The sequence below is a fragment of the Protopterus annectens genome, chromosome 2.part2 (genome assembly GCF_019279795.1).
Source record: "Protopterus annectens isolate FY-2018-M chromosome 2.part2, PAN1.0, whole genome shotgun sequence".
Taxonomy (NCBI): Eukaryota; Metazoa; Chordata; order Ceratodontiformes; family Protopteridae; genus Protopterus; species Protopterus annectens.
In genome coordinates this window covers 816,936,934-817,009,022 of record NC_056730.1, presented here as the reverse complement: position 1 = coordinate 817,009,022, position 72,089 = coordinate 816,936,934, and positions in this window count along the sequence as shown.

Sequence of the window (72,089 nt, the reverse complement as noted above, 5' to 3'; positions counted from 1 at the left end):
TCATAATTCTCAACAAGGACATCCAGTGAATCTTTGTATCGCTCCAGGGAGAACTGAAGGAGTGCACTTAAACAATCACCAGTAACCTAATTGATACTATAGGAGCTACTCTCTGTTAAAGATCAGGGGATTACAGGTTAATACATTAGTACTAGGCTAACTGCCCTTGTGGACTATTTTAAGCCTAGTCAATTACTCCATGTGCAAATCAAAGTTTGCATGTTGTGTCTGGAAGGTAAACACCTTAACCATTATGCCAGCATCCCACCTATGACTAAGTAACTGTAAACCAAAGTAGACCAAGAAATGATCAATCCAGGAAACCAGTTCTACCACCAGATTTTTGGCTGTAATATCCAACAGAAAGACCAAATCCAATGTATGCCCATGCTCATGTGTTGCAAAAGTAATTACCTGAGCAAACCCATAACCTTTCATTATACCCTCTGTTTTTAAGTTTTATTCTGTTACATGTTTTGCATCCTAATACCTTTCAATATTTTGTTTAGAAAGCACGTTAACAAATGAAACAAAATACAACTGAAACATAACACTATTGTAGTTCAGTTTCATGCGTGTTGTGAGCTATACGCCATAGTGTTTTTGTTGCACGTTATGATAATTGAAGTGGTAAAGGAGTTATTGCTTTGTCAAGAGTAAATTGAAACAGTTTGATTGGTAAACGTTCTGCTTAATGTAACAAGTTTCTTCTTTACAGATGGACATTCTGCTTAATGTAATAAGTTTCTTCTTTACAGAAGGAGAAAAATGTTGCTATTGAAGATGCATGTTGAAGACATAGTATAGAAGAATAACCTGCATAAAAATGCAACCAGACTGGAAGTACAGCTGCTCACTGCAACAATTTTAATATAAGAATGGGGATTAGGGTTGGATTCTATATAATCAGGCCAGGAACATGAGAACTGGTGATCAAGACACAGCTAATGCACCATGTCTGTTGTTTCTGATTGCTTTGCTGTCTGTTGGAGCGATGTTTGAGGATCGGTGATTTAGTGCAGGCTATGCAGCAGTTATGCAGCACTGCATACATTCCTGCAAAGTGTTGATTACATCCAGATTTAGTTTAATTGCAGCAAGCTGATAAAGCTCTTCCTGGAATAGTCAAATGTTCACTCATTTGCAGCTGGGGTTTAACACAAAGAGGTGCAGTTAAATGCCAGTAAATGTAATGCTTTGTCATTTTCCTCCAAGAGTTTCTATAGTTTTGTCACCGACTCTTCTACTGTCATTAATATGCATGAACCCTTGTGCTAGTCAGCCTTGCATCTTCTTATAACCTCCCTTGACCTCTTGGATACAGAGGAAGTAGGTTTTAAGCTCCTTGGCTGTATCAACGGTAATCAGCTAAGGTTTGATAAGGTTTAATTTTCTGACTGTTCATCTGACTCCCTGAGGTTGCTGTTTGAGGATGATCCTCATACTGCATATGGGGCAATGACTAATAGGATGGTTAGCATTTTACAAAAATAACACTTGCTTCTGACTGATACCATTGTTTCCATGTTGCTTATACTAAGCTTTGAAATCATCTCCTTTAAATATCTCTGTTCATTTTCAGATATGATTGGCAGCCCATAAACAGGGGGAAAAAACAGAGGAGCCATCAGTAAATGACAAGCACCATTTGTTTTGTTACCAGAATCTAAACATTTTAGCTGACTTCCTCATTCTTTGTACACTTAATTTTCTTCACAACCTTAAATGATTTGTGTATTTTAGTGGTAATAACTGATGTTTTCATAATCAGCAGTGTTTGTTGGTTCCTAGGCGAAACACAAAGGACAACTACAGCTCCATAACAATTTTTGCTTTTCGACCTGTTAGCTATGTATGTTGCTGAACAAGTCCTAGTTTAAGACAACAGAAAAACAGGATGTGACACAAAATATACATTCTGCAAATTCTAAAAAGAAAAAGCAAAATAACCATCCAGTTTTACTTCCATCTATTTTCATCTGCTACTTTAGAGTCAGATTTTTTCAAACATTAAGATTATTATGCAGCAGGGTAGCTGTGTATCTAAAGTCAATTAACTACATGATACAGCAATTACCATTTGGGAACAATTTCACAGTCCTTGATGAGGAAGCTTCAGGAGTCAGCCTGCATAGTTCCTTTGATTCTGTCGCAGTGAAAGTTACTCTTCATAACATGCTTAATACTGTCTTAAGGGGAAACAGAAACACAGACTGTCAAGCTGGTCCGTTACACAAGAGGTGACTTTTGTAATGGAGTTCATTTTGTGGAAGGGTGTATTTATGGCATTTCTGCATGCCAAGCAGGTTAAACATGTAACTCTTAATACATGTACTTGCATTAATAATACATCGATGAGAAGATTTGTACAAATTTAAACACCTCTGATGCTCAATGAGGTGAAAATATTGGCCCACTGCAAGACCGCAGTGCATCATACAGAGAATCTCTGTCTGCAGATGAGGCTCCCTTCTCATTAATATAATCATATTGCATGTCAGCAGCCATTTTACTGAAGTGTAAAGAGGGAAATTTCCATTGGGAGAGGCTGCTTTTGGCATTTTAATGTAATCAAATTGCATTTACTTTAATTATATAAATGCAGCTTCAGCATTCATTCGGGCTGAGGCTTTTCCTTTAAAGGGACATGGACTCTAAATGAAAAAAATTGAAGTTATGCTTGGGTCCCTTAAGCAAAATATTCCATGGAATCTCAGTTTGCAGGGATTCTATTGCATGACAAACTTGTATCAAAGATCATTTTCAGAAGTTACTGGGACTTTTCTTTATATTCATAGCTACATCTTATTTATTAAGAAACATTAGTTACATATGCCATTTAGACCAGGCACATGTTACATTCACACATATTTGGTTTACAAATACTGCTTGTGAAAAAAATCATTAGGGGCCTTTATTTTCCTCTCTCTAGCATAACCATCTGATCTTTGCCTTTTTCTCTTTGGCTGTTAGCTGTCGTACGTTGGCACAACAGCCAAGGGACTAAAAGAGTGACCATTATGAATGGACTGCTAGGATATGCATTTTGTAATTCCTGTTTCATCCTGATGTTGCAGTATTTAACATTTATAAGAGACAGGCATTCTGTTTTATCATTAGTTTTTTTAAACAAACAGAACAATGTGTGCATTTCAATGAAGAATCAGGCTGTTGTTTCTAATGAAGTCAGCAAATGATGACCAAAATTCAGTATGCAGTACAGCTCATTTAATGTCATTATTGTGTGGACTGCCTTAACTGTTTTGTTGCATAGGTGTGATAAGGTAGTCTACTAACAGACTGTTATTGTCCAGTCTACTGACACTGTTATTGTCCAGTCTACTGACAGACTGTTATTGTCCAGTCTGCTGACAGACTGTTATTGTCCAGTCTGCTGACAGACTGTTATTGTCCAGTCTACTGACACTGTTATTGTCCAGTCTACTGACAGACTGTTATTGTCCAGTCTACTGACACTGTTATTGTCCAGTCTACTGACAGACTGTTATTGTCCAGTCTACTAACAGACTGTTATTGTCCTGGTCTTTTTTCCTCCTCAGGTAACTGACTGACAGACAGATGCCTTGAGGTAAACTTTGGCATAGCTCTCAACTTTTCACCTTCCATAGGGGCAGAGTTGGTATAAAGATAAAGGGGTTTACATCACAGGCACAAGGCACAGGATTTCAGACTCACCTTTGAGAAATTGACTAAGCTTAAAATGACCCAGAAGAGCAGCTAACCTAATACTTACCTATGCACAAATCTCAAAAATGGGAAACACTACCTCTCATAATGTGGAGCAAATGGGCAAAATGTGCAACACTTACTAACAACTTGAAATAGAACGCTCAGAGAATGATTGAAATGTGTTACTATTTACTTGTAAATCAGTTCTTTTGATGAATTAATATGATTCAGTTCTGTTTACCAAGGATATCAGTTAAAAATATCCCTAACACTGAAAGTATAACAGCCCCTTTCAGTATGGAACTTCTAGGAAAATGAACTTTATAAGACCCAAAATGAAGAGCATTCCTTGTAATGTGGTGCACTTTTAAAAGGTATGGTGGTTGGGCTAGCAGGTAAAGGAGGGGCAAGTGTCTGTCAGGCTCATGAGACAGCAGAACTGAGACAGGTAGTTGGTCTGAGTCCTGACAGAATAGGCCCAAGAGCATAAGGAAGACAAGCCTCTTTTTCACAGGACCTAATGCAGTCAGCAGACCTCAAGTAGTGCTACTTAATTTGCACTTGACCTGAGAAAAGTGTTTTCTGTGGTAGATTACAATCAATGCCTAGTTGGCAGAGGTGTAAAGTTAGGTCAGAAAAATAACAGGAAGTGGTTGCAATTATAAAAGGGTAATTATATATTCAGACTGAACGGATATGTAAGTATGGATTGCTTAAGTAGATATGCAAAAGTTCTGGTGCATGGGTAGTTCTGATGAATGCAGCTGTGAGCTTTATACAAAGGTAGTGCCTTTTCCAATCTGAAACCTCAAGTTCGTGCAATTAATTCACTTTACATAATGCTTAACACTTGCCTATAACATAGTTTAACTGTGCAGACCACAGATAACTGAATGAGTGAAGTAACTAGTTTTCAGAAGAAATGTTAATGCAGCATTTAAGTGCACCTTAGTGACTGGATTCATTTTTAAAGTTGCCACTGCAGTGGAGCTGCATTAGGAGGTGCTGGACTCCAAAGTGTGCCATCTTTCAGATGAGTTGTTAAATCAAGTTCCTGTTTGCTTGAGTTGGTGATAGCTCCAGTGGATGTAAAAGATCCCATGACATGTATCAAAAAGAGTAGGGGAAGTTCCTCCATCCCCTGGCCAAATTTCCCCTAGTAGTACAAAATACCACCTTGGTTCTCCTTTGAAAGAAAGCCACTAGCCTAATGTGACTAACCCAGTTAATAAAAGACACACAATAAATTAATAAATACATAAGCGCTCATATCAATAAAATGTTCTAAATGACAGCATTAAAAAGTAACATTTCCTTAAACTGTAATTGCAATCAACCTTTATTTAAATCAGTTGACAAGATTCCATCTAGTGCTTTTGGGCTTAATTTAGTTAAGTAAATGTAATTTTAAGAAATTCTGTTTTAACAACTATGTCATCTCCATGGTTTGATAACATGTGGTAGGCATTTCTTTAGTTACTGCAATTCAACTTGCATGTCTTAGTATGTAGGAGAACAGTGTCTACACACTGAATGCATATGCAAGGAAAGGAATCATTGTACAGTGACTCTTTGATACTGTTTTGTTTCAAAGCTTCCTTTATCTCCTTTTAGCTGTGTCTCACTCAGACAACACTGGTATCACTTTCACTTGTTGCATCATTTCCACTCTCCCTTCCCCCTGGGGTTTTGATAGCAACTTAATTTGGGTAGTCCAAGCTTTTAAAGAAATTAAAACAAGAAACTCACAATCAATGGTGATAGTGGTATCAAGGTTGTTGGCTAAGTAAGGCAGGCTGTTAAATTTTCCAATAAAACAATCCTGTGGCAGGTTTGGCATGGCATACATGCCAGCCTAGCTATATTACTGATGGTGATGCAAATACATCAACAGGGTCTAAAGGTGATTGCCATATTAAGTGGGGATGGTGTTTTATTAAGACATATAGCCTTATTGCCATCCAAAAGACATTAAAGTTGAGTCAGAATTGCCATCATTACATATCAGTGCTCTGGTAGGGACAGACAGGAAGCATTATGTTTCAAAAGGTGATAGAAGGACCATGACAGTGCACACTTCATTAGAATAACTGAAAATTTAAAGCCCTTCATTTAGTTGTTATAAATGGAGATGGCTGTTAAGGGGCTGAGGCACTGCACAAACCAGTTTAATCAGTTAAATTTTTGCTAGCTGGGATACTGAGATGGGTTTATTAAGAGGTCCTGCAGTTTATGCTTCATAAAAGTCAAATCAAAAATGAAGCACACACACACACACACACACACACACACACACACACACACACACACACACACATATATATATATATATATATATATATATATATATATATATATATCAAATTATGTTTTCTTTTGTCAAATCTCCATAAAATTGATATAGCTATAATAGCTATAACTATCTCTCTCAATATATATATATATATATATATATATATATATATATATATATATATGTGTGTGTGTGTGTGTGTGTGTGTGTGTGTGTACGTACATATCTATATATGTATGTATATAAAGTCTCAACAGCAAAAGGTGCACAGACCGAAACAATGGTGCACGGTCTATGTACAAAATTAAACATCACCTCTAAAAAAAAAAATCAGCATCCATGTAAAGTTATAAATACAAAGTGTAGGTTTATTAACCTTCCATGCAGGAACTGTATGGTAGATCTAGATGTGCAAACAAAGCAACCTAAAGCAGACTGGTTTCACCCACTGACATCATTAGTGCTGTCAGTACCACTGGCATCATCAGTGCTCTCAGTACCAATGGGCAGGTTCAGCCCATGAGACTAAATACTAGTGCATTTAAAGTGACAGCAACACATTTACCATAATATCATTCAATAATGAGCTTTACATTTAACACATAAAACCACTTTTAGCACATTAAATACTAAATTTATATTCTCCCCAAAATGTTATAGATATATTTAGTACAATACCTAACTTAAATTAACATTAAAAATATTCATTGAGCCCTGGTCTATACATGGCTCCCAACTTAACTATTCATAACTTTTCTTTTTTATCTAAAAGAGTATGCTTAGACTGAATAACCTCCCCCACAACAGCATCAAAACCCACAAATACAAAATGTGCAAAGTTATGTTTAAGTTGATGTTTAAACAAGCCACTCCTTTCTCTCTTACATTTTAAATCACTAGGATGAAAAGCAAGTCTTTGTTTCCATGGTCTAGAAGTTTATCCATTGTAGAAAGCCCCAGGTTGGCAAATGGCCATGTAAATCACCCACTCCAAACTACTTGTAATTAAATGCCTTATCGAAAAAAACTTCTGATGTATTAGCTGATGTAAATGATTGGTTCTAGAAATAACTTTGAATAACTTTACAATAAACGCAGTTGCCACAGTGTGTACTACCATAGGCAACATTCCTAGTGTCATTGTGCTTAGCCATTTTAACTTTTTTATACCAGGATAAATGTTCACCTATATTTTTTTCCTCATCTGAAACCAAAATGACACACATCGTCCAAGTACTGATCTTAAATACATCAGTTTTTAAAATATACCAGTACTTATTTAAAACATCACAAATCTTAAAGGTGTTCATGCCATGGGTAGTTATGAATCTTATTTTAGACTGGGTTTCCACATTTTTTTCATATCTTCTTGACTGTAAACCATCTTCCCTGGAAACATTTGAAGACCATAAATGTGCCCATCTAACATCATTCATACAATATTGTCTATTTATGAAAGTATCTTCCATATTTAAAGCTTCTGACTCAGAAATATTTGTGGACCTATAGATACAGTGTAATCTCATAAATTGTGCCTCGGGAATATTTTTAACTATATGACGTGGCTGACAATTTGTTGCCTCTATAACGATGAATTCTTAGTAAATGGTTTTCTATATAAACTAGTAGACAGAGTACCATCTAACAATTTTGTGACATTTGCATCCAAAAAATATCTACATTAAATAGATCTGATTTTGCTGTAAACACTAAGCCAAGGGGATTAAAGTTCAAATAATTAATACATTCCTTCAACTGTTCTAAAGACCCTCTCCAAATATACCAGCAATCAGTATTGCCACCACATTTCCAAGTATAACTTATATGGATTTTCATCATTATAAATCAAACTCTCTTCTAAAAAAACCATAGATGGGTGCAAAGGTAGTCCTCATCACTGTACTTTTGATTTGCAGGTAATACTCATTTTTATACCTGAAAACATTATGTTCCAAAATTAAGCCCAATAGTTTTAACAAAAAATGTTATGTTGGTCTGGATATAAATTTGAATGGGTCAACCAATATTTAACTGGTTTGACTCTACCTATATGTAGAATACTTGTACAGAGATTGTATATCCAATGTACATTTATAAAAACTATTAGCAACCTATACATTATAAGTTTCAAACATTTCTGTTGTATCCTTATCTGTGCTCTAACATATTGTAACAAAGGCTTCGGTTGTCCCTCCATATAAACAGATAAAGGCTAAGTAAGGGTAGGCTGCCCTAGTGGATTTTCAATGCATTTATGTATTTTTGGCAATATGTTAAAAACTCTATGATTTTGGATCATCCACCACTAGTTGTTGAACTAAATGATCAGAAAAATCCCTTTTCTTTTGGCCTCAAACAGAAAACCATCATTAAACAATTTAAAATCAATCACAGAATCAAAAAGCAACCTACAGTAAGTTGTCATTCAATTGTCTCATTACTTCATTCTTATATTCAATTGAATCCCAAACAAGTACTTGCCCCTCCTTCAACAGCTTTAACTACCACTGTATGTTTATTTTAGTTAAGCTATCAAATGCCATTTTATATTGTTTATTCAAATTATGATCAACATTTTTAAAAATGATACCTTCATTTTTATGAACTTCCCAACATACACTTTGTTCAAACATTTTTACAGCTGGATGGTATGAGGTTGAAAGCTAGCTCTTTTAAACTTAAAACTAGACTCGAATACATGCTTTTTATTCTGCTTTTGGCTATAGTAATATTTCAAATTCAGCTTTCAACACAAACGTTTGATATCAACTACAGTAGAATATTATGAGACAAAAAAGGAAGGGGCATATCCCAAACCTTTATTCAAAAGTCCAGCTTCATTACTAGATAAGCCCTGTGAAGAAAGATTAACAATTAAGTCCTCATCAGTTCAAGTTATATCATTGTCCTGAAAATGTCTGATTTATTCCCCTGGGCTTTTTTCCTGCTCTTCTAAAGGGTTTGGTCTTTTATTCATAGGTGAATTCAAATCAATTCCTTCACTAATATCAGTTCCCGTATCTGTATTTGAAGCATTTAAAGAAAAGTCAGAAACACTAGATTCTGTTGTACTAAAATTCAAAGAAAGCTTCAATATTGAATGGCCCCTTTTGCATTTTGGCTAAGTATTCCTTATTTCCCCCTCAGCAAATCCTACTGCTCTTCTAACAGACTTCCATGTATACACCATATTATTCTGAAAGTCTCTCAGATCTCGATTATACTTTTTCAGTTTACGATTAAGTTCACTCTCATGCACTTTAACTTCTTTTAAAAACTTAGTATAATATCCTCATAACCATTTTCTTCCTTTATAATTGCAAAGTCTCAAAATTACCATCAAGCACCCTATTTACGGATATGAACTGTTGTTCATAATAACCAATTAAAAGTTACGAAAACATATGGAAAGCAGTCAGTTGTACTGTATGGCACTTTTGTAGAAAAATGTTATCATCAGTCCCTACTCTGGGTTCCACATAAACCTGAAGGCCATGTGGTGCTATTTTGGCATTAACATATGCTTTAAGAAGTTTAACGTGCCAGATAGTCACCCAAGTTTCTTTGTGTTGTTGGTCAACTCCTTAAATGCTCTCTCCATATCTGTAAATAAATTCATAGCCATACCACCCACAGCTGAAGAAAATCACTGCCTGCAAAACATGTAACATCATTACTATCTCCTGATAAGCCCTTTAGAAAGGAACTCAGGTCACATCTTTCCTCCATGATGCTGGTCAATATACCACCACAGCAAGCACTCAATCTACATACAAACTTCTAACAGCAAAAGGTGCACAGACCGAACCAATGGTGCACAGTGAATGTACAAAATTAATCATCACCTCCAAAAAAGACTAAAGACTAACATCCAAGAAAAATTATAAATGCAAAGTGTAGGTTTATTAACCTTCCATGGAGGAACAGTATGGCAGATGAAGATGTGTAAACAAAGCAACCTAAAGCAGACTGGTTTCACCCATTTGCATCATTAGTGCTGTCAGTACCACTGGCATCATCAGTGTTGTCAGTACTAAAGGGCAAGTTCAGCCCATCAAACTAAATACTGGAACTGACCCCTCCACACAAAAACACACACATCCACACAAATTCCACAGCACATGCACCAACAAACTCACAAACACCACAGACATCTTTTTTATGTGAGGGGAGTTATTCTCCCCCTGCACACTCCCACCCTGTAATTTTATATATATATCAAATAAGAAACCAACAGCAGACAAAGAACATATTCTCAATCCCTGCTATACCATGATATTGCACAACAGAGAAACAGTACCTTTTGATGGGCTTTCCATGGATTATATACAGTAACTTGTGCATGGATTTCCACTACTGAATGGCAGCCAGAAAGAGATCTATATACATACATACATATATATATATATATATATATATATATATATATATACATGGTTCCACTTCATATCATCGAATTATCATTTCATCGAATTTCAAATCGACATCAAATCGTCGAAAACTCATATCATCGAATCTCAAATCATTGAAAAATATAAAGCAGCGAGAAATAACATCCCAGACACTGTTTACTATGTTTATGCAGGGGGGGCAAGACCCCTTGCACCCCCCACACCCCCCGTAAATTAAATATACCAACTCCAAGGTCGCACTACAGTGGGGTAGGAAATTACCTTTTTCCCCCACTGTAGTGCAACCTTGGAGTTGGTATATTTAAGTTACGGGGGGTATGGGGCAGAGCCTCCCATAGGGGGGCTGCAGGGGGGCTTGCTCCTCTGCATAAACGTAGTAAAAACTCTGTGGGGTGTTATTTCTAGCTGCTTTATGGTTTTCAATGATTTGTGATTCGATGATATGAGTTTTCGACGAAATGAGTTTTTGACGATTTGGTCTCGATGATTTGAAATTCAATGAAATGATAATTCGATGATATAAAGTGGAACCATATATATATATATATATATATATATATATATATATATATATATATATATATATATATATATATATAGTGAGAGAGAGAGAGACAGATAAAGGACAGAGCAAAGAGCAAAAAAAAGTAATAATGATATTCCATTTACTTGCATGGCTCACCCCATTTGCATTGATGATAGCTCAGTATGCTGCATAATTTCCTTTCAGTCTTAGAAGATCATAAGGCATTGGGTTTTATTTTTACACTTGGTGCTCAGTCAAATTTTAAACCAATTTGGATGTGCATGTTATTTGAATGGCACAGTGAGATAAACTACTTAGCATATATTAGCAGTGTCAGAGGTGCAAGAGGTAGCACACTTGTCTTTGATGCATAAAGCTGTGGGTTCTATTCCCACATGAGGTAGATCAATTGCTGGCAATGCAGTGCAGTATAAGGGGGGAGGGGTGCTGCACTCCTGAGTGCGGTGCCCTTCATATGAGATGTTAAACCAAGGCCCCATCTGCTTGAGTTGGTGGTAGCTCATGTGGATGTAAACGATCGCATGTCACCTATTGAAAAGAGTAGGTGACCTTTACTTATATACAAAAAAGCCTTATTTACAACTCATTTACATACTTGCAAATATTTACAAAAGTACAAACATATAGCTATACAAATATATTTACAAATTCATAATTTTCTTTACACTCATATTAAATTTTCATCCCTATTAGACCCCCACTCCATCTTTCATCACCATTATCTGATTTTACTTAATATTGTTGCTAATTCCACCTACCATTAAACATAATTTCATTTATTCTTTCATTCCATATAACCCATATTGTATAAAATAACTTTTTATATAATATTTTAACATATTTTTACTTCTGTTCTTATAATATCTGTATTTAATCATATCCATGTTAATTTTGTCTACCTTTTTATATCTTTCAAGAAATCATCTTTACATAGTTTTCCCCAATATCTATTTTTTACTCTTTTACATTTCAAAAACACATGTTTAGTAGTTTCTTTTTCTTGACAATGTAAACATATTCCATTACTTTTCTTTTTATATCGCATATTTAATTTTACTGGCAATTTATTAATTTCCAGTCTCCACAAAAATATTGCCATTCTACTTTCTGATTGTACCATTTGCTTCATAGTTTATAGATTTCATTTTTTTTATCTGTTAGATTTTCCCATAGTTTTACATAGCAATGTTTTATCATTACATTTCTATACCATACATTTCTCTCTTTTTCTATATCATCATTTTTTATTTTCCACTAAATATTTTTTTCGTGGTAACATTTTATTTCTTAATTTATACACTTTTCACTTTTACTGTCTATACCATAAATTTAGCATAGTTATATTTATACAGTTTTACTACTAATTTCTCGTCTTTAAAATTTATCCACTTTAACATTTTGTACAAATTTAATGAAGCATATGTGATGCCCGTGCCCTGGCCCAGCAATCAAGGAGCCTCAATCCTCACCACTAACACCAGTGAGTGGTGTCTCATATAGGATAAAAGGATAACAAATACACACAGTAACGTGCAATTTCCCTTAAGAGCACACAGAGATCACAGTCAATCTGGGGCTGGTTGCTCCTTTGCTCTCCAGGTCCCCAATAAGACTCCCCAATGCCACAGCTATAGGGTCCAGATCTCAGCCTAGTGGGAAAGCTAAAACCTCCAGCACCCTCTCTGTCCAGCCAGTGCTTCGTGTCCCTGCCCTAGTATATGACACACACACACACACACACACACACACACACACACACACACACACACACTTTGAGAAGAGTTTATACAACCACACAGAGACACTCCTGGGGAAAGCTGGCACAGGTTCTCCAGCTGTGCCCCTTTTTCCCAGACTATACAGTAGTACCAGCTGCCACCACCCACTAATATTTATCAGCTACTCAAAGGTCCTTAAAAGGGTATCCAATTATTACTGTGCAATATTATTATCCAATTGGTAGTATAGCCCAGGGCTAAATCTATTAGAGTGGCTTTGTACAATTTTACCAAAGGCATACAAATACTCTAAAGAGCTCAAATTATTTCTATAAAAACAGCCAGAGTTGAAAGGGTTTAAAATATTTAATAACAGTCAAAGCACAAGACAATACTTTTTACTACACAGTGCTAGTCAAGAGTTCAGAGATCACAGAGAAATACTTAAAATAATTCAGTAGTACAGTTCTGACATCACAGAAAAACACTTAGTCTAATCTTTCTAGCTTCTAGCTATTCCTAAGAGAAAAACACAAGTCTAAGATAAACTTACATATAGAGCAAGACAGTACTGGTGAGTTAGATTGTTAAGACAAAAATGCTTAATGCTCTCTGATTCTTTCTGTTTTTAAAATCACATTCCTGGTTCACATTACATCATTCTCGACACTTCCCTGGGTTCCCAGGCTAACAGAAACTACATTTACATTCTTCACCTCTGGGCAGAAACCAGAGCAATAAAGGACATTTATGCATGCAAATTCTGGCCATTAACTTCGGCCTTAAAAACAATAGGCAGGATGTCTCACTCTAGACTGACTGACTCCGAGTTTTAACATCAAAGGGTCACACCATGCTTTACTTGGTCAGTAGAGTGCATTTATTTCCAGTTCCACATGTAACACTATTTTTACCATTTAAGACAACAAGCCTGTGGTTTACATTAATATTTACAGATGACAGAATTATCTCCAAAATTCTATCTAGCTAGGCTGGCAGTCTTCACCTGTCTTCACCCAGTCTTCACATATCTCCCCCCCTGGAGAACTCAAGCTAGTTTTTCAAATGACCCTTGAGAAATGCTGCTTGAGGGAGTTAGGTCTGTCTGAGTATACCTTACCCCATTCCCTGTCTTGAGAGCCCATCTGCAGTGGCATTGCTAATCCCACTGTGGTGATGCATGGACATCTCATATGCTTGCAACCCCAGGCTCCATCTTAGCAACTTGGCATTTTGCTTGCTGGCTCTGTTTTACCATGTTAGGGAGTTGTGATTTGTCATAACAGTGAATTTCCTTCCATACAGATAAGGCTAAAGTTTTTGCAGTGCCCACACTATGGCTAGACATTCCTTTTTTACAGCTGCATAGCATTTCTCCCTGGGTTGGAACCTATGACTTAGATAAACCACTGGGTGCTCTTCCCCCTCTAAAGAAATCTGGCTAAGTAAAGCCCCCACTCCATGGTTCGAAACATCCACCTGCACAACAAATTATTTGCTGTAATCTGGACTGGCTAACACATGGGGTCCTCCCAAAGTTCCTTTCTGGAATGCCTGCTCATATGCTGGGGTCCACACTACCTTATCTGAACTGTTCTTTCTAGTCCGGTCTGTGAGGGGAGCAGCTATGGCACTATAACTGTGGACTAACTTTCTGTAGTACCCTGCTGTCCCTAAAAATGCCCTCACCTGCTTTTTGGTAACAGGTGCAGGCCATGCATGAATGGCTTCCACTTTGGGAGGTTCTGGCCTGATCTTACCACTCCCCATTCTATGTCCTAGGTAGGAGACCTCTGCCATACCCACCTGACATTTGCTTGGCTTAATGGTCAACCCTGCCCTCAGTAGTCTGCCCAGCACCTCCCTGACATGTTGAAGGTGCTCTTGCCAGGAATGGCTGGAGACGGCAATACCATCTTAGGTAAGCAAGGGCAAACCCTCCTGCTCCTGCTAGGATATAATCTACCAGCCTCTGGAAAGTTGCTGGAGCATTCTTCATCCCAAAGGGCATCTTTGTGAACTCATACAAGCCAAAAAGAGTCACAAAGGCTGTCTTCTCTCTAGCACTGGGAATCAAGGGCTCCTACCAGTAACCCTTGGTAAGATCAATGGTTGTAAGATACTTAGCCCCACCCAGCTGCTCTAGGGCCTCATCTGTCCTAGGCATGGGGAAAGTATCTGAGTCTGTGTGACTATTTAATTTCCTGTAGTCCACAAAGAACCTAGTGCTGCCATCCTTCTTTGGCACAAGCACCACTGGGAGGCCCAGGGACTGTTGGACTCTTGAATCACCCCAAGTTCCAACATCTCCTGTACCCACTCCCTCAGAGTCTGTTTGACTCTTTCAGGCACCCTATAAAGGGCCTGCCTAATAGGCCTTCGGGGTCCTGTATCCACCTTGGACTGCCTCAGGTGGGTGCACCCTGGTTTTTCAGTGAACATGTCCCCAAATTCCTGCAACACTGGCCGGATTTCTCGAACCTGGGTAGGAGATAGCTGCTGGGACATTGCTACCCCTTCCATGGAGATGTCAGCCCAAGCCTCACTGAGGAGATCAGTCACCAGATCTCCCTCAGACTCCTCCTGCAATCCACTACAAATGCTCAGCACAAGGGCCTCCCCATCATGGTAAGATTAACATTGTACAATTTGTGCCCCTGCTTTCTGCCTAGCAGTTCCACCAAGTAGTTAACATCACTTACCTTTCTTATCACCTTGTAGGGTCCCTCCCAAGCTGCTTGCAGCTTGTTGTGTCTGACAGGAATGAGCATCATTACCTGCAGCCCCACAGCATACTGTCTAGCTCGAGCATTCCTGTCATACCACACCTTTTTCTGTTGTTGGACATCTGCCAGGTTCTCCTGGGCCAAGCCTATGAGTTCCCTGAGCTTTGTCCTGAGGTTTAGGACATATGCCACAAGAGACTCCTTGTGAGATTCGCACTCACCTTCCCACTCATCTTGAATTAAATCTAGAGGTCCCCTCACCCTATGCCCATACAGCAACTCAAAGGGTGAAACACCTGTGGATTCCTGGGGAACCTCTCTGTAAGCAAACAATGGATGGGGCAAATAATTGTCCCACTCTCTCTTAAACTGATCTGAAAATGCCCATAGCATGCACTTGATTGTAGAGTTTGATCTCTCAACAAGATCATTAGTCTGGGGGTGGTAAGGGGTGGTCTTCATGTGCTTCACCCCACAGGACTTCCACAGACAAGCCAACAGGTCTGACATGAAATTGGCACCTCTGCCAGTCAGTATTTCTTTTGGGAAACCTACCCTGCTGAAAATCTCTAACAAAGCATTTTCCACCTTCTCTGCCTCAGTGGAGGACAAAGCCTCTGCCTCAGGGTTTCGCGTAGAAAAATCCACTACCACTAGGATATACTTTTTCCCTGGGGAACTTGGGGTACTTAGATGACCCACAATATCCATAGCTACCCTCTGAAATGGCTCCTTAATCACAGCCAAAGGCATCAAAGGTGCTCTCACCTTGTCTCATGCCTTTCTTACCTTTTGGCACTGCTCACAGGTCCTGCAGTACCCTGTTATATCTCAGGAAATTCCAGGCCAATAGAAGTTCTGCATAATATGCCTCTTTGTACATTTTATGCCCATATGACCTGCAAAGGGAATATCATGGGCTATGGCTAGAAGCGCCAGATGGTAGGCTCTAGGCACTACCAACTGCTGTACTCTCTCATCGTTTAGCCCTCCCACAAGGGTCTACTCTCTGTACAGTAACCCCTTGTCCCAGTATACAGATTCCCCCTTTCCTTGAGAATCAGGTGCCTCCCTAGCTACCTGCTTCAGGCCTTGCAATGTAGGGTCTGAGAGCTGAGCCTGGCTCAACTCTCTCCATGTAACCCTTCCCAGCTCCCCTTCCACAGGAAGTCTGGCATCCTCTGACAGTGGTGCCTCACTGTCAGCCTGGGTACTACTACTCACCTCTACCTTTGCAGTCACTCTGTCCAAGCGACCATCAGTACCCCCAAGCAGCTGTGGCTCACCTTCAGTCTCACTGCTACAGGGTAGCTCCCTCCCTGAAGTAACCACCTCACCAGTCCTGGCTGCAAGTATGCAGTCTGTCTGGGTCTCCCCCAGGCTACCAGACCCACATGCTTGTCTCCTAGCCTGACTGCGTGTAACTTCACAAACACATGATACTGCCTCATCCAAATCCTTCCCTATCAGGACATCTGCAGGATGGTAGTTTGGTACTCTTGTTGTCTCAAGACAACCTACTATTGGCATTTTGTCTTTCCCACTTACTGGCTCCCTCACCTTTTGTTCACCACCTTGCCTCCATGGACACATGTATGCCACATGGCCCCACTGGTTGCATTCAAAACATTTAACCCTAGCTCCCGGACATGTACCTGGACTTGTGGCTTCCCTTGCTACTGGTGGATTCTGTTGGGGCAGTCTGTACATGAGCAGTACTGGGGGTCAATTTCCTGTGCAGGGCTGCCCTGCTTGCCAGGTATAGGTCTCCCTTCTTCTCCAACTCATCTGAAGTGGCACATTATCTAACAGCTAAGCAGATCATCATGTCCTCAGGCAAAGTGCTAAGGGCTTGTTCCCTCACCAAAAGTCTGCCAGCCCTTCAAAAGTGGTGACCTGACATCCACTCACCCAACTATGGAAATAAGTGCTCAGTTCAGCAACATATTCACACACACTTTCATCTGCCTTGCGTCTATGCTCACAAAACTTGTTCCTATACATTTCAGGTGTTAGCTTAAACAATTCTAACAAGCAATTTTTAACAGCAGTATAATCAAAACATGCAATGTCAGACATTTTTGAAAAAAACAGTTACAGTTTTACCATGGAGTAAGGAGGTCAGGAACTGTACCAAGAGCCTTTGGTCAACACCATACAGTTTGCATACCCTCTCAAACATATGAATGAAACTATCAAAATAATCCTCATTTTTAAACTGTGGAAGAAATTTACTAACCTTTTGTGCTTCTGGGGTCCAGTTACTCCCTTCCCCATTACCTCCATGACTCTGGTGAAGAGTCAGCATTTCCCTCTCATGCTTCCTCTGCTGCTCCTTTTCCTCGGCTTCCAGGCATAGCAGTTTCTCATTCTCCTCAGCCTGTAGACTCCTCAGTCTCTCAGCTGCTTCCATTTCCAAACGCCTGGCCTCCAACTCAAGTCTCTTTAGCTCCAGAAGGATTTTTAAGTCCTCTGCAGAAAGGTTGAGCTGTCCATACTCCGAGGGTATTATATCTCCACTACCAGTCTGATTGTCCTCCTGGTTGCTGTTTTCTGATGCAGCTGTAACCAAGGCTGGAATCAGGTTTGCCTTAGTCAGGTTTCCATGCACCAGTCCCCTAGCCTGGCACATCTCAGCCAGCTGACTCCTTGTCAGCTTTCCATACTCCTCTGCTGACATGCTGCCTGCTCACCCTGGCTAACTAAACTAACAAAAGAAATAAAACAATTGTGATCTGAACTCTAAGTATTCACTGCATGACTGATTTAGAGTACAAAACACCTTCAAAGCTCACTGTACACCAGCTACAGGAATTCACTCTACCCACACCACTACAAGCCAATTAGTATTTGCCAAACAATTAATATGTGGTGTGGATATCCCACCACTGCCATACAATTAATAAGTAACACCCGCATCCTGGCCCAGCAATCAAGGAGCTTCAATCCTCACCACTAACAGCAGTAAGGGATGTCTCATATAGGAGAAAAGGATAACAAATACACACAATAAAGTGCAATTTCCCTTAAGAGCACACAGAGATCACAGTCAATCCGGGGCTGGTCACTCCCTTGCTCTCCAGATCCCCAATAAGACTCCCAACTGGCACAGCTATAGGGTCCAGATCTTAGCCTAGTGGTCAAGCTAAAACCTCCAGCACCCTCTCTGTCCAACCAGTGCTTTGTGTCCCTGCCCAAGTAGCTGACACACACACACACACACACACACACACACACACACACACACACACACACACACACACACACACACACTTTAAGAAGAGTTTATACAACCACACACACACTCCTGGGGAAGGCTGGCACAGGATCTCCAGATGTGCCCCTTTTTCCCAGACTATACAGTAGTACCAGCTGCCACCACCCACTAATATTTATCAGCTACTCAAAAGCCCTTAAAAGGGTGTCCAATTATTACTGTGCAATATTATTATCCAATTGGTAGTATAGCCCAGGGCTAAAGCTATTAGAGTGGTTTTGTACAATTTTATCAAAGGCATGCAAGTACTCTAAAGAGCTTAAATTATTTCTACAAAAACAGCCACAGTTGAAAGGATTTAAAAATATTTAATAACAAATAGCCAAACACACAAGACAATACGTTTTACTACACAGTGCTAGTTAAGAGTTCAGAGATCACAGAGAAATATTTAAAATAATTCAGTAGTACAGTTCTGACATCACAGAAAAACACATAGTCTAATCTTTCTAGTTTCTAGCTATTCCTAAGAGAAAAACACAAGTCTAAGATAAACTTACATGTAGAGCAAGACAGTGCTGGTGAGTTAGATTGTCAAGACAAAAATGCTTAATGCTCTCTGATTCTCTCTGTTTTTAAAATTACATTCCTGGTTCACATTACATTATTCTTCACACTTCCCTGGGTTACATTACATCATTCTTCACACTTCCCTGGGTTCCCAGGCTAACAGAAACTACATTTACATTCTTCACCTCTGGGCAGAAACCAGAGCAATAAAGGACATTTATGCATGCAAATTCTGGCCATTAACTCTGGCCTTAAAACAATAGGCAGGATGCCTCACTCTAGACTGACTGACTCCGAGTTTTAACATCAAAGGGTCACAACATGCTTAACTTGGTCAGTAGAGTGCACTGTTGATATATTTTTTTCCAGTTCCACATGTAACACTATTTTTAGCATTTAAGACCACAAGCCTGTGGTTTACGTTAATATTTACAGATGACAGAATTATCTCCAAAATGCTATCTGGCTAGGCTGGCAGCCTTCACCTATCTTTACCCAATCTTCACAGCATCATATACTAGTGGGTTAATTAACCCTATACCGCCTTCCTCTTTATTTACATACAAAACTCCTCTTTTTATTGGGTTTAATCCAGAACCCCATATAAATGAAAAACATATCTGTAATAATTCCTTTTCAACTACTATTGGCAATAATAATTTATGTTCTACAGAAAAACGGGCTTGTTTTATTTCTTCTGTTTTTTTTTTCATTGAATTCTATTTACATCTTTATTACCAAATTGTATACCTAATAAAGAAATTTAATTCATTGTAAAATATATACCCCCTATCTTTACTACATCACCTAAACCTTTACTTTTCTCTTTACTGTCATCTCTAAACACTCATTTCTGCAAATTATTAATTCTTTTATCCAATTTTTGCTTTTTGCAATTATTGTAATTTCATCTGCATATAACAGAAGTGGAATTCATAACCCTTCAGGTATCATATGCCTTGCCTCCTTTATTTTGTAATTTATTTCACATACTATCTCATTCATACCTAATGCGATCTGTATACAACTCATTGGGCATCCCTGTGTTATGTCACTCTTCATAGGTACCTCTTGTCTTAACTAGCCATTTGCAAATATTTTTACTTAATTATTATTATATATTGACATGCATAATTTCCTAACTTCCTCACTTATATTCTTTCATTATTTTCTAAAAGATTTCATGTCCTATTGTATGAAATGCCTTATTGATATCTCCTGTCATGATTTTTGCTTCTTGTCTGTTCATAATATCATCCACAATTTCTCTATCATTAATAATTCTTGACAACCCTTCCCCATTATACTATATATACTATCTTCCATAATATTTTCCATTTTAGTTTCAAATCTCTTTTGTATTATTTTTAAGATCTTATAATCATTATTATTCAATCTCCAGTTTTTTTTTAATTTTCTATCTTACTTCTTCCATATGAATTTAAGTATTCCACTTCATAATTCTTTATACATAAAACTTCCATTTAACAATCCATTCAAAATCTTAATATATATATATATATATATATATATATATATGGGTCTATATTATAAAATCGAATAGGAAACATTTTGAACGCTCTAATGAGCGAAAATGCCAAAACTCGAAGTCCTTATTGTGGGGGGGTTGTGCCCCCCACACCCCCCGCTAAATATATATTACAACTCTGAGATTGCACTACGGTGAAGAAAGGGCAAATATTTCACTCTTTACTTTACTAAAACCTCAATAACGGACCCTCGAATTTCAGCAGTTTCGCTCATTAGAGCGTTTGACATTCTCCCTATTCGATTTCATGATATAGACCCTGTATATATATGATGTTTGCAGATGACATTGTGATCTGTAGTGAGAGTAGGGAACAGGTGGAGGAGACCCTAGAGAGATGGAGATATGCTCTAGAGAGAAGAGGCATGAAGGTCAGCAGGACTAAGACAGAATATATGTGTGGAAATGAGTGGAAGGATAGAAAAATGGTGAGGATGCAAGGAGTAGAGATGGTGAAGGTGGATGAGTTTAAATACTTGGGGCCAATAGTTCAGAGTAACGGTGAGTGTGGAAGAGAGGTGAAGAAGAGAGTACAAGCAGGATGGAGTGGATGGAGAAGAGAGTCAGGAGTGATTTGTGACAGATGAGTACCTGTAAGAGTGAAAGGAAAGGTCTACAAGAGTGTAGTGAGACCAGCTATGTTATATGGGTTGGAGACAGTGGCACTGACAAAAAGGCAGGAGTTTGAGATGGATGTGGCAGAGTTAAAGATGTTAAGATTTGCACTGGGTGTGACAAGGCTGGACAGGATTAGGAATAAGTATATTAGAGGGTCAGCCCAGGTTGGAAGGTTTGGAGACAAAGCCAGAGAGGCAAGATTATATTGGTTTGGACATGTGCTGAGGAGGGATGCTGAGTATATTGGGAAAAGATGCTAAGGATGAAGCTACCAGGTAACAGGAAAAGAGGAAGGCCTAAGATAAGGTTTATGGATGTGGTGAGAGAGGACATGCAGGTGGTTGGTGTGACAGAGCAAGATGCAGAGGACAGGAAGAAATGGAAACAGGTGATCTGCTGTGGCAACCCCTAATGGGAACAGCTGAAAGAAGATGATGATGATATATATATATATATATATATATATATATATATATATATATATATATATATATATATATTTGCCAAACCCTTAAATTTTTAAACATTTCATACCCTATTCTACCTGCTCCTGCAGCTGAATCTATATATTTAATTGTCATAATACTGTATCTGGCTCATATAAAGAAATCTCTTTTACAACTCCTTATTCTCTTATTCAATCAATTGTTTTACTTTTCTTGTTTGTTTCACTGCCTTCTTTTTTTTCTTTAAACACTTCTTGTACATACCATACTACACTACTCATAATATTTTCCAGAGTTCTTTCTATTTCTTCTTTTACATTTTTTTTATTTCTGTCATTACACTACTGTCTTCCTTTATAAATGTGTTTAAGTAACTTTATACTTTTTCCTTGTAAAAAATATATTTGCTTATATAACAGTTGTATTTGTTTCTTGTTTTCTTTTATATAATTCTTTTTCTTTGTCAAAGTACTTTCTGTCATCATGTTCTAAATCTTCTCATGGATCGTTATACATTCTTTTATATTTTTCTTTCTCTACTTCTTTCTTTACTTCTCATCATATCATATTGCCACTGTAAAAACATTTTTATATCTTTCCTTTAATATCATCCACCATTCAAACCAATTTTTAAAAAATGTTCTCATGGTGATATGATTTTTCAATAACTGTATTACTAATCTCTCACTCCTCCTTTGTTTCATGTTTTCTCATTTATCCTTTTTATTACTTTGCCTATTTTAAATATTCATTGTTTCCTTTATCTCTAGCCATATTACAAGATGATCAGAAAATCATATTTCAACTACTGCCCCTTTTCTCTTATAACTGAATCTTCTGGCACTATAAAATAATCAATTTCTTTTCTATCCATATCCCTTTTGTAAGTCCATGAATTTTAGTCCCAAAGTTTTAACTTACCACATTTTATAATTTCTAACATTTTTATATAATTTCCTTCCTTTTTGCACTTGTCTTTTAAATCACAGTTAAACTCTCCTGTTATTATAATATTCATATTTACCATTATATAGTCTAAAATCTGATGAAATAAGCTTTCCCTTTCTTTACAATTAGTATAAGCATAAGTTATACTTCTGTACACTTGTTTTTTCCATTACAAATCTACAGTGGTTAATCTTCCCATCTTTGCTAACATTACATCTACTATCTTTGCTGTATTTCTACAGAATTCCCGAACATCTCTCATTTCCCAAATTCCAGATTATCTTTCCTCCACATAGTTCCTCTGTTTGTAATCTTTCATTTGTTAAAAATATTGTGTCTTCTAATATAATTACATCTACATCACATATATTACACCATTCCAAAATCCCTATTCTTTTTCCATATACTTAACACTATTCACATTTACAGAAAGCACGTTAAAATTTTCATTTTCCCTTTTCTATAGATTCAAGCTTTCATATGTTCATAGTTAATTACTAGGCATCTGCTTTAATGGTCCATTTTAAGCCTCGCCAATTTCTCTCCCAAAGGTGAGAATCAGACACTGCACCGTGTGCCTGTGAGCCAAAAACGTTACTCATTATACCAACCCACAGCCATTAGCTGTGTATATTCTTTTTCATCCATTTCCTTTCTTTTTTTTCTTTTGTACTTGTCCCTTTAAATTTTCTTTTTCTGTCTTTTTTACCAATAGAATTCTTGTTTCCCTTTTGCTATCTCCCAATTTATGTCTTCTGCATTACTTATTTCATAGCCTTTTTCTATGTTCCCTTTATTATTTTTTCATCTAATTCTTTTTCCATTTCTATAACTTCTAATTTTTTTCGTAGTCCGTTTGCTTCTCTTTATTTTTATTTTTCCTTGCTGTTATTTTCATTTTTACAACCCATCCATAACTGCCCAATTTTATTACATTTATAACATTTCAATTCACATTTTCTGCATCATGTCCCTTTTCCCCACAAATATAACCTTTTCTTTATCATAGATAATTATCAAATGTCCTTCCTTTCCCCCAAAAAAAATTGTTTTGGGTTGTCTCCAGTATTTTATGACACCCCTATTCCACTCCACATTTATCAGCCTTGATATATGTATAATTTTTTTCTTTTTCTATTTTTAACACAATATTATAATCCGTCCACTGGTCCATAAATCCCTTTTATCATAAACATTTTCAATGTCCAGTACTTATTTACATAAAGTTTTCAAATGTCCTTTCAAAAGTCTCCCTTTCCACCTTTGTTTGATATTGTACAAGGATTTTCTTTTTGTTTCCCTGTTAAATGCTTTTATCACATAAAGATTCCATGAGTTACAGTCTTTTTTTCATAGTCTTCAAGAAAAATTTCCATTGAAAAAGCAGTCTCAAATATAATGTCACAAAAATGTCTCTTTGTTAATAAGAATAAATGCCCTTACCTTGTGCTTTTATACCAAAAGGAACTATCAAACTGTCCCACACATCATACCTGTCCACTTCTTTGTCTTCTTTAGTTTGAATCCTTACCACATAATCATTTTCTTCTGCCTTTTTCTTTTCTGCTACTCCCCTTTTGCATTCTTTTACTTTCTCTGCATATGTTTTCTTTTCCACCTCACCACTATTCTTCAAGAGTATGTCTGCATCCTCCTTTCATATTTGCTCCATAATGTCCCCCTAGGAAATGTCTCTTTCATTTTCTGGCTCACTCTGCATCATTTCTTTAAATAAATCATCCCACAACCCTCCTGACTGGAGGGCTATAATTATACATCCATCATTTGCCAACTCATCTCCACCAAACAGATTTCTTTGAAATATCTCCTCAGAATCCTGCACATATTCTCTGGTCTCGATATTGGCTTTCTCCTCCATTGCTCTCACCACTCAGTTTTCTCCTTCTCTCTCCATCTACATTCCTGTTTCTCTGGTACACCTCTGTGCCTGGAATAGAAACAGGAAGTGCTCATGCAAAATATGTCCCACTCACAACAATGATGACTAAGGGAAGTTCCCCTATGCCTGACCAAATTCCCTCCTAGTAGCATAAATGTTACCTTGGGGCTCACCTGAAAAAAGACTACTAGCCTAATGGGACTAACCTGGTGAACAAAGAATAAATAAATATGGATACCTGAAGAACCTTGATGTATATATGTATATAGGTATCTGTGCATATATGGATGCATGGATTTGTGACTTATTTCTTTATTCAGTTAAATATTTAATTTACTTCCTTATTAATTGCTTTTAAGTACTTGGGTAGGTTGACTGGGCATGCCATATTTATTACAGAGACCAAAAAAGAAAAAAAACCTCTGGCAGACACTGACTGAAGGATCATTCCATGATTATCACACAGAGTTCCTGCTGGGGGATATTTCCAAGCAGGAATAAGGGGGGTTGGGAACGGTCAGTATAGCTGAGTTGCAAGGAAAAAAGACAGTGTAGGACATATTAGATGTGAATTATTAATATGTTACTATCACTACTTTCTCCTCTTCCTACTGAATTTTCTTTCCATTTCCCCAAAAAGAGAAGCTAGAAAGACAGAAAACATGAGCAGTCTGGTCAGGGGGGAGGGGAGCAATGCACAAGAGAAGGTAAGTAAAGCAGGAAATAGTAAAATAAAGTCTCTTTTACTTGTTTCCTTTTACTGACTACTTATGAAGAATGTCAGACCAGTGTTAGTTGACAAAATGACTTAAGTTCTTCATATCACAAACCACAGAATTGCTGGCAGAATTTGGAGGAACTACCCACAAAATGTAATGAAGAAAAGAGGCAAAAGAATTCCAGGAGGAAGACACAGGCATTTAGAAATGCTAGTGTGACTTCACACAGCACAGTGCAAAAAGGGTGGAGGATCTAGGGGAAGAGACTGGGACATCAGATGCAGCAACTATCTCTGACTAAAAGTAATGTTTACTGTAATACAGACACCTTGGAGTGGTGAGATGCATAAAAAGAATCATTCACACTCCTTGGACCTGAATGCAGTAAAGATTAAAGCATGAAATAAGATTGGTGGAAATGGGGTAGAAGTCTATAGGCTTTTTCTAGCAGAAGGGCAAATATCTTCAGGGCTAGCCCCGGGATTTCCCTTGGTACCTATAGCTGAGTTATAGGAAAGGCTTAGCATTCAGGATTTGAGACCGGGAATGTTTCAGTGGAACTCTAGTAGGGGAAGCCCATTGGGACAGATATATTGCAAGCAGTTTGGATTAAGGTATGGCAAGGAGAATTTTTGGTTGTTTTTTACATCCAAAAACTATTTGGGATTTGCTAGATAGTGGAACAAGGGGTTTCAGTAGCTAATGATCTTAAGAAACAAGAGCAAGCCATTCTGATTTTGTCATTCATCCTTATAATACAAGAAGTGCAGTGGACAACAGTATGGTTATTGTATGACTAGCAGTTCTGGAAAAGGATGGTAAAGTACAAAATCCCTATGTGGGATATGACTTCCCAATTTTTTTTAGTTGTGATGGTAAATAGGGATTATCCAGTTAGGGTAACAATGAGAAAAAAATGGACCAGGAAGCTCTGTCGAGCTTTCATCATAATCATATGTAACTGAATGACCTGTCATCCTACACTCACATTTATTCCATCTATGGTGGAGGTCAGCTAGGCTCTAGCTTTTTTTTTTTTTAAAAGTGGAAAGGAACTTCTAGTTTTTGAAAACAAGCACGAGGGAAACTGTAGGGGATGCAAGGGGGAGAGGAAAAGGTTCCTTTCATGGAGTACAGGAGGATTCCCTGACTTTGGAGAATGTGAAACCATGAAATTAACACACCCGTTAGGTGAATGATACTTAAAGAGATGTTGCAGTCTACCAAGATAAGAAGGCAAATCACTATCTAGTCCAAAGTTTCAAGACTAAGTTCACTGTGCAAGTTAATGCTCTGATGGTGGGCAGTGTATGTAGTAAATGGAAGTCAGTAATGGGTAAGCATGCACTGGCTTGGGCAGTTTAGGACAACGAGATGAAGACCAGTAGGGTGGTGGGGCCATCTGAAGGCTCCCAGTTTGAGCAACTAAATTTTTCTTCTTTATGTTTAGTTCTCAAAAAGCAGCTTGATGAGTATCTGCTTATTTACAGGATGTTTTTGTTTTTTTAATGAAACATGGATACATGGATAAGTAAATGCCAGTATTGATTTATAAGTGCTAAAAGATCAGTATGTATCATTAGATGATGTGGTTAGGATCATACAACAGCACATAACCCAAGGTTAGCTAAGTAGGGCACTGAGGCTGCATTCTGATTATCAGTCCGTGAAAGCACTGCCAAATGCTACTTTGATGAGGGAATGCTCATGGGTTGCACAGTAGCTCAATACCTTTGAGAATTTCAGCATCACCTTTTATTGAATCTGGGAGCCAAGTGAGCATGTCCAAAGTGTAAAGCACTATTTAAATGACATTCTACTTCCAGTGAATGACTGAGAAACAGTCATGGATGAAAATGAAAACTTCCAGAATCTATGCAAAACTATAGCAGTCTCCTTAATGGAAAGAAAGTTGAAGGGCCGTGTTAGGAGACTGGCATTCTTAAAGGTGTATAATGAATGTGTCCTCTCACTTCTTTGGGCTTGCTTGGGACAAGCTGAAGTAGGTGAGTGAATGATTGAGAGTTTGATGTGAGAGTTTGACAACCTAGGTAGAGAATGCTAAGTCCCTGTTGGGCTGCTGAATTTCACCTTTGGGATAGTAGAACCTGGAAAGACATTTTCAAGGTTAACTGCTAATTTGTTGAAAGGAAAACTACTGTAGTACTACAGAGTGAAAGCTATGAGGCAGGTGAGAAATGACTTCACCATTTGGGGGGGGGGGTGAGTTTTGGGAGATTAAGGTGTGAAGTTTCTTTCTGACAGCAAAAGTGGTTACGAGCAATTGTCTTTGCTTATCCTTACATTTAGTACCAGTTTCAGGCAGTAGCAGTGAGGGACATTAATTTTTCTAGATATGGCACTAGTTTGGGTGCCAACAATAGTCTGGGAGACTGATCTTACCAACAAAAGAATTGTGTTCCATTCTGGTAATTGAGTGGTGATTTTTTTTTTTTTTTGTAATTAAAGATGGTATCCTAGTATGCTAGAACCCAGACCCCATTAAGGAAGTTGGTAGCATAGAGTCTGAAGATAAATAAGACATTTTACTTGCAGTCATTTTCCTGAAGAGGTTAACATGGTTGCTGACAGGCTTTACATTTTCTGGTGCACAAATTCCAAGAACAGTGTCTGAAAGTATATTGAAAAATAGCCACACCACAGGAGGTATGATTGACTATTGAAATCAAGGAGGTTAGACGGGTACCAGTAAGAGTGAAAGGGAAGGTCTGCAAGAGTGTAGTGAGACCAGCTATGTTATATGGGTTGGAGACAGTGGCATTGACAAAAAGGCAAGATTCAGAGCTGGACGTGGAAGAGTTAAAGATGTTAAGATTTGCACTGGGTGTGATGAGGATGGACACAATTGCGAATCAGTATATTAGAGGGTCAGCTCAGGTTGGATGGTTTGGAGACAAAGCCAGAGAGGCAAGATTGCTTTGGTTTGGGCATGTGCTGAGGAGGGATGCTGGGTATATTGGGAAAAGGATTCTAAGGATGGAGCTGCCAGGTAAGAGGAAAAGAGGAAGGCCTAAGATAAGGTTTATGGATGTGGTGAGAGAGGACATACAGGTGGTTGGTGTGACAGAGCAAGATGCAGAGGACAGGAAGAAATGGAAACCAATGATCCGCTGTGGTGACCCCTAACAGGAGCAGCTGAAAGAGAAGAAGATGAAGTTGATAAAATAATCTTAGGTTTTCAGCACTTAGAAGTCCTATAATGGGACATGAAATGCATTTATGTGTACAACACCACAAGAACATAAACAACTTTCACTGGGAGATGTTTTAAGGTATTTATTTTACAGATTTCACAAAAACTTAGGAAAGCTCTTTTTTGTATTTTATTAATGCATTTAAAGTCATTTTGTTGTTCTGTTGATATTAAGCTGCTTGTTTACCTGACTTATTCTAAATTTTCTCTGTTAATAATTATTTAATTAACAGCCTTTTCTAGTGTGGTGGCCATCTTGGAGGAAGCTCTAGTTAGACTAGTTTCTGCTGCATCCAAGCATCTCAAGACTATTGGTTTGAATTTATATCTGTTTTCATTCCTTCTCTTTTTTTCTTGCTTGAGATATGCAACACTCACCTGACCTCACTGCTGCTGTTAGGTGTAGCTGATCACTCGATAGTAGACACAGTTCCAATTATTTACAATAATCAGCACTATGTTCACATTTGTTTTCATTCTGCAGGTGCCAGGTGCCAGGTGCAAATATGCTCTGGGCTGGCTGTGGAAAACACTGTGGTTGTGAGCAAATTATTTGCTTTGCTAACTTGTAAATCTTACTCCTCAGTATCCCCATCAGTTCAGTGCTACTATCCCCACAAATGGTTTTATTTCAAAAACCTCTGTAGCTCCCCAAACAGTATTTGTATAATTACATCCATAGTCCCTTTTACTCTTAATAGGGTCCTTTTCATGAATCAGCATTGGGCATCCTGGAATGGCAGCAAATTCAACCTCTTTCCATTCCCAGCTTTACAACACGTGGTATCCAATGGAAAGTGTAAAAACTGTCACATATTCACTGATAATGGACTATTACATAACACTATAATGCCATACATTAGTGGTGCATTCCTCTTATTGTCCATTACTTACAGTAAGGATTGCACTGTCAACTCCCCACCCCCACCCATGCTGAAGGATAATCAGAGTGCACTTGACCACCATGGTCAGTTTGCATTTCAAGCCCAAGGCTTTGAAGATTTCACCAAATTATTAGTACTGTGGTGGAGGCTGAAAAATGGGCTACTGGAGATATATCATCGTGAATAAAATAAAATGTTGGGTCAGGCTGTGTTGCCTGCTGTCCAATCAGGCTGTTATACCATTTGCAAGGGCCATAGATAAGTTTTACTATACCTTTGCAGCACTGACAGTTTCTTCTGTACTGAGAGCCTTCCAAATAAGTAAATGTCTAGGCAGTATAACTCAGAGGTATAGACAGCTGTGTTATGGGGATATAGAGGTCTTAAATGAGAAGGTGGAAGCTTAATTAAAAGCTTCTAAGATGGACCAGTTAATGAAAAGGTAGGAAGTATCACTGAGGAAGGGTGACATGGAGGTTGCTTGCTGGAACAGTGGGCAGCTATACCCCTGCAGTTGTATGACACTGCAAGTAGTAGCTAATCAGTATTTGTGGCTCGCACAGATAAGATATGGTTAGTGTTTCCCTGAGCTAAGATAAAGAGTTTAGGTTTCCCTTATGCTCTGCTCATGGTATGGGCTACATCCTCTATTGCATATGCACAAGGATGGGAAGGTTTTCAACACAGCCTTCCTCTGTAAAAATGGCTTTTATTTATGAAACGAGAATACAGAATATAGCTGGTGAATGCTGAAAGCTGAATTGGCTAATGCAGGGATTTGTTCCCACAAATTATGCTAACTGAGTAGACTCCTCAGCTCTGATACTCTTTGATATATCTGGCAAATATTCAAAATTATCAAGAATTAATATGCTAACAAAATTATTGATGGGAAACCTAATGGGAGTGAGTCTTGTCAGGGCTAATCCCTTCTTAGAGAATACTGAATAGTTTTATGAGATGGAACTGCACAGAAATAAACCAGATTCTTTTTAATTGAATGCCAGACATATAGGATTTATGAAATCGCTTAAATGAAGATGTGTTTATCTCAATAAAGTTGCTTATATAAATAATGTTTCAGTATAGTAATGCTTGAAAAAAGGGAATTGTGATAATGCTAATATTTATACCTGCCTGTTATTAACTTCTTTCCACTTGCAGAATGGAGTGCACTTCTACTGCTGAGGAGGCGAGACTCCAGGTGAACAGTTGGTTAGTACTCTTGTCCCACTTGTAATGTCACCTTTTCTTCCATAAGTTGTCTTCCACCTGCTTATGTTGCTCTATCTTTGTTTGTTTTCACTTTTAAAGGGAGTTATGATAGAATTTTTTATGCCATTATTATATTATTATTATACAATGACTGGCTAGTAATACTCAAAAAGGAGCACGCTGATTGGTCAGCCCAACCAGTGTGCCCATTGTAAATCCGAGACTATACCAATGGAAAAAGGTCTGGTTCCCTGGACTTCTTTCCATTAGTATATCCCATAACATTTTTACTTTTCTTTCTTTTTTTTTAAATATATTTACACCACCAAAGACCTCAAATGAATGAGGGAGATGACACAGAGAAAAATAAGAGGATAATAAGGTATGTTCTGCAGAACTAAAGAAACGTATATAATTATCTTTTTATTTTCTTTGTCCCGTCTCCCCCAAATGTTAAAGGTCTCTCAGTTTCTTTTATCTTAATAAACAAATACATTAAAAAAGCAACGGACATCTTCCTTTCTCCATTGGTTCCTTCACACAGCACTGATGTACTGCATAAGCATGGGAGCACATCCCATACACATGCACAGTAATCAGGAATGCCCCAGGATACCGGAGAAAATGTGGAAGGGCATCGTAAAGGCTTTATACAAAGACAATTTTTTAAAAAAAGTAAGTATTTTTTTCTTAAATAATGTCATTGTATAATAGCAATAACTAACTCTGTGGTGTGGTATGTTGATATTTTACCCATGATTGGCTTTATTTAATAACTCAGGCTTTGCCCTGATGATTAAACCACACCAACCATGGGTAAATCTTCAATATACCACACCGATGTCATTGGTTATTGCAATAATATTATTTTTCTGAGATCCACCATTTCATTATAAGTCCCTCTAATGCAGAGTTCTTTGTAAAGCAACATCTCAATGTTAATAATCTAGGTGAATGCGAGAATCTTACTTAGTACTGCTTATTAAGAGGCTTCATCAGACACAGAGAACAAGAGAGAACTCACTCATTTAAACATGTAAAGAGGAAATGATGTCATTTCCTTCAAGATGTTCATTCATTTTTACTATAATTCAAGTACACTTTTTTGTGTATTAAATAAACTTCTATGATTCATATAAAAGTGCACTAAAATTCACGATCTCATAAGGTGGTTCAGTTTGACAAAGTGATAAAAATATCTATATATATATATACACAAATCCATTAATAGGACCATTGATAAAACATAAGAGATGTTAAAATAGGAAACTGACCGACTCTCATTTAATATTCAGAATCACCTTCACCAAAATTTTTAAAAATAAAACCATTTAAAAAGTTGCATAAAAATGCTGCATAAAAATATCCAGGCACCGACTAGGGTGATTATACACATGTTCCTACGTTAACCAGATTGCCCTTTCTTAACTCATGCTCTAAAAAGATACAGGCAAGAAAAAAGGGCATAGGAAGTAAAACCGTTACCTTAAATAACTTTTATATTTCAGTACTGCCAAAATATTGCATGCTTCATTCAGCCCTGGGTAAGAGAAGGCATCAAGGCGTAGTTGCCATTCCAATTCTCTAATTTCCAGTAAAAGAGGTTGTGGTCCACCTCTTATGCCCACATTTACACAATCTATTCCCATAAAGGTAAAACTGTGTCCAGTATGTTTTAAAATATGTTTAGAAAGGGCATTGTCGCCCTTTTTGTTTCTTATTGCATAATTATGTTGGATTTAGTGTTACAAGTAATCTTATGTTTGATAGTATATTTAATACCGTTAACTAAGAATAAGAAACTGATTAGAGACAGACAAGCCTATTCTAGTCATCTTGCATATCCTAACCTGCATAAATCTATGAATAGGAATAATTTACAACCTGTACAACGCACCAACAACACAAATGATAACAATAGAGAGTCTGCACTTTTTGTCTGTGATGACTTACACGATGATTTACCTGATGGAAGCAATTATGATCCTGATTTCACGGATGACAAAGATAATTATAATAATCAAGGGTACCCCCCCCACTATAGAGGCCAAACAGCTTTTTTTAGGGCGGAAGTACCACCAGAGGCAGAACAACAAGAACAAATCCAAATAGACTTTAATGACGAATGTATTGAAACACCACCGTCTGTACCAACTGTCCTGACTAACACCAAAGGGGACTTTAAAGTCTATAATTTTTCTAACATGCATATTGATAGAGAATTGATTGACTTGTTAGCCTTTGGTTTATCCTTTGTTCCTGACCAAAGTGTCCACCTTTCTAAAGTTCTCACAGACTTAAAATGTTTTGTTCGTGGCTTGAACCTTAAAGTGTTATTTCAGGGTGATTTGTCTAATGATAAACCTATTTTTAAAATGAGGAGTGTTTTCAATCCTCCCTTACACCCTTCTCTTCATATGTTTGAATGTGCTTGTGAATTAGATTTAAGGCAACTTTTTGAAAATCTAAAATGGTTTGATAACGAGTGTAATATCTCCCGGGACCAAAGAAATGGACTGAGAAACTTACGTGATATGTCGATCAGAGTAATTAAACCTGACAAGGGTGGAGGGCTTGTCATTTTTGACAAAGAAGATTATAATTTATATCATCCTTAAATGCAGTATAATAAAATTAAAGGGTATTTTAGAGATCTCTTTATCGATGGGTGGATCGATATTGATACCTTCAATTTTATAAATATTTCTTTTCCGAGGATCCCAATTATGTTTGGAATAAAAAAAAAAACAAAACTTGTCAGACCCACCAATGCGGGCTTTGATCGATGGAAGAAATTCAATCACCCACCCTTGTGCCAGAGTAATTGACCATATTATCTCAAAGTATCTCAAGCTTATTCCTCAGATATGTAGAGACTCATGGTCCTTTCTTCAATCTATGGACAACATCCTAATTTTCTAACAATAGATGTTGTTGATTTATATACACCTATCCACCACACCAAGGCTATCGTTGATGTTTGGTTTAATGTTGTCAAAACTGGAGGCCCCTAGGGATGAGATTGTAGTGGTCACACAACTTTTAGATATTGTTTTGTCTTCCAATTTTTTTATTTTCAATAATCGTCATTATTTACAAAAAAGAGGTATTGCTATGGGCATATTGGGAGAACACCTACCTCTTGAACAATACTACATATCAAAGGTCAATAAGATTTTACACTCGGTTTTTGGATGATGTGTTTATTCTCTTTGATGGTGGAGAACAATTGGCTACTAGTTTAATTAAGTACATGAATGACTCATCCACTTTTTTAAAATTTACTCACCAATTCTCAACCAGAGAAATTGACTATCTTGATATAAAACTGGTTAAAGATGTTGTCAACCATCAGTATTTGTCTAGTATCTTCAGGAAAGCTACCTACTGTAATGGCTTCCTCCATTTTGACAGCAACCACCCATGGAAACAGAGGCCTTTGACAATGAGTGCTTAATATTGAGTTTATTGATGGTTTAATTGATGAAGTTTCGCTTAAAGTCACACATCACCCTCAAACCTTCTAGAGGTTCAAGTAGTTCTTGATGAATCAACTAATACACAAAGAACAACTAGTGTTGACTTTAAGTCCAGTCTTGTAATTACATACAACCGACATGTTAATGCTATCTGTTCAGTTATTAAGAAAAACTGGTATTTTATCTTGAATAATCCCCAGTTAATTGAGACTTTGGGCTTACAACCTTTATTTGTTTTCAAGAGGGGTAACAACTTAAAAGAATTATTACAATCGAGAGAAGAACCAATACCTTTTTATTCTAGACAAAATGGCACCTTCACTTGTAGTATGTGTAATTGGTGTAGGCTCTTAAAAGTTGGGAGTTCTTTTTTAGTTAACGGTATTAAATACACTATCAAACATAAGATTACTTGTAACACTAAATCTGTGCTAAACATATTTTAAAACATACTGGACACAGTTTTACCTTTATGGGAATAGATTGTGTAGTGGGCATAAAAAGAGGGACCACACAACCTTTTACTGAAATTAGAGAATTGAATGGCATGATGCCTTCTCTTACCCAGGGCTGAATGAAGCATGCAATATTTTGGCAGTACTGAAATATAAAAGTTATTTAAGGTAACGGTTTTACTTCCTATGCCATGCAACTTTTAAATGGTTTTATTTTTAAAAATTTTTGGTGAAGGTGATTGAATAATATTAAAGAGTCGGTCAGTTTCCTATTTTAACATCTCTTATGTTTTATCAATGGTCCTATTAATGGATTTGTGTATATATATATAGATATTTTTATCACTTTGTCAAACTGAACCACCTTATGAGATCGTGAATTTTAGTGCACTTTTATATGAATCATAGAAGTTTATTTAATACACAAAAAAGTGTACTTGAATTATAGTAAAAATGAATGAACATCTTGAAGGAAATGACATCATTTCCTCTTTACATGTTTAAATCGAGTGCTTCTGGTGTTCTCTGTGTCTGATGAAGCCTCTCTTGTTACTGAGGCGAAAATGTTTTACAATAAATTGCGTTAATAAAGAGAAAAACGTGGAAGTATCCTTTCTTCTCGATGATTCACTGATATATACTCTCCGAAGATCCGTGAAGTCCTGAGAATGTTAATAATCTGTTCTTTAGCATCTAAAAGTCTCCTTGATTGCAGGATGGTCTGATTTGTTAAATGAATGGGCAGGATTGTTTACACTTTGTTGTCTAGATTTTTTAAATACAACTTTTTAATGCGGTCTTCTGTTCTTTCAAATTTGTTCAATTGCATTTATGTCAATAAACATGTATTTAAAAAGAACACAGTTTTCATTACAGCTGCTTTCTACAAGAACTAGTGGAATTCATATACATTATGGCAGCTTTTCTTAACAACTGCTAATATGATATATATGGTGTTTCTGAGCCATGTTGAAATCATGCTACTTTATAAATGCTGTGGCGCACATTTGTTTGGTTGTATATATTAAAGAAATGTATTGTGTTTGAAGACAATTTAGATTTTATAACCTATAAGATGATTAGTTTATGTGGCCTTCTCATCAAAAGGGGTGGCTACACATTGTGAGCAGATCTGAATTTAATTTAAATACGACTTTTTCCGCTGAGACATAGAGATGTGTGCTTTCAGGAATTCTGATTCCCACACACTGTAAGCATTACATCATGTATAATGTTATCATAAACTGTTCTATAAAATAGTGTATACTAATTTTAAAGCACTAACAGCTAATTTGATTTGTTTACATTGCATTCCCCATCTATACATTCACTAACTGTGTGTCACTGTATACTTGTTTTCGTAAAGAAGAAAAAAATTCATGAAACCTTACATTATGAGGTAGGTTGCCATTTATTGTAGAGTGTAGACCCAGTTATATGTGATTTGGGTACTCAGGTTGATAGCAATCTGAACTTTAACCACCAAGTATCCACAGTAGTAAGGAAATCCTTCTGTATGGCACATCTTATAAGTAAAGGCATCACATGTAGATCCAAGGATGTTAGAATTCCATTATATCTGACCCTCATCAGACCAATAATTGAGTACAAATCTCCCCTTTGCATGCACCTCACCAGATACTTGCAACAATTGGAGTGACCATAGAGGTTTCTCACCAAGAAATTACAGGGTACACAAAACAAGTCTTACGCTTAAAGACTGAAAGCCATGTCACTGGTTACTAAGGGATGACCTGCACCTAATTACAGAGCAGTCTCCCAGCTCTAATGGAAATGCTACAAATTTGTAAATCAAACTGCAGGAGGGTCACTCACTCCAGGGATCTTAACCTAGCCTCTGACATGAATAGGTCATGCTGGAGAGATAGCTACATCTCCCAGAGACTACCACTTCTCTAAAACAAGCTTTCAATTTACATGAAGCAGAGCCCCTCCCTGACCCTCTTCAAACACAACTTAGATTAATGGATGGGATGGATGACCGCAAATTCACTCCTGGGGTGGTGCTGATTGTCCCTCCTGGACAAAGGAAGTCAGTATTAACTACCATAGATCCTTACTTCACTCGCCTAACCACCGGCAATTGAGGTAACTCAGTAAAAATATGGCTAGACTTTTAAGGGCTCAAGGGCTGTTATCCTATTAACATCCTATGTACCTATGAACCTATGTAGACTTATTACATTAGCCTATTGTATTTAGTGTACTCATCTGTCCTAAGTGTAGATGTATACATACGTAAAGAGTTAGATCCTTTTTGTTCTGGTGAAGGAATAAAGTATATTTGGAAGAGCATTTGTTTTAAGTTATTAAGTCTACATCATGTGGTTTCATACTTGTAACAGCAGAGCCTGTAGCTTTCTAAATAAAATCACTTCAAAGTCTACTGGTAGTGCTCATCAGTGCAATGGATGAGGCTATTATGGTCCTTAGTATGAGAGTCAACAAATAGGTTAACCAATACTGCAATACTTCTGGCTGCTGTTTAACAGGGGATTGATAACTCACTTGTAATAGTATAGGTCGATACTGATGTAAAGGCCTGCAGCTATATGTAAAGCAACCAAATGCCTTCATGGCAAGCTTATATTAATTATGGCCATGCATTCAAGCAAGCTAAACATGGAGTAAGTGAAAATAGAAATGGAAATTGTGTTCTGTTTTCTAAATAACTGATTTATGGATTCTTCCATAGAGTGTACCGAGTATGAAAACAAAAACAACAATACATAACAAGCATGAAAATCCCCATAAACATATGTCTGAAATTTCTTAAATAGCAAAGAATATTCTCATGAATAACACCAGGATATTTATACCGTTCCTTAAAATTATAGAAGTACAACAATCTCATCATTTCCAAACATAAACCAAAATTAGAAACCAAACATGCTAAGAAAGAGGATAAAAAATAGTTTATTATCCGCGATAGTAAATAGCAAGTAATAATATGGAGGATTATGAGGAAGTTGCTGATCATAATCCGTTTGTTGTATGTTCAATACACGGAGTCCAAGAAATTCACCTCAAAAGGGGAATTCTCAAAATGAATCTTGGAATTCATTTTGAAATAACATAAAAAAATGAAGTTGTGATTAATTACCCACAATCCTTTGTAATGTATGTTGCGTTTTAAGTGCTTCAAAACTTTACCAGGAAAAAAAGTGCAGTGTCATGAGGTGTTCTACAGCTTTGTGAAAGCTGTAACATATTTTATATTGGCAGACAGGCAGCAACCAGAAGTGAAATGCATGTTTTATCAACCCAGCATCTTTAAAACCTGTCAGATGGTCTACTCTATCAAACATTTCTATGGCACCAGGAAATGCATTACAGCTTTTAAAGCTATAAAAGATTTCAAGGCTGTCCTGTGTTGATTATCATATGTGAGACAGTGTTATCCTCGTTAACAACATGGTGCTGACATATGAACTTCACTATAATAAGTTTCCCACAGCTAGATTTATGCATCAGAATGTTTCATAAAAAATTATTTTCCGCAGTTTCATATCATAATGAGAATGTCCTATATTTTGCATGCATAGTGATAACGACATTCTGCAAACATTTTCCTAGATTTTGGGATATTTTTGATAGAGTTACAAAAGATGTATCCTACCTTGATGGACTTGTGCATTTTCACTAAAAACATTTCCAAATCTGAAATAAGATATTGCATCTGCCCATCCAATTTTTGGAATCATAAACTTTATTGACAAAGGCAATAACTTGCAAAATTATATTTTCTTCTCGCATATTGTTCAATAATAAATTAAGAAAAGCCCATGCTGATAAAGATACAAGTTTAAAGTCTTATGTGCAACAAGCTTTCCAATGAAATGTTATTTATAGCTCTGTAACACTACAATGAAACACATCTAGATTTATAGGTATTAAACAAATACTATGGAGAATCAGTTATGTGTAAATATTTGTATCAAATAGGATATATTTATAATGATTATATGATATACAATTCCAATCAACTTGTAAACTATGTTTCTTTAAATAATCATCCCAGTAATTAGAAAGCTGGAACCTGTCCTGTGACTGTAAACTGAAAAAATTGTTCATGGAGGTATAATGCAGAAAGTTTAAAAAACATGACTGAATAATACTAAGTTTCTAAAAATCAGTCAATACTTGAATTTTGCAATTTCTGTTTTAGCAAGATGAATATGTAAGGTCTGATCGGGGAAGAACCACTCATGTAGCAGATGCTGCATTGGAGGAAATAAATGGTCAATAATAGAGTGCATCATTATTTTATAAGTGTACACAGACGAGGTAAATTTGCAGTTTTATCTGATCACTTTATGTTAGGATTATTTAGTAAAAGTAGATACCATGACATTCATTAGATAGATCAGCAGGGTTTATGGAATTTTTAGCATCTCACACTTATGGTTATTGACGGACATTCTGAATAACTTAACCCAGATAACAGGTTAGTAATTTTCTGGCTCTAAACATCCACGTGTGATTACCCCTGACACTTGCCAGGGAATGGAGTATCAATCAAGGTTTCTAGATAGGAGCCCATAGAGTGTACGGCTCTCACCTAGCCCATGAGTTTACATTAAAACATCATCTGCAACATTCTCACAGCTACTTGTACCCCACTACCAACCTTTCACCACAATTCAGGACAAAGCAAAACTAACTAACTAACTAACTAAATGAATAAATAAAAAATATGAATATTCTTATGCAGGACTGACTAAAAGACTACAATCTGGACATTAATTATCATGGACAAGTCCCCCCCCCCCCAATCACTTAGCACAAGAATTGTGGACAAAGCTGCAATAAAACTATTTAAACCACAGCTCCTCTCCACCCCCACCCCCCAATCCCCTAAGAAGTCTGGGGAAAAATATTACAATCCTCATCACCGTGTGTTTAATCACCCCCCCTCCCAAAAAAAGTTAAAAAAGCAACTTTTTTGCAGTGGAAGGCTGCTACTAATCCTCTGCTCACTCTAAATGATTGAAGGTTGACCCCTGATTGCTACCACACAGACAAGTTCAGCCCTTTTAATTTGCCCTTAAAAGGGCAGTTTTTCAGACCTTTTAAAAATTATCCTTACAAGTGCAGTTGAAAATGCAGCTCCTTGGCTTATTCCAATGATCGCTGCTGAAAGGCTTTCTTCTGAAGTACTTGTCCTCCCCTCCTCACACTACCAGTAATCCAATAAATGGCCTACCAAAACTCCAAGTAGCAAAGCAAGCTTTTCCCTTGAAAAACAAGAGAAAGGAATGCTTGCTACTCACATGCCTTTTAAAAGACAACTGACAAAGGAGGTGTTCTGCCAGGACCAATCAGGTCCTTGCTTTGACACTTCTTAAAGAGGTAAAAAAAAAACATGCAACTTACTTCCCTGGGTGCTGTAAACAAATAGTCCTTTCTTCACTGAAGTAGACCTGATGGAGTGTAGCTTTCAGTTGACAACACAGCTTACAGTGAAAGCAATTAAAATTGTGTTGGTGGTACCGCAAATCAAGCAATGCTGCCATGCAAACAAGTCAGCCAGAACCAGGCAAAGAAGAAGGAGAAACCCACACCTGCCTGTGTGCAATTCTGTTACATGTTGTCAGTGGGGGCCCTTGCATCTGGGTAAATAATTGGGCCCCTTGTGATGGGTACCTAATGCCTATTATGTATACTTATGTTAATATTTAAAGTCTGCCTGCCTGTCAGTCTGTAAATGCTAATTTTATATTGCAAATTTGTGAAAGAAAAAAAAATGTATTTTGTTTTGTCAAAAATTCTGGTGTTATGGTCAAACAAAAGGTTATATTTTTGTAAGTTTTGCAAGACAGATCCAAGATATCAGCAAGAGAATTGTTCAGTTGTTCTAGAGATTTCCAATGAAGTATCACTAGTGGGGATAGCATACTTCTGCTTTCTTATATTGCTAAATCTGTGCAAATAATGCATATTATAATTTTGCAATAGTTGAAAACAGTATTAATTCACAAAGCCATTTATATTAGATGGCATGTATTAGTGACAACATTGTGTGCCTTAATGTTATGTATAAGATGGCACCATTTGTTCACTTGTAGGTTACACAGCTTTTATGAAATTATTGTAGTTATAAAAATATTGGTAATAATCATAACTGTTTACCCAACGAGCATTTATTTTCTCAAAATGTCTTCAAATTATCCTCCATACTTTAATGTCATTTTTCACTAACACCCACTGCTTGAATATACCAACCCCAGCAAGACAGTATCACACTCTATTTTTGCATTATTAATGTAAACATGGAAATATGTCATAATTTTCATAACATTTTGCAAACACTTCTTAATATCTCCAGCTCTGCACATTTCATGCTGACCATTTCACTGACGTGCTTAGTAAATCAAATCAGCTTGAAGATGTCACATTGCTGCCTTAGCTTTATGCATGTACCATTACAAGGACTTCAGAAATTAGTATTTGAAAACAGTGACAAGTATTCTTGCTTCAGGAGTACAAGTCTTCTGCAAAGATGAGTATATTCTTATGGGATACATAGAAAATCTGCTTTCATGATAAGTATACTCTTGTGCAAAGCAATGAGTTAATGCTACTAAAATGAAAAAAAAAATAGCAAAGTTAGTTAAATAACATAAAATAAAACAGAAACACCAACTAGCTAATTGGAAAGCATCATTTCTAGCAAATTTAACTGAAAGGAAAAAAAGCTACACTAAATTCCCTTAAACTGCCTAACAACATAAATGAACTACAAGCTTAATGATACTGAAATAAAAAATACACGGTTGAAGAAACACACACACCACTCTGTCACTCTGTTTTAAGTGCTTTTGTTCTATTTCTGATGAGGTTCTCACATTAAAGAGAACAAAACTGCTTAAAACAGAGTGGTGCGAGTGTTTCTTCAGTAATGTGCTTTTTATTTCTGTTGAATTTGAAATGGTTTCATCTGTTTCAATGATACTGAGCTAACACTCACACTACAGTAACAATACCACCAATGGTAAAACTATCTAAAGCCAAAAAATAGAAAATGTCTTCAGAAATACAGCAGAAAGACATCATCGTGACAGCAGATTTAAGAGTTTAATGGTTTAACAGATGCTGTATCATGCAATAATGTAATGAAGAGAGAATACTACTGTAAATAAACATGTATAGAGATAAATAGGCAAACAAAAAAATAATGGATGGAATACATGGTGTCTGACTTGTATAATACATTGCACTATTGGATAATGAAACTTATTTTTCTGACTTGTAGATTTTCAGCATTCACATGTTTTCTCTTTCGAGACATTTTGAATGCTGAAAATCATGACATATTTCCCTGATACCTCCTCACCATTAGTCTTTGCAATGGATTGGTTCATTTTCACCATCATATCATACATGTAGCCATTACAGTTTTTTTTTTAATGGTCCATCCTCTACCCATGGAAGATTATGTGGGCACCTACATCACAGAAATGGCATCCTACACTCTCTTTGTGATGTGTGTGTGTGTGTGTGTGTGTGTGTGTGTGTGTGTGTGTGTGTGTGTGTGTGTGTGTGTTTGTGTGCGTGTAAGTGTGCGCTCCTGTAAGCACACCTCCGAGCTCTACCATTATTGGCTAATTGGATTTGATTATAACTGTTATCTTCTTTCACCTTTTTACTAGACTTTTTGGGGTTAGTTACCCCAATTAAGTATCCTCATGATTTGATCCCATAAATAAATAATTTAATTCCTCACATTCCTGCATACGTCAATGCTCCACTCTGTCTATTAGCTATTCCTACTTCTGTGAAAGACTTTCTTCCAGGTATTCTTACCGAAGACTCGTTCTTGCTTTCTGTGATGTCCTTGTAAGTTGCACTCCTTCTACCTCTAGTAGTGCAACACTATTTCCTCCATGGAGACTTTTATCTTCCTTTCTTATAATCCTCAATTTCATCTGCTTTTCTCAGCAGACACTTTTTTACTATCAGGAGCACTAACACAGTCTGTTAAACACATCAAATATATGAATATGTCTTGTACTAAAAGAAACTATCAGAATGTAGCTTGCTTTTTAACTCACTTCTAAGAGAGGCTGGCACACCTGTGTTCCCCATTATTTCAGTTTCCCTATAGTCTCGTTGCCTATAAACTTCTAAATTCATCTTTCACTAGACAGCTAGTTAACATTTGGGAATTTTGAATTCATATGTGCATTTCTTGCTAAACCATTTTACATGTCCCTTAACCTTTTCTTCATACGTCTTCTGTTTTATCCTCTACCCCTGCCTTTTTCCTTCTTTCCTGATTTGGGAGGATGGCTTCATGTACATTGTGTCTACTGACTGCCTCTTCAGTGATCATTTCTTTTATACATCATGCACACTATAAACAAGGACACAACTTGGAAAGTATAGTATTACCTATCCTTACCTTAGTTTTCATGCCATAAATCTTGTTTTTACCATTGTCACTTCCTTAACCCTTGTTACACATGTTTATTCTCGCCTTATATTTTTCTGTCATAAAGTGGCATTCCATGGTGCTGTGTTTTTGCTGATCACATGTAGAATAGGAAGTGAGGTCATGAGACTGGTCATTTAGAATCTGTCCAACACAGATTCTCTCATTTCTGATTCCTTATCCATTTTAGCCTGAACTTTTGTTTTCTACTCTTGCTATATTTCTTATGGCAGTAACTTCTACTCTGATAACCACTTCTAACTCCAAAATATATGGGATATATTTATCCTCTATTCCCAATAAGGCCCCTTTCCCCTTTCTTCTTTTACCCGCAATTGGACAATTTTCTTCTTTTTGCACTGAAGCCTGGATTCCCTTCTGAATTCTGCAAAAATCTGTAACACCAACTTGAGTGGAGTCTCTACTGTTTCAGTAATTAAAATGCTATCATCAGCCAATAGCTAACACTATTTCATCAGCAACTTCCTGACATCTCTCAGTGCTTTCTCAATTACTATGATAAGGAGCCCTGGGGATGGTGGACAACCCAGCCATGTGCTCCACTGTATCTGGTTCACTTCTTATATGCATCCATTTACAAATAATTCCAGTTATAGTTTATCATGCATGGCTTGAAGCCATCCCCTAAATTTCCCTGTGGATCCTGCAAGTTTCAAAACCTCTTGCAAAAAATCCAATTGCACTCAACAAGATACCTTACACAGATCAAAAAGAACTATCCAGTCCCCTTACCTGCAATATATTTCTACCCTTTCCATAAAATCTATTATCATTCAGCAGTTGTCAAACACCTATAAATCCATCATGAAGTTGATTGCCCTCCTATGATCCTAAGGAAAAGTCCTTCAGGAAATGATCACCAAAGGGAAGAAAAATGAAGAAGATAGAGAATATGTGAAAAGTACTGGTGAGATGGCATGGAGAAAGCAGACAGAGCATAGTTAATAGGCTCAGTAAGTAAAAATATGAGAAATCAAGAGGCAACTATATTATCACTTAACCAGGACAATATCACCTCTTTAGAGGAAACAACTAGCTTCACCAATAGAGTATTTCATTTCAGCCCCTGTATCGCCAGAGTCTATCAAAGGATTACTGAAGAAACAGAAGCCCACCATTCTCCATTCTGGTTACATATTCTTCCTTCTGATCATCACTGCATAGCTGCTGAAGAAACTGCTGATAAATAAATGTGTGAAAAATCCTCAATATAGTTATACTGCAGAACCAGGCACATATAATTCCTCTGTACCTCATTTGACCTCTTCAACTATAGGCAAATACCTTATTATCTCGAGTGAAAATTCTTGAAAATGCATGCACAAATCCTCAGCCACCTAATAAAAGTGAGCTTGCTGTCTCCTACTGAATTTGTATTTATTCTCTGTTGGTCACAGTACAGAAACTTCACAAGTTATTTTCCTTCAATACCATCTCATACCACTTTGTTCTTACTAAAATAGCTAAATAAACAACAGAGTGACTTGATGTTATCTGATAGATCACAGTATGTTCACTGACCAAACGGTAATTTGCTCTATCACTCCGTTATAGATGGCACACATCAAGGATTAGTAATAAGACCACTACTGCTTAACATATTTGTGACTGATACCTATGTGAGAACAGAAAAAGCTACAACCGAAGAATGTGTTGTTGACTCAGAGCTTATGTGACCAGTGTGAATAACAAATTAACTATAATTCATTACACCACAGTTATTTAATAGTTTGGAGAAATGCCAACTAAATAAATTAATTTTCCTCAGTGTTGCTACTATCCACAAACATAATACTGTTTTTTAAATTACACCACTACTGCAAATTATAATTGAACTTGTGTCACAAACCAAGGCCCAGGAGAAATGCTGCAGACGCATGTCTTTGCAATGTGGGAGGAAACCAGAGTACCCAGAGGAAACCCACATAAATAGGGAGGGCATGCCGCCTCTGCAAGGAAGGCACCTCCGCTGAGAACTGAACCAGAGAAGCTTTTGTTGTGAGGCAACAATGTTAACCACTGCACCCCTGCAATGGTGCACTGGAGTCATTGTAGAACAAAACTTAAAATCTGATCGACACTCTGACTGCACAATTAAAAAAATAAATAAATAAAAATGTGTGCACTGTATAAGTAAAAAACTTACTTAACAGGATCAGCACTATTATCAATTGCTGGTTCATTATTACTTTCTAGTCTTCCTTTTACCAACTATTTGTCCTGTATGTCCAAAACGCACATAAATGAAAAGTAGAACAAACATAATGAAAAAAATCTTCCAAACAAAACTTACCACTGTGTATGGCATTAAAAATAGACGTGTTAGATCTATAGCATAGTATGTAATATCTCAGTACAAACTCATAGCAACAGTTTGTACAAAATAAATATCTGCCCAACTATGTGTAACTTTGTACGAAAATATAAACTTACAAATCCCTTAGATCTCAAAATCAAAACCAACTACTAATATTAAAATCTAATAATCAACATGGTGACTTCCATACCGGCATCCGAAAAATGGAACTCTACCTCTAGGCATAAGATCATAATCAAAAGTAAATCATTCACAGCAAAGCTTAGGTGTGATCTAATGCCTGCTTCAAATTGTGCATGTATGAAGATATAACTTTAGACGACATCTCCATACTTGCTGCAGTCATACAAAAGCATTACTGTTCTGACACCAGTATGAAATGCTTTGCCATGTTGCTCAAAGTTCTACCTAAAATTGTTTTCAACTTAACTAACTTAATAACATAAGTACATTCTTACTCGCTTCTGAGTACCCCCCTTAATCCTGTTCTCATCTCAGTTGAGATAAAATCCTTTGAAATATCTACAAAAATAGTTTTGAGGTATTACCAATTACAAACGTTTGTGTGTGTATATATATATATATATATATATATATATATATATATATATAATCTGAATGTAAATATTGTACTTAATGTTACATCTGTTATACAAATAATGTACTTTCAAATGTATGCTTATTTTTTGATTTTATAAATTGCGTTTGTAACCAGCTTCATGTGAACTATACTTGGAGCGTGTTTCCCAGACACTTCACTGAAAAAGGCTGTTCAGCTGAGCTGTAACTATTCTAGTTAATAAATGACAACAATAAATAAACAGACAAACAACCAAAGCAATTGTGTCTATGTGATATACTAACACGTTTTGGTTTGTTTGTCTTGAATTCTGCTTTGGTATCCTCAGCATCATCATTCTCCTCATCATCAGTTTCAGCTTGATTTTTAAATCATCACTAATTACTGAGGTTGGTATATAATTCACTCATTTCAGCTTGATTTTTAAATCATCACTAATTACTGAGGTTGGTATATAATTCACTCATTTCAGCTTGAATTTTAAATAATTACTAATTACTGAGGTTGGTATATTTCAGCTTGATTTTTAAATCATCACTAATTACTGAGAATGGTATATAATTCATCCATTTCGGCTTGATTTTAAATCATCACTAATTACTGAGGTTGGTATATAATTCACTCATTTCAGCTTGATTTTTAAATAATCACTAATTACTAAGGTTGGTATATTTCAGCATGATTTTTAAATCATCACTAATTACTGAGGTTGGTATATAATTCATAAGTTTCAGCTTGATTTTTAAATCATCACTAATTACTGAGGTTGGTATATAATTCATCCATTTCAGCTTGATTTTTAAATAGTCATTAATTACTGAGGTTGTTATATAATTCACCCGGTCGGGCAGCTCATTTTCCTCCTTTGGTAATAATAACCTGTTATCTTTGTAAATAAATCTCAAAGAGGCTGACCTTCTGTTTTTCTAATGAATTGTTTTTTTTTTTAAGGCCTATAATCAATTTACTCTCCAGGTGTAATATTTAGTTGTGCATGTACCTTCCAACTTTTCTTACTACTGCCTTCCTTACTAATTTTTTTCAAATATGTCAGGGTATCCCAATACACTCACCTACCCCTATTTGTTCCGAGGGCTGTACATAAATGGTTAAAAAAACTTTCACTAATTTCACCATCCTCTTGAGATTTTCCCATTTTTTTTTTTATTTTAATCTTTCTTTGTCTCACCTCCATGCTGTCTGTACTGTCTACCTTTCTTAAACTTCCTCATCAGATATTTCTCCATGCAGTTTCACTGTGCCCAGAAAATATTCTCCTCATTAAATGCTCCATTCCTTTTTACCAACAAGTCATATTCCATTTTTCCAACAAGTCAGTCCTGTTTTGGTCTAGTGTTACATTGAAGGCATCTCCTCTAATTTCCAAAATCAGCCTTGTCTTTTTTTTGTGTGTGTTTGTGAGTAAGAAAATTTAGTGGTGCATGAGACAAAAAGCTGAGAAAAAAGACTGATAGCTAAGGTTTTGCAGGAAGTATAAAACAGGTCTTTCAATGATGACATAGTGTCGGAAATGTGATAAAAAGACAGATGTATATATTAAATAAAGTCCAATTATATGGTGAAACGCTAAAGAAAAAAACAGGAAGAATGGAAGAGGATTAATGTTTTCATTTCAAATGGACTAAAGTAAAGGTAAAATTAGACAGATCAAGAAGGGAAGAGTACGCATCGGAAAGCAATCACAACAGATAATCGTACATTGCTGCCTTTTTAATATGTCTGGTTAAATTCATATAGGGTATCATATGCAGTTCTAAAATAAATAGTGACTTTCAAATCCAACCCCAATTTTCCAGTTTCACTTATACATGTTACAAGCTATGTCCTACGTGTTCATTATATCTATATTGAAGTGCTTATATATCTTATTTGAAAATCTAAGCACTTTATTGAAGTACAAGTACTTTAAGTGTAACAAAGGTACTTGTTGCAGCTGTTTTAAATAGAGTGATTTTCTGGTAATGGTGCTTTCCTCTGCTGTTCTTACAGGAAAAGACTCAGTTTCACTTCCAAGTGTCTAGAGTTACCTACAATAGGATTGGTGTAGTTAGTAGTCTGGGTACTGTACTGAGTACTGTTATTTTAACTATATAAGAAGACACAAAGTATGTGCCACTTATTGAATGTTGGTGAAATGTGGGACAGAAGCATCACTAAGCTCGTTCATGCAGAAAAATGAAAATATTCTTGGATCTTGCATTGTTATTCTGATGAACATGTTCAGAGCTGAAGCAGAATGCAGACAGGAATATTATACTAAAAGATTTGGAATTAAACAAGAATATAAGGAAGTCAGCAGAGAAAGAGAGAGACAAAGAGAGTGAGACGAGTTAGACCAGAGGTTAAAACCATATGCAATTGAACCCACTGAAAATGAGCAGAATTAGTAATTATTAATTTATGAAAGCATAAATAGTTTGCCTTCTTTTTTTTCAGTCCATGAATGACAAAACGTTAATTGTTTAGAAGACAGTAAGTTAGCTTAACCCCTTTTGGACAGCTTATGTAAGGAATTTGTTGGTGTATACTCTCTAAAGAAGTGTTACTATTATAGAGATTGAGTAGTAGTACAAGCAAGGCTGATCAATCATATAAGGGAAATAATTTCAAGAGCAATGACTGTGGATATTGATTTTATAACACTATTTGACATTTTTCAGTATAGGTAAAATACATCTAAATTTATATTTTTGATGCATAACAATGATCGTGTAAGTGTTATGAGTGAGTTTATATAAACAAATGATGTTTTGTATAGAATCATATTCACTGCTATTTATCAGGTTTGGCTTACTCTGTCCATCATTTTTAAATAAAAGCAAATAACCTGAATTACCAAAGGAAAAAAAATATCTATACATATAGATGAATAGATGTGGCTCACCTGTATTTTGTTGAACATATGTTCGAACATATGGATAGCCGATTGGTAAAAATGTCGATGGTATATTTTGTCGAGACAGATGAGTTTGGTTTGAAGGGGGTGAGAGTTTATGTGCATGTGTTTGAGTGTTAGAGCTAGGGTCTGAGGTAGGTAAGGGTATAGGTTTTGTTTATGTGCAAATGTGTGTGTCCTGCTCCACCACAGTCAGTCTTTCACAACAGACACCTCAAACTTTGCTTGGATAGCAATTATTTTGGAATAAAAGTGCAGGATCTTTTGGAAAAAAATACAGACCATAGGATCATAGGATCATAGGAGGTTGCTATGCTATTGACCCTGAGACCATTATAAGCCTAGCCAAAAGTTTAGCCCATGTTTAAACAAGTCGGCACCCAGAGCTCTTGTCCAGCAGGGACACAGGTGGAATCCCAGGAGTGTATTTTCTGTTTCCCATCCAGTTATCCAGGTTTTGCTTAAAAGGGATAAAGAGGTAGAGGGAGTTTATTCCACAGAAGAGTGAGTCTCTGGGGCACAAATCTGTCCCGCCAACATGTCCTGCTGATATCACAGACCAGGTTGACGTTGTGAGTACGGGTTGCTTGACTGGAGCTTGTCTTGCAGACATGCAGCAGTCCCATCAAGGTGGAGTCTGAATTGCTTTGTATGACAGACAGAGGTCATCTCTGAGGAGTCTGTATGAAACTGAGTACAGGGATAGGGCTTTTAGCCTATCTGTGTAGGGTAGGTGTTTGAGGCCCTGGATTCTCCTGGTGAGGAACCTTTGTGGTCTCTCCAGCTGTTGCTTGTGCTTGGCAAGGTAAGGTCTGCTTCATAACACTGAAATTCCATAATGTTGAATTTCATAACATTGAGACCAGAACATCAAAATTTCAAAACACTGAAAACCCAAAACATTGAAAACTCAGAACATTGAAAGTGTGCTTCATAATATTGAAAACTATAATGCATATATAAATAACATCCTCTCCACCTATAATAACACCTGACTAACAAACACACTGTCTACTACATTTCTGCAGGGAGCAAGCCTCCCTGCACCCACCATGGGGGGGGCTCTCCCCCCCCCCCATAAATTAAATATACCAACTGCAAGATCGCACTTTAGTGGAAAAAAGTTAATTTCCTAACCTCAGTGTATGTGAGGTTATCAAATTAACTGTTTTCCACTGTAGTGCGATCTTGGAGTTGGTACATTTAATCTATGGGAAGTGAGAGAGACAGAGGCCCCCACATGGTAGGTGCAGGGGGGCTTGCCCCCTTGCAGAAACATAGTAGAAAATGTGTTTGTTAGTTAGGTGTTGTAGGTGTAGGGGATCTGATTTACTTGGGCAATGTAGTTTTCAATGTTATGAAGCACACTTTCAATGTTCTGAGTTTCAATGTTTTGGGTTTTCAGTGTTTTGAATTTTCAGTGTTCCGGTCTCAATTTTATGAAGTTCAACATTATGAAATTTCAGTGTTATGAAGTAGACCTTTGCGAGGTACATGCTGAAGGGGGAGTTGTACTCAATAATTGGCCTTATAAGGGAAGAATACAGGGATCTTATGACCTCTTTGTCCCTGGATGAGATACCCTTACTTATGAGGTGGGCCATTTAGAAAGCTTTCCGTACAACGGAACCAACATGGTGGTCAAAAGTCAGGTTGCTATCAACCTGGGTGCCCAAATCCCTCACTACTGATTGTGTACTTAGGATGTTGTTATTAATGTGATATGTGGGGACATCACTCTCCCCAAAGGGGATGATGATGATACATTTTTTGGCATTCAACTTGAGGCCATGTTTCTGGCACCAGTCATTTGTTTGGGTGAGACCCTCTTGGAGGACGTCCACATCACTTGGGAAATTGATGACTGCTCCCAGCTTGCAGTCATCTGCAAACTTGGCCAGCCATAGCCCACTGGTTTTGGCCTGCACCTCAGAGAAGTATATCCAGAATAACAGAGGCCCCAAGACCAATCCCTGGGGTATGCCACTCATTACTGGTCTACTGCTTGAGGTGGCGTCCCCTATTTTGTTTAAGTGGGTTCTATCAGTGAGCCAGTTTGCTACCCATCTGTTAATATATGGATTGATGCCTTGTTGAGAGAGTTTATCTACTATGCCCAAGTGGGGAATAGTGTTGAAGGCTTTGGCCAGGTTAAGATAAGGCAGTGTGCACCGTCTTCCTCTCATCCATGGCTTCGATGACTGTCTCAAAGAAGTTGACCAGATTTAACAGACATGACAAAGCCAAACTGCATGGGGTCAAGTGTTTGGAAGTTGCCAATGTCCCTGCTAATGAGGTCCATGATAATCCATTCCATGACCTTGCAGATCATGCTTGTTAGGCTGATGGGTCTATAATTTCCTGGCTTGGTGGACCTCCACCTTTGCCTAAAGGGATGACAGTAGCTGTCCTCCACTCAACTGGGACAAAGGCTTTGGTTGAATAGTGTGCCTAATGGTGCTGCAAGTTCCTGCCTGGCTTCTCCTACGGATCTTAATTTTGCATTAGAAAAACTAACAATTGCTCCATTTGAACAAGCTCATAAGACTGACTTGAGGGCCTGGGATGTTATCAGGTCCCATGGAGGCTGTAATTTTTGCCTTTGGGAGGGCAGTGATAACCTGTTTAAGTACTGGGGATGTCCTGATTTACTGATGGGGGAGACAGAGAGAAGAAGTTTTCACTGAATCTGTCAGCCAGTAGATTGGCTATCTACAGCATTTGTGTATGTGATGTCCTTGACCACCAGTTCTGAACAGATCTGGGTGCTTCCTTTGAGATTGCAGGAAGAAGGCCTTATGATTGTCTCTAGTAGATGTGGCCAATTTGGACTCGAAGTTGACTTTAGAGGATTTCACTAGTGCTCTTATTTGCTTGCTCAGGCTAAGGAGAGATTGCTTTCAATTGAGCACCTGTTCCTTCTTGGTCCTGGATAGCAATTCTTTTCCTTTTATTATATAGTTTATTTATTGCAGATGTCCACCAGACAGGTTTACTCTTCCTTGTGCAGGATGATTTTGTCCTGTTGGGTATTCCTGATTCTATGCATCTATATAAATGCTTGTATAGTACTTTGATGTAGATTTGGACATTGGTGCCAGTTCCTGCAGTGGAGGAGAGGGCTGTGAAGCTGTTTATACTATCCCTCAGGAGGTTGTAATCAGCTTTGGAGAAGTTTTTTTGTTTGACCCTAGCTAGAGGGGAGTCAGGGGAGATGGAAACTTCGAAAGTGACCACTTTATAGTCAACTGTTATCAGGGAGGATGAAACCGTAGAGGTGCTACAGTGGTTACTCATACTGGTTAATACCAAGTCCAAGATATTATCACCTCTTGTGGGGGTATCAACTAGCTGTTCCAAGGCATTTGCATTAATAAAATTGAGGAATCTCTGGGCATTTGTGTTCTGGCATGATTAGTTTTCCAGTCTATGGTTGGGTAAGTAAACTCACCCAGGATCAGGGTAAAGGGTTGAACCTTGATAGATTTGAAGAGGTCCAGATAGGTGGAGTGGGCATCTTAAGTCACATTTGGAGGCCTGTAGCTAGCTATAATTTGAATGGGGGTCTTGTCAATGGTTAACTGCACCTGGAGTGTCTCCTATGTGTCATACTTTTTGACCAGCCTGGAGGTGTGTGCGTCTTTAATATAAAACATAAAAGAGGTGTTAGCTCTCATAAATACTGAATCATCTTTGATTCCTGGGACCTCTACAAGTATTTACAGACAACACCTCAGTGATATAGTACATAAACAGGCAAGGAGTAACAGAACTTACACCCTGTGAATATTAGCCATGGAAGCCTGGGATATAGCTTTTCAGCACTCTACAGGCATATTATGTTCTATCAGAACAAAACTGTGTGACAGACAAGCTGAGCAGGATGAGGACAGTCTAGCATAAATGAAAACTAGATTAAAGGGTCTTCCAAGATTTGATCCATCTGTGAGGAACATATCAACTAGTCCTTTTTGCCTCCACTCTAAACAATCAGTTGCCAAAATGCTGCTTTAGGACTCCATGCAAGAAGACCTGGAAGACAGATTATTTTTCTTTTCTTTTGACAGGTATGTTCCTGTATGCTTTTCCACATTTTCCATTATTACCCAGGGTACTTCTGAAGATTAAGAAAGACCCCCAAAGGTCTTTGTGGTGATTCCATTCTGGTCCAGGCAACAGAGGTTCTCTCTTCTTCAGGAAATGGCCAAGGGCAATTACTACAAGCTTCCTCACGTACTGAATTTACTCACACAAGACCAGCAGTGTTTGATATATTCCAACTGTAAACAACTACAACTGTCTGCCTGGATAATAATGTTTTTATACCTTTAAGCACCTTTTATCTGAGGATGTACAGCAGGTATTAATGGAGAGAAGACATCTTTTTTACTAGAAAGTCATATATTAACAAATGGAAAAGGTTTTCTAGTTGGTGGCAAGAAAACAGCCAGTACCCATTTAGGGCTGGTGCTGATTCTACATTATTTGTGTGAGTTGCTGTCCTATTGTCCTGTTATATATGTCCTGTTGCTGTCTTACTCTGCAATCAAGGTTCATTTGTCAGCCATTTTAGCATGTCTGTCCATGGAGACCCCTCTTTCAATGTAATCTCATGTGAAAATGTTTTTGAAAGGGGAGTTGCATACAAAGCATCCATGAAAACAAGTGGCTTCTCCTACGGATCTTAATTTTGCATTAGAAAAACTAACAATTGCTCCATTTGAACAAGCTCATAAGACTGACTTGAGGTCCACGGCATAGAAAACAATCTTACTTACTGCTTTGACCTCTGCAGGAGCAGTATCTGAGTTGTAAGCTCTTATGGTGGGTCAACCTTGTTTAATTTTCCACAAAGATAGATTTTTTGTTTTGTTAAGAACTAATAATACACTTATATCTAAAGTGGAATATGAATTTCCTTTAAGCCAAGCAATCCATCTCCCTGCCTTCTTTCTAGAGCCTAAAAATGAAGATACACCATACTTTGGATATCCAGAGACAACTCAGGTTCTATCTTAACAGAACAAAATATTTCAAAACTATCAGTTATTCATTTCTTGTGAAGGTAAGAAAAAAGGACAACCAATGTCAAAACATGCTATTTCCAAATGGTTGTCTTATGCCATTACTTTTTGTTACTCCCACCACAATAAAACTATTCCAGACAGGGTCAATGTTCATTCTCTCAGGGCCTTGGCTTTATCTGTGACTTTTTGGAAAGGGTTTGATTCTAGACATACTCTAAAAGCAGCAACTTGGCCATCTAAGCATACTTTTATAAAGCATTATAAACTAGTTTCCTTCTTCAGGTCTAGAACAAGCTTTGCTAGGACCATTTTCCAGGGGCTTCTGGACCCTCATCCCTCTTCCTGCCTATATATCTAAGCTGTGGTAATCTAGTCATATAGCTTAGTCTACTGCAGCAATAATCATGATGAAAAACATAGTACAGTTGTGTAAATAAACTTATCATAAGAGTAGATGTATGAATGATTACTGCTACGGTAGCTACTTTCTCCAACCATCCTCCTTATTTTTGTATGTTTTTTTTATTCCAAGGTATGAGCATTTATTTTTGTTTTCCTAGCATTGTCCTTCACTTCTCCCTTTCTGTTGACATGAAAAGTCTCAAGGATTTTCACCCAAACCTGACTTTTAACTAGCTCAGCTTGCGCTAACTAACAGTTTAGGTACATGAAAGGTACCCTGTAGTTTGAAAGTTGGTCAGTTGTTATATCCTTAGCAGGATGTAACATATATAGTTTAGGCTACTGCAGCAGCAATCGTGAAAATCTACTGTTATACTAATTTTACTTACACAACCATATTTTGCTTTGTCAGTTATACCACAAACTATTCATAGGTTCATAGGTTCATAGGTGTGTACTAGGCTAATGGCCCTGGGGCCTTTACAAGCCTAGCCATTGGATTACCCTGGCATCATGCTAACTGACCTTAGTTTCCACTGCCTCTGTCGAGTAGAGCCACTGGAGTTATCCCTGGGGTGAATTTTCTATTTCCCATCCACTCATCAAGATTTCTCTTGAAGAGGGTCAGCGAGCTGCTCAGCTTGACATGTATGGGAAGTCTATTCCATAGCATGGGCAGTCTCTGGGTTATGAACGTATCCCTCCAGTACATTCTGTCATTCTGTTGATTTTGGTAATGAGGTTAAGGTCTCTGGAGCATGTGGTGTGGAGGGATTGGGATTTCTTTAAATGTAGCATTTCTGACAGAGCTGGGTCAGACATGGATTTGTAAGTCAAGCAAAGATTGCCTCTAAGTAGGTGATATGAGACAGAGAATAGTTGGAGTTTTTTTTAGTCTGTCCATATAGGACAAGTGTTAAAGGCCTAGGATCCTCTTTATGAGGGACTTTTGTGGCCTCTCTAGTTGTTGCAGGTGTCTAGTGAGGTACATGCCAAATGGGGTATTGTACTTGACGATTGGCCTAATAAGGGAAGAGTAGAGGGAGACAATGACCGCTTTCTTCCTGGATGCAAAACCCTTAGTAATGAGATGTGCCACATAGAAGGACTTTCTGACCACAGTGACAATGTGGTGATCAAAAGAGAGGTTGCTGTTAATCTGTGTTCTCAGATCTCTTATAACGCTTTCTGTGTTGAGTGGACTACCATCAATAAGGTAATTCATGGGTACCAGGTTTTTCCCAAAGGGGATGACGACACATTATTTGGCATTGAGCTTAAGGCCATGGTTTTGACACCAGTCGTTGGTCTTAGTGAGGCTATTCTGTAGCATGTCAACATCACTTGGGGAGTTAATAATGGCTTCCAACTTGCAATTGTCTGCAAACATTGTCAGCCAGAGTCCCTTCATGTTGGCCTGGACTTCAGAGAAGTAGATGCCAAACAGGAGAGGTCCCAGGACCGAACCCTGTGGGACTCCACTTGTAACTAGTTGGCAGTCTGACTTGGAGTCAGCTACTTTCATGCTGTGAAGTCTATCAGTGAGCCAGTTTGCAACCCATAATATAGGGATTGATGCCTAGCTTGGTGAGTTTTTCTATGATTCCTGAGTGGGGAATGGTATCAAAGGCCTTGGCCAGATCAAGGTAGGCTGTATGAACCACCTTGCCTTCATCCACAGCTCAAAGAAGTCAACCAAGATGAGCAGGCGTGATCTACCCTTCACAAAAACCAAACTGTGTGGGATCCAGAGTTTGGCGATTCCATATATCCTTGTTTATTAGGTCCATGATGATGAGTTCCATAGCTTTGCATATCAGACTCATCAGGCTAATGGGGCGATAGTTCCCAGGGTCTGTAGTCCCTCCTCCTTTGTGGAGAGGGATGACTGTAGCAGTGCACCATTTGGTAGGGACAAAGCCTGAGGTGAGGCTGTGATTGAACAGGACACACAGGTGAGGTGCCAGTTCACTCTGTAGCTCATGTAGAACACAGCCAGGGATATTGTCAGGTCCCATAGAAGCTGTATTCTTGGCCTTGGACAGTGCTGTTTTAACCTGTGCAGCAGTAATACTGGGTGCCTGGCAATCTACTGGTATTGTGATTGGTCCTTTGAGAGGGGAGGGGTAAACTTAGCACTGAATCTGTCGGCTAGTATATTGGCAATATCTGATGAAAAAACCACCCTTGCAGGTCCAGCACCTTTAGGCTCCTGGATTTAGATGGATGTATGCAAGGATTCTTTGTAATCCACAGATTATGTTGTGAAACAAGAACGCCCATAAACGAATACTAAATGATAGAGCAAAATTCCAAAAAGGGAAGGCATCTCTGATCAGTATTAGCAAAAAACTACGGGCACTCATAAAATCGTCTAAGGCCAGCTTCGAGAGAAAAATTGCACAGGACACTAAGGATAATCACAAGGCTTTCTTTAGTTATGTTAGGAACCTGGGTGGTAATTCCCAGATATGCTCAGAATTAGTCCAAAATGACAAAAAATGCACCAAACCCACAGACATTGCCAACATCCTAGATGACAGGTTCAGTGCAAACTCCCCCCCCACTCCCCACCAAAAGGGCAAATATCTATCCCAGCAGAGTGCTGCCCCCTGACATCTCAGATGCTCAGGTAAGAGCCACCCTCTCCAAAGCAAAAAACACAGCATCAATGGGACCAGACGGTGTCCCGGGCTGCGTCCTACATGAACTCCAAGAAGAGCTAAACCCAAGCATAAAACTACTGTTCAATCTCAGCCTTACTACAGGATATGTACCCAAAGAGTGGCATACAGCAACTGTGGTCCCTCTCCACAAAGCCTGACTAGCTTGGTCTGCAAAGCTATGGAAAGGATCATCATGGACCTCATAAATAAAGATATTGGGGACCTACAGACACTGGATCCTACCCAGTTCGGCTTTGTTAAGGACAGATCCTGCCTCTTAAACCTGGTTGATTTCTTTGAAACAGTCACCAAGGCCATTGACGAGTGGAAGGTGGTCCACACAGCCTACCTGGACCTCGCAAAAGCCTTCGATACAATACCCCACTCGGGCATTATAGATAAGCTCACCAGCTTAAATATAAACCCCTATGTCACAAGATGGGTTGCAAACTGGCTCAAGGACAGAACCCACATGTTTAGAATTGCTGGAGCCATGTCAGACTCCAAACCAGTTACAAGTGGCGTCCCACAAGGCTCAGTCCTGGGACCTCTCTTGTTTGGTATATATTTCTCGGAGGTACAGGCCAACACGGAAGGACTGTGGCTGACCAAGTTCGCAGATGACTGCAAACTGGGCACCATAATCCACTCTCCAGCCGACACAAGCATCCTCCAAAAGGGCCTCATAGAAACAGACAACTGGTGCCAGAGCCATGGCCTCAAGCTAAATGCCAAAACGTGTATAGTCATCCCCTTTGGCAAAAACAGTGCCCACAAATTACCACATAGGTGGTAATCCATTAAGTACAGAAGAAGTAATTACGGACCTGGGGACCCAAGTTGATAGCAATCTCTCATTTGACAACCACGTGGCCAAAGTGGTTAGAAAAACATTTTATATAGCCCACCTAATCATGAAGGGTTTCACATCTAGATCAGGAGAGGTCATCGTGCCTCTTTACTCATCCCTCATCAGGCCCATAATTGAGTACAATGCCCCTTTTGGGATGTACCTTACCAGACACCTGCAGCAACTGGAAAGACCCCAAAAGTACCTCACCAAGAGGATCATAGGGCTCAAACAGATGCCATATGCTGCCCGGTTAAAGAAACTCCAGCTCTACTCAGTGGCATACCACCTGTTCAGAGGCGATCTGTGCCTGACGTATAAAGCCATGTCCAACCTGGAATTAATGGACATGCTGCACCTCAGAAAATCCAAATCCTATCGAGCTACACGCTCGAGAGACTTGAACCTTAGCACTGAAATAAATAGGACATGCTGGAGGGACAGATTCATAACCCAGAGGCTCCCTTCACTCTGGATTAAAATCCCAGTCCAGGTTAGGCAGAGTCCCTCATTGACTCTCTTCAAGAGGAATCTTGATGAGTGGATGGGAGATCGTAGGTTTACCCTGGGTATCACTTCTGTGTCACTGTTAGACAGAGGCACAGTATACTAACCTCAAAAAAGGGCATAGCAAAATTAATTTAAAATGGGTGGCGAAAGCCAAATACATTCTGGCTAGGCTTATAAATGGCCTAGGGCAGATAGCCTGGTATGAACCTATGAACCTGTGAACCTATGACATCAGAAGATAAGAAATTTCATGAGGAGTGTAAGTTCATCTTTGGCGTGTTCATCAGCAGAAGGTACCCAGCTGATCTTGTTGCGGAATTGAGTGTGGGTTTTTGGGGTAGCCAAGAAAAAAAGGTTTTTACCAGTTCGACAAACTTAAAAAGGGGCCCCATAAAAAATTAAAGAACCGGGGGGGCCCCAAAAAAGGGCCTCAAAGAAAAGCAACCCCCAAACTAAAGGGGTTTTTTTTGGGAAAGGAACCACCTGGTGCAACCCCAAATTACTAATGGTAATCCTTTACGAAAAGAATGGACCCGGGGGCCCCCAAATAAGAATTTCAGAAATAAAGGGGTTAGAAAAACTTTGAAAACCTATATGAATTTCACATCTTGCCAAGGGTCATGGGGCCCAAATCAAACCAGGAAAATTGGAGACATGTTTGGTTTCCTTCAGTACCAAACCAACCTGGAAAAACCCCAAAGGGTAAAACCAATTTTTAAAATTTTACAGTTTGCCTTTTCCCCCGGTGGGGGGCTGGGTCAAACTTTCTACCCCCTGTAGAGCGTTTTTGGACTATAGGCCTGACCCCGGGAAAATTAATGCACGGGTTTGAAACCCCAAAAACAAGAACACTCAAGTATTTTAATTCATTATCAGCTGGGGAAAATTCAAAAGGGTCTACTCGGGATTAAAACCCCAAGCCTTTTTAAACCCTAAAACCCTTTTTAAGGGGGAACTTGGGTTTTGGGATAGTTAGCTTATGCAACCTTGGGTATTGGGGGCAGGCACATAAAAACCCAAAAGGGCTTTTTATTTTAATTTAAAAGGGGTTCAAAAATTTGTTATAACCCTTGGGCGACCCGGGTTTTTTTTTGAAATGTTTTAACCTAAAATTTGGGATAAAATTTCATGGGATTAATTCCCATTTTGGGGGGAACCCCAAAGGGTCCCCAAAAGACATCTGTTAAATATGGAAGGGGCAGGAAGAGGGCATTCCTTCCACCCCAGGGGGAAATTAGGTGGGCCCGGGTTTAAAATTCTTGAGAGATTACTTTTTTGGGAGGGTTTTTCCCATTTAATGTGATTGATCTTTTGCCCATTAGGAAAATTGTTTATTACCCCTTTTAAAGGCTTTGAGTATCCTTAAAGGTTTTTAAGGCCCTCAAAAAAATGGAGCAATTGGGTTTTCCTCCAGACTTTTGTTTAAAAACCCGGGGTTTCAAAATTAGGGGTTTCGGGGTTTTCCTTAGGACAGAATTTATTATCCCAAGGGAAGTTTTGTATTCCCCCTGGTAAAAAGTAGTTTTTTCCAGGTTCTTGGATGTTTTTGTATTTTTTTCCCGGAAGGTAACAACTTTTCCTTTTTAAGGTCAAAATTTGGAAACACTTTATTTGATAAAAGGGCCCCAATTTATTTTGGATGAAAAGAAAACCCAAAGCTTGGGCCGATTTTTAAGCTGATTCAAATTTTTCAATTTTAAGTGAACACCCTTTTAACCGGTTAACGAGGCCAATTGCTTAAAAATTGGACCTAGTAAATTTGAACCTTACTGTATTAATTTCCTTGTTTCACTTAAAAGAAAGTTACTGTTTGTCATTTTTGCATTTAAGTTACCTGTAACACATTGCATTTAAGTTACCTGGCACTTGCTCACTAAAGGCACTTGCTCACTAAAGCAATTATATAAGTCAGCACTAAAAGATTAAAAGCACTACACTCTCACAAAGTACTCTTGAGTACCTTGTTCCCCATTGTCCCTTTTTTTTCAATTATAAAGGAATTCCCAATACTATTCTAGCATGTCCAAAGGTCAGTTGTCAATCTTCTCTCCGGTCCAGTTGGTGAATCTGGGAATCTTGTGGCAATGTTACAACTGTCTCATGTACACAGACAACCCTCTCCTCCTCCCAACAAATTCCAACACATGTGAGAGATGCATCCATATAGCCAAACTGGAGGCTAAGCTCTCTCAACTCAGTACTGGCATAACCAGTCAGGAGGAGAAGGAAACCACACTCAGTACAATTCCAGTCTCACATAGACTTACCACGACAGCAAAGCAAACACATAAACACACAAAAACATACTCGGAGGCTCCAAATAAAAATCTGCCTAAGCAGCAGAGACCTCCAAAGCAGGCACCCAAGCAACCGCTACCCGAAAACAAAACACGTGCAACACATAGCTCACAAAGCCAGTGTGCCGAACAGTCACAGCCCTTAAGGCTAAACAACACAACTGATACACTTGTAATAGGTGACTCTATCGTCAGGCACACTGACGTCCCGCTCACTAGGCTGAACAAGGAGAAGGTCACGGTGAGCTGCCTGTCAGGCGCTAGGATCCGCCACATAACACAAGCACTCAGGTCACTCCAAGGCAAGTACAAATATGACTCAGTCATAGTCCATGCTGGTGTGAATGACCTGAGATGTACCTCCCTGGACTACATGAAAAGAGACATAGAGGAGCTCTCTGAGCATGTGGCCCAAGCCGGTATGACCCTGACCTTGAGTAGCATCTTACCCTCACCAAGAATGATGCCACAATATGAAGACAAGATGATCAATTTCAACAATTGGCTTAAGTATTGGTGTCATTCAAAGGGGATCCAGTGCCTGTCAGTCTGGGATGACATGCTCGACAAGCCACGATGCTTCGCTAGGGACGGCTTGCACCTGTCACCCCTGGGCTTTCGGATATTGGCAAGGGCTCTTGCTATCCCCCATAGTGCCTTTTTTAGGCAAGGCTCAAAAGACAAACCCACCTCCATAGGTATTACAAGGGATAAGAAACTAAGAGTAATCCTACTCAACGCCAGAAGTCTAAACCTCAAGATGCACACACTCGAAACTCTCCTTAGCATGGAGAACATCGATATCTATCCAGTAACAGAAACCTGGTTCAAGGCTCCCGAGAGCACCCCAGCACTACCAGGTTATACCTCATACCATGCTTTTCAGCCCCAAAACTTGGACCCACCCACAAAAGGAGGGGGAGTATCAATATTCGTCAAAGATACCGACACCTCCAGGTTGGTGGCACAGCACGAAGCATCAGAGACTATCCATGTGCAACTAACAGTGGGTAAAACTGCCTTCCAGTTTATAGCCTGCTACAGACCACCCTCGTAAACCCAGGAACCCCACTCGGCCTTCCTGAGAACACTGGAAAATATGAAGGTCTCTCCAAACACCATTATATTGGGCAAATTCAACTACCCAAACATAGACTGGGAGCATTACTCTAGCTCCAACACCCTAGCCCAAAGGTTCCTAAAATTTATAAACTCAAATGCTATGGAACAACTTGTTACCACTCCCACAAGAGGGGAAAACATACTGGACCCGATCATCACCAACATGGGGACTCTATGCTCCAGACCAGAAGTGTATCCCTCACTGGTAAGATAAGACCATAAACTAATCTCACTGGATATTCACATCCCGACACCACCCCCTGCCCAGAAAACCACAGTGAAAAACTTCTCTAAAGCAAATTTCACACTCCTCAAAACCAAGGTGGAATCCTTCTAAGCCCCCGGGACTGTGGAAAATACGGCCCAGACCGCAGAATCCTTTATAAACGCATTCCATGAACACCTTCAGGAATGCATGGATCATGCAATCCCAAATAAAACCAAGACCCAATCCTCCAAAGGCAGACGTCCTATCTGGTGGACCCCAGCCATAAACAAATTATACAATAGAAGGAGGAAGCTACTAAATGATAGAGCAAAATTCCAAAAAGGGAAGGCATCTCTGATCAGTATTAGCAAAAAACTACGGGCACTCATAAAATCGTCTAAGGCCAGCTTCGAGAGAAAAATTGCACAGGACACTAAGGATAATCACAAGGCTTTCTTTAGTTATGTTAGGAACCTGGGTGGTAATTCCCAGATATGCTCAGAATTAGTCCAAAATGACAAGAAATGCACCGAACCCACAGACATTGCCAACATCCTAGCTGACAGGTTCAGCACAAACTCCCACCAAAAGGGCAAATATCTATACCAGCAGAGTGCTGCCCCTGACATCTCAGATGCTCAGGTAAGAGCCGCCTTCCAAAGCAAAACACAGCATCAATGGGACCAGACAGTGTCCCGGTTAAGCCCTAAATGAACTCCAAGAAGAGCTAAACCCAAACATAAAACTACTGTTCAATCTCAGCCTTACTACAGGATATGTACCCAAAGAGTGGCATACAGCAACTGTGGTCCCTCTCCACAAAGCCTGACTAGCTTGGTCTGCAAAGCTATGGAAAGGATCATCATGGACCTCATAAATAAAGATATTGGGGACCTACAGACACTGGATCCTACCCAGTTCAGCTTTGTTAAGGGCAGATCCTGCCTCTTAAACCTGGTTGATTTCTTTGAAACAGTCACCAAGGCCATTGACGAGTGGAAGGTGGTCCACACAGCCTACCTGGACCTTGCAAAAGTCTTCGATACAATACCCCACTCGGGCATTATAGATAAGCTCACCAGCTTAAATATAAACCCCTATGTCACAAGATGGGTTGCAAACTGGCTCAAGGACAGAACCCACATGGTTAGAATTGCTGGAGCCATGTCAGACTCCAAACCAGTTACAAGTGGCATCCCACAAGGCTCAGTCCTGGGACCTCTCTTGTTTGGTATATATTTCTTGGAGGTACAGGCCAACATGGAAGGACTGTGACTGACCAAGTTCGCAGATGACTGCAAACTGGGTGCCATAATCGACTCTCCAGCCAACACAAGCATCCTCCAAAAGGGCCTCATAGAAACAGACAACTGGTGCCAGAGCCATGGCCTCAAGCTAAATGCCAAAAAGTGTATAGTCATCCCCTTTGGCAAAAACAAAGTGCCCACAAATTACCACATAGGTGGTAATCCATTAAGTACAGAAGAAGTAATTAGGACCTGGGGACCCAAGTTGATAGCAATCTCTCATTTGACAACCACGTGGCCAAAGTGGTTAGAAAAACATTTTATATAGCCCACCTAATCATGAAGGGATTCACATCTAGATCAGGAGAGGTCATCATGCCCCTTTACTCATCCCTCATCAGGCCCATAACTGAGTACAATGCCCCTTTTGGTATGTACCTTACCAGACACCTGCAGCAACTGGAAAGACCCCAAACGTACCTCACCAAGATGATCAAAGGGCTCAAACAGATGCCATATGCTGCCCGGTTAAAGAAACTCCAGCTCTACTCAGTGGCATACCGCCTGTTTAGAGGCGATCTGTGCCTGACGTATAAAGCCATATCCAACCCGGAATTAATGGACATGCTGCACCTCAGAAAATCCAAATCCTATCGAGCTACACGCTCGAGAGACTTGAACCTTAGCACTGAAATAAATAGGACATGCTGGAGGGACAGATTCATAACCCAGAGGCTTCCTTCACTCTGGATTAAAATCCCAGTCCAGGTTAGGCAGAGTCCCTCATTGACTCTCTTCAAGAGGAATCTTGATGAGTGGATGGGAGATCGTAGGTTTACCCCAGGTATCACTTCTGTGTCACTGTTAGACAGAGGCACAGTATACTAACCTCAAAAAAGGGCATAGCAAAATTAATTTAAAATGGGTGGTGAAAGCCAAACACATTCTGGCTAGAATTATAAATGGCCTAGGGCAGATAGCCTAGTATGAACCTATGAACCTGTGAACCTATGACATCAGAAGATAAGAAATTTCATGAGGAGAGTAAGTTCATCTTTGGCATGTTCATCAGCAGAAGGTACCCAGCTGATCTTGTTGCGGAATTGAGTGTGGAAGTGCAGGGGAAGAGGGCCAATGTCCACTTCCACCCCATTTTGGGGAACATGGAGGATGGGCCTCCAGGTTTACCTTGCCTTGCCAGTGAGTCTAATACTTTCAGTTGTACTTTTGTAATTTCATTAAACTTGGATGCAATGGACATTGTGCCCATTATAAAGAAAAATTGGCGCTTATTAACCACCGAGTTAACAGGAACATTTGGACTATTATCCCCCCTAAGGTCACTTTTAGGAGGGACCTCAACATCAAAAACATCCTGGAGTCCAAAGTTGCTGGTGCCTCCCCCAGATCTGGGATGTTTAAATGTAACATGTGCAGGTGCTGCAGATATATTAAAGCAAGTTCAGCTTTTTCCATAAGGGACAAGAAGTATCTCAAACAAGGAAGATTCAATTGTGCTAGTAATCGGGTGGTATATTTAGCTCAGTGTTCGGTTTGCCCAGGCTTCTATATCGGCAAGACTGATAGGAAACTACAGGAACAGGTATATGAGCACTTATATGCCATCAGGAAGGGGAAGGTCGACAACGCTTTGGCCAAACACATATTAGATAATCCAAGGCACGAATTCTCATTTTCAGTGATTGACCAGCTACACCAAGAGCATATGGGGGGACCCGATTCTTTAAGACTAGAGTGCAAGGAGTTGATGTGGCAACTTAAGTTGTAAGCTTACCATTTACCTGGTCTTAACAGTATGCTTTCCATCAGTTGCTTCCTCAAATTGAGAAGCCTAGTGAGGTGAAGCCCCCTGGAGTGGCTAAATGCCACTTGGGAATACATACATGTTTGCGTTTTATCATTTTTTATTTTTGTGTTTACCACTCACTGTTTATACCAGTGTTTATATTAACACTTGTGGGAATTTTCTTCCCACTTTTATACTTATTTATATATATTATATTTTCTTGTGGTTATTGCTACTTTTGATCATTTGTACTTATATGCAACTATGGTGGCTTTAAAATTTAATATTTGGAGCATTATAGGTTTACCAGCATTGACAGCAGGTATGAGTAGCAGATACCAAATTGTTGATTTTGGCCGCTTTTTAGTTAAAAATTTCAAAGTGTAATTATGTGGTTTTTTAAAGGGAAGCCGCTAGGGGGCGCATCTGAGTGAAGTAGTGATGTATATATAGTGAGACAAATGTGTGGTGCGGTTTGTTGTCTGAGGAAGTTGGTGCAGAGCGCCGACGAAAAGCTTGTTTTTAAGCTTAATAAAATTTTAATTCGGTTTTTCATTTATGGGCGTTCTTGTTTCACAACATAATCTGTGGATTACAAAGAATCTTTGCATACATCCATCTGAATCCAGGAGTCTAAAGGTGCTGGACCTGCAAGGGTGGTTTTTTCATCAGTTTGTTTTTTGTTTTTTGAATATTGGCAATATATGTTGGCTCGGTATTGGAGGTACCATTGTACAGTAGCTCAGAGCAAATCTGGGTATTGCTGTGGAGATTCTTTACATAAGTATAGAAGGCCTTGTGGCTGTCTTTACTATCTGCTGCAATTCTTTTTTCATAGCTAGCTTTAGAGGATTTGATGAGGAATGTCAACTTTTTGAAGAGGCTGATAAGGGAGTTTTTCCAGTCTTGGGACTTCACCTTATTCCGCATCAGTTTCCTCTTTGTGTTGTAGAGTTTGTTTATGACAGGGGACCACCAGATTGGCTTGCTTTTTTTGGAGAAGAGTTTCTTGGTTCTATTGGGTATGGCGAGATCCATGCATTTGTGTACGTGCTCGTACAGTGCATTGGTGTATGATTCAGCAGTCATGCAACTATTTTCCATTTGCATGGGTGCCGTGAAGTTAGCCACCTCTGTTTTTAGGATCCCAGAGTTAGCTTTGGAGAAGTTTTTCATGGTGGTTACCTTTGCAGAGGGGTGTGGGTGGGTGATTAGTTTGTGGTCGGATCTAACTAGAGAGGAGCTGACTATTGGTGTAGAGCAATGGTTGCCCATGTTAGTAATGACCAGGTCAAGGATGTTGCTACCTCTAGTGGGGGTAAGAAGAGCTGGTCCAGGGCACTGGAATTAATGAACTCCAGGAAACATTGGACAAGTGTATAGGTACATGAGTAGTTTTCCCAGTTAATGGAGGGGTAGTTGAAGTCACCTAGTATGAGAGTGTTAGGTTGAACCCTAATATTCTCCAGGGTGCTTAGGAACATGGAGTGTGAGTCTTGGGGCATGGTTGGGGACCTGTAGCAGGCTACGACCTGAATCGCTGTCTTACCCAATGTTAGCTGACCTGAAGTATCTCTGATGCATTATGTTGACTTACCAGTCTGGAAGTGTGAGCATTCTTTATGAATATGGAAACACCACCACCTTTGGAGCTTCAGTCCAAGTTCTGGGGCCAAAAGGTGTAGAAAGAGTAATAGCCTGATAGTGTAGGGATGCTTTCTGTTGCCTTGAACCAGGTCTGTGATACAGCACAAATGTTGATGTTCTCCATTTTAAGGAGTGCCTCGAGTGAGTGCATTTTGAGATTTAGGCTTCTAGCATTGAGCAACATGACCCTCATATGGCATTTGTTTGTAGCTGTTATGGTGGTAATTTGGCCTTTGTAGCACCGCTTAAAAAAGGCACTATAGGGGTGGCAAGAGCCTTGGCCAGTATCTGGAAGCCCAGGGGTGACAGATGCAGGCCATCTCTGGCAAAGCATTGAGGTCTGTCAATCATGTCTTCCCAGGCAGACAGATGCTGCATCCCCTTAAAATGACACCAGAAACTTAGCCAATTGTTGAAATCACTCATTTTCTGCTTATACTGTGGTATCATTCTTGGTGATGGTAGGATGCTGTTCAGGACTAGGGTCATACCCACCTGGGCTACATAATCCGAGAGCTCCTCCATGTCTCTTTTCATGTAGTCCAGAGAGGTACATCTCAGGTCATTCACACCTACATGTACAATGACTGAGTCATATTTGTACCTGTTGTTGAGGGACCTGAGTGCGTGTGTTATGTGGTGGATCCTGACACCTGACAGGCAGCTGACTGTTACTTTCTCCTTATTCAGCCTAGCAAGTGGGACATCAGTGTGCCTCACCATCGAGTCACCTATGACTAGTGTGTTGGGCATGCTGTTTTGCCTTAGGGGCTTTGGTTGATTGGCACACTATTTAGGAGAGTTATGTGTCTCATGATAAGTGTTGTGTCATGGTGTTCAAGTGCATTTCTGCCTTGGAGGTCTCTGCTGTTTGGGTAGATTTTTATTGAGAGCCTCCACGAAACTGGGTGTGTGGTTTGTGTTTTTATGTGAAGGCAGTCCTGGTGTGTGTTCTGGAGGGCTATATGTTCCATGTGGTGTGGTGCAAGTGTTGACCTTCTCCTCTTGACCAGCTATTCCAGTCTTGGCTGGAGAGTGTGTGGCTTCCAATTCAGATATACAAGTGCATCTCTCGCAAGTCTGAGTGTTGGGAGGTAAGAGGAGAGGGTTGTCGATGTACATGAGGCAGCTGCTACATTGCCTCAGGATGCTCAAGTTCACCAGGTTAATAGGAGAAAGCACAGGGAACTGACCTTTAGACATGCCTGGAGGGGTGGGCATTAATAATAAGTACTGGATCTGTTTCCTTGTAGAACATTTAGTACTGGTAGCACTTTTGTGTGCTACAATAATTGCTACAAGAAATCTGGTAAAGTGCTAGACTAATAAGCTAGTACAAGGGCTAGTAAACGTTCTATGTCTCCTTTAAGAATCATGTAGCCTATCAAATTTGCAGTCTTTGTCATTGTTCTTCAGCTCAATAATGTAAACATCTAGAGATGATGGATAGGGACTTGTAAATAGAAAGTTCTTTCTGAGCTGACAATAATTACTGATTTTTGCTGGTGTTTTGTCATTCTATTTAGAAAAAATAATACAGTAAAATACTTTTATGACTCATTCTACTCAAGTTGTAGAAATTCTTCCTATCAAATGATTTCAAACTTTTCAGTTAAGCCACTTGCAGTGAGGGATACATTAAATTTCTGGATCTTCAGCTTCCATCTTTCTGCCAAATTCCCCCATAATGAAAACCTCCTAAAGAGTGCAACTGAGTCATAATTCTACCTGAGAGTCATAGTTCAGCAGGTCCAAAACCAGAAACTTTTGAAAGCAAACATATTCACTGTCATCTACAGATGCAGTTATCTTTGAAATATATTCCCACTCTCTGGCACCCTGTATGTCAGGAGGCTTAATGAGTAAGGCACAAAGGAAATATGATGTAGCATCTATGAGATATTTAAACTGATTTCTCAGTATATCTGTCTACTTTTCCATACCAGTCATTAAAACAAGTGAATTAGCATTAAAGCTGTGTATCTCATATTCTACAAATATCACATTTAACCATAGAAGATTGTAAGGTCTGAAGTGCGCAGCATAACAAGAAATCCCATAAAATGATGTTAGCATATTCAAAATCTTCAAGAAGCTGATGCTCTTTCATAACTCAGTGTGAATGTTTTCAAGCTAAAAAGCTGCAAACCTAGTTCCTAAGACTTAATCTTTTCTACAGACATATGAGAGTCATACAGACCAATGTGATTCAATGTCATCTTTTGGAAATTATTAAAATTTTGTTCAATGCTCCCTTAGTGCACTTCCACTGTTTTTTCTTTCTGTATCCTTAAGTTTGTCATTCCTGCACAGGTATTCATAATTTTGGTGCAGTGTGCTATAAATCTCTCCTTCTAAACATACAAGTATGCCATTATACCATGTTAAATATGGCCTATAAGTCATCAGATGAACACCTGACAGACTTTTACACACAACCTGTGAAAATGGGATTATATGTGCTATGAGAGAATACTGTACATCAAGTTACATTCAATTTAGAACAAGATATACTTTGCATTCACATACCTGCTAAGAGCGTATCCCTACCACCATATGAAACAATCCAATGAGATGCAAATTATTTTTTCAGAACCATGGCCAACCCCTCTGTTTCTGTGTTACTGTGAATGAACCCTGTCCAACATCATCAGTGCTTATAGATGCATCGAAAATTACTCTAGAACAGATTCTAGAAGACTCAGGTCTCTGTACTCTTGCCTACAACAGAAGATATGACCATCTGTAATTTGCTTTACATATCACATGAAACTAGGTTAGCCAGGTTATTATCCTGAGTAGTGTCAGTCTGCTAAAAGATGACCCTTCTAGCAATACCTCTCTACCTCTTAGCACATAAAATCTGACCAAAGCCTAAAACAATAGGGGAACAACAGCCAAAAACTAGGGACACATTTTAAATATTGTTCTTATAAACTTAGAAATTTGCTAGAATAGCAGAATTTGTGTTAGCATGCATTTTCAAGGATATGAAGTCTGAAACTCACATGTATGTCATTATTTAGTGACTTCAGTCCTCAGTGATTTGCCAGAAAACCACACATTTTATGAGGAACCGACAAAAATATGCAGCAAAAATCTGGACATTCTATGAAAATCGGTATAGTTGAGAGGTATGCTTCTGGAGTAACTTTCTGTACTTCCTCATTCAATCAGCAGCCTAGTTGGAATAATACGAGAATTTTGTGCATGACGCCTTTGTCAGCTGCCATTTTACCAACAATGAGGATAACTTGTCTGTAGGAAACAGAAGCTAATACATTTGACTACACAGCTGTTTTGTATATGTCCAGCAGAAATTAAGCCTTGGTTCAGTGGCAGATATTGAAATATAGTATACATATTAAAGTGCAATAATTTGTTTCTAGTCTTCTAAACGTAACTAAAGTTCATTGACTCATTTGAAATTCTACTTAGCCCCTAAGCAGTTTAGCATATTAAATAGAGCAATAGTTGAGCTTGTATGTACAGACTCATTGATTGCTTGATTCATGAGTACTACTGATAACATTTCAGACCCACTAGCATTGCACATTCACATTTTTAAAAGTTGTTAAGGATTAATTAATAACTTTTTAAAACATTAATGAGCATTAAATTGATTATATTAGAGATATAGTAAAACAAGCAAGACTGATAAATATTTTTGATTTGAATTCAAAAAGTGACCTAAATTAAGTAAAGACTTTAACCGTGGAGACTTCTTTTACCATAATCATACAGAGACTTACTCAAGAACTGCAGTATCCTAGGTGTTTTTTCTTTTGACTGAAGCAAAATTTGGCTAGAAATGAAATCATCCAGTGATAGTTATAAAGTTTGGTATATCAAGAATTGAGATAGCTTCCTGTGTTCTGTAAAAATGATTCATAGGTTAATAGGAGATTACTAGGCTAGTGGTTTAAGGGGACTTACAAGCCCAACTAATATAAACCAATTTTAACCAATATATGGCTCCTAGGGGGAAGAAGATGGCATGGATTTGTTCCTGTGCATTGAATACCTTACAGACTGCCCGTGTCCATAAGGGACATAGGCACTATCCTAAGTGTGAATTTGAGATTCCAAATCCATTGACTCAAACTGCATTTGAAGAGGGCCAGGGAAGGACTCTGATTAATTTGAATTGGAAGCCTGTTCCAAAGAAGGGGTAATCTCTGAGAAAAAATATCTGTCTTTCCAGCATGTTTTTCTTGAGTCACTGACTACGTTTAGATCCCTAGATCTGGTGACCCTCATGCTGTTTGACTTGTGGATGTGTAGCTGTTCCATCAGAGCTGGATTTGTGAGCGTCTTGTAGGTCAGGCATAGGTCACCCCTTAATAGTCAGTAGGAGACACAGTAAAGAGACAGGGATTTTACGAGTCCATCCAAAAAGTTCATGTGGTTTGCACCCTGTATTTTCTTTGTGAAGAACCTCAGAGGACACTCCAGCTGCTGTAAGTGCCTAGTCAAGTGCATGCCAAATGGCACATTGTACTCGCTTATTGGTCTAATGAAGGCTGAGCACAGCGGGACTATACTTTTGGATCTGGATACATACCTTTACTTATAAGTTGTGCCACATAAAAGGACTTCCTCACCACAGTGGTCACATGGTGGTCAAAGGTCAAGCTGCTATCAATCTGGGTACCTAGATCTCTTGGAGTCTACTCTTAGGAGTGTGCTATTAATATTGTAATTTGTAGGGGTATTTGACTTCCCAAAGGATATGATAATGCATTTGTTACATTTAGTTTTAGGCCGTGGTTCTGGCACCAATCATTTGTCTGATCTAGACTCTCCTGAAGGATATGTACATCACTGTGGGGTTCAATGGTTGCTCCCAGCTTGCAGTCATTGACAAACTTTGTCATGCAGAGGCTTTCCACATTAGCCTTGACTTCAATTAAGTATATTCTGAACAGGAGTAGTCCCAGCACTGAGCCCTATGGCACACCACTAGTAACTGGCCTCTTGTTGGATCTGGATTTATTCACTTTAACCACGTGTCCTGTCCATGAGCCAATTGACTGTCCATCTGGTCAGCCCAAGTTTTTTAAGATGGTGCAGTGAAGCTGTCTCTGTTGTGCTACAAATGTCAATTGTCATTTCATATAATTTAGGATGTTTTTGTGCACTGTATCTCCGACTAGAGCACTATATAGAGGTTTTGGGATGACATTTCCTCTCTCCAACGTCTGAATCTTAATGAAAAACTATGAAGAGCCAGAGCTCTGGAAAAATGGAGGGAATACCTAAAGCCTAATTCAGTGTGAGTGGCATAGTGTTATTCTGATATAGTGACAGAGAGGTTGTAGTGCTTCAGAAATGATATGTAGTTGTGAACAAGAGCAGCACCCCACTTTGTTCTACTGAGATGTAGAGCTTGCAAGCCATCCTTTTCAATATATGC